The sequence below is a fragment of the Cherax quadricarinatus genome, chromosome 13, assembly GCF_038502225.1.
Source record: "Cherax quadricarinatus isolate ZL_2023a chromosome 13, ASM3850222v1, whole genome shotgun sequence".
Classification (NCBI taxonomy): Eukaryota; Metazoa; Arthropoda; class Malacostraca; order Decapoda; family Parastacidae; genus Cherax; species Cherax quadricarinatus.
Genome location: NC_091304.1, coordinates 3,551,982 through 3,624,070, shown reverse-complemented (window position 1 = coordinate 3,624,070; position 72,089 = coordinate 3,551,982).

Genomic DNA, 72,089 nt, shown 5'->3' with positions numbered 1-72,089 from the left:
TTGCACGGCCACTGGTCAGTGTGCTGCTGGCTGTAGGCTATACTGCGTATTCATAGAGGAAACAAACACGTCGCAGAATAAGCATTTATTTGGGCAACTTTCCATATGTAGAGCTTTATCAAGTCATGTGTATACATTATTATTAAGGAGAAGCGCTAAACCCGTAGGATTATATAGCGCCTGGGGGGATGGAAGGTATTCAGGGAACTGGAGCACAGATCCAATTCCCTAGATCAAGAGCCCTTCACCAGCATCAAGGAACCATCCTTGAAGGACATGTGTATATAACTATATATAGCGAAACGTTGCCCCAGTAAGAGCTTGTTTTTCAACGTGTCGACTTTCTTCACTATTTTCAGCCGTAGTTACATTGATCCCACGGAGAGCAGTGACCAGGTGGTGATTCTATAAATGTCATGTCACTTATCCACCTCCCCTTGTCAGTAAGTGGCTGGTGGGCTATGGTCACTGGAAGTTTCCCATTGGCTGTCCGCTGGTCAGGTCAACTGAATGGTCAGGTAATCAAGACTGGAGACTTCTCAATGATCTGTGTATGATCGCCAGCAGAATGTGCCGATGGTCAAGTGGTCACGGTGGATGGTGGGATTATCAGGATGACGGGTGCAGGTGGGCCGGGTGGCGACCATTGTCTATGCTCCATCAATTGATCCCTCACATTCCTTCTCAGATGAAACTGTGGGAACGTCACCATCGTGGCAGAATATGTGACTTAGCAGTCTTGCACTCTGATATAGGTCTTGCAGGCAGTCTAGTCGATTTCTAACAGTCTACACTTGTATGACTGATAAGCTAACATTGTCTACACTGAGTGTTGAGTGAGCCTTCCATTTTTTCCTCCTGGGTAGTGGACTACTGTCCAGCTCACTGATATCCTCTGGCCGGCCACTGGTCATTCACATGGTATATACACCGAGAGATATCTGTGTTACATATTCTTGTTACGTCCTTTCATGCACCGACTACGATATTGTGCGAGAATGTTTTGCTCATTGGTGAACTAATAAGCCTGGGTGAGCTCTGCCCTCTGTTCCTAGGTCACGTAGGTATCACTGGCTAGTGTGGGAGCGTCTCGTTGGCTGTCCAGTGGTCAGGACAGTCTCCTCATTGGTCCGTGTCGACCAATGGTCAGCTGGTGACTGCGTCGTGGGATACCAATAAGGTAGGTGCGGGCTGGAGCATAATACAGCCTGCACTCGTAGTGACCATTGCCCAGGCTGCATCAGCAAGTAACCTTTGCGTTCTTTCTGCAATGCGACTGTGGGAACGAATAATATATCTTTATTTACTACAAATACATGCACATGGTATACAGGCCTAGCTGACAACAATGACATACTACTAAATAGAAAGCCGCTTGTTATGCTCCGCATGTCGGGCAAATTATTGTCATTGTCCCAGGATGCGACCCACACCAGTCGACTAACACCAAGGTACCCATTTTACTGATGGGGAACATAGACAACAGGTGGAAAGAAACACGCCCAATGTTTCTACTCTGGCTGGGAATCGAACCCAGGCCCTCGCCGTGTGAAGCGAGAGCGTTAGCCACCAGGCCTCAGACTACTGAGGTCCCGCCTACCCTTCTGCATGTCTTCCCAATTCGTGATTCTCAGGATGGTCATGCAGGATCAGCCATTGGTTAGAATGGTCTGCTGACCAGGCTATTCATCAGTCTTTGCTAGTGGCTTACCAGTGGTCATATAGTCTTAAGAGAGCTAATAATTGCTCATGTAAGGATGTGGGTATTGCAGTTTGTTGACAGTTTAATATGTTTATTATGCACCCCATACCCATCCTGTGGGCGGCAGTCAAAAGATTACAGAGGTACATAATTGGTCCAGGGACTGGACTCCAAAGGTTTGATAGCTGAGCAAGTTACAGAGGTAATGAACTCACAATTACAAAGGAAGTAAACTCACAATTTACAAAGGTAATGAACTCACAATTTACAAAGGTAATGAACTCTAGGTGGGTCTGGTCACAATCATGACAAGTTACAAAGGTATTTACAGATTACAGATGACAAAGTTTTGATAGCTGAACTAGGTACAAAAGTAATGACCTCACAAGTTACAAAGGCAATGAATCCTGTAAGAATGGTTTCTTACGTTTATACATGGCTACAATCATGAACAAATTATAGAGTAATGATCAATTCACACTTCCACACCCGGTCACAACTGTAATGAGTTATTGGTGCAAATATTGATTGTTGAGTCACACACACACACACACACACACACACACACACACACAGGAAGTATTTCTTCAGCCACAGAGTAGTCAGTAAGTGGAATAGTTTGGGAAGCGATGTAGGGGAGGCAGGATCCATACATAGCTTTAAGCAGAGGTACGATAAAGCTCACGGCTCAGGGAGAGTGACCTAGTAGCGATCAGTGAAGAGGCGGGGCCAGGAGCTCGGACTCGACCCCCGCAACCTCAACTAGGTGAGTACAACTAGGTGAGTACACACACACACACACACACACACACACACACACTCATACACACTCATACACACTCAAACACACACACACACACACATACACACACATACACACACATACACACACACACACACACACACACACACGTGTGCTAGGGAATGGAAGAAATATAGAAGGCAAAGGACCCAGGAGAATAAGGAGAACAGTCGTAGAGCCAGAAATGAATATGCACAGATAAGAAGGGAGGCCCAAAGACAATATGAAAATGACATAGCAGCGAAAGCCAAATCTGACCCGAAACTGTTGTACAGCCACATCAGGAGGAAAACAACAGTCAAGGACCAGGTAATCAGGCTAAGGAAGGAAGGAGGAGAGACAACAGGAAATGACCGGGAAGTATGTGAAGAACTCAACAAGAGATTCAAAGAAGTGTTCACAGAGGAGACAGAAGGGACTCCAGAAAGACGGAGAGGTGGGGCACACCACCAAGTGCTGGACACAGTGCACACAACCGAGGAAGAAGTGAAGAGGCTTCTGAGTGAGCTAGATACCTCAAAGGCAATGGGGCCAGATAACATCTCCCCATGGGTATTGAGAGAGGGAGCAGAGGCGCTATGTGTACCCCTAACAACAATATTCAATACATCTATCGAAACAGGGAGATTGCCTGAGGCATGGAAGACAGCAAATGTAGTCCCAATCTTTAAAAAAGGAGACAGACATGAAGCATTAAACTACAGACCAGTGTCACTGACATGTATAGTATGCAAAATCATGGAGAAGATTATCAGGAGAAGAGTGGTGGAACACCTAGAAAGGAATGATCTCATCAACAGCAGCCAGCATGGTTTCAGGGACGGGAAATCCTGTGTCACAAACCTACTGGAGTTCTATGACATGGTGACAGCAGTAAGACAAGAGAGAGAGGGGTGGGTGGATTGCATTTTCTTGGACTGCAAGAAGGCGTTTGACACAGTTCCACACAAGAGATTGGTGCAAAAACTGGAGGACCAAGCAGGGATAACAGGGAAGGCACTACAATGGATCAGGGAATACTTGTCAGGAAGACAGCAGCGAGTCATGGTACGTGGCGAGGTGTCAGAGTGGGCACCTGTGACCAGCGGGGTCCCGCAATGGTCAGTCCTAGGACCAGTGCTGTTTCTGGTATTTGTGAACGACATGACGGAAGGAATAGACTCTGAGGTGTCCCTGTTTGCAGATGACGTGAAGTTGATGAGAAGAATACACTCGATCGAAGACCAGGCAGAACTACAAAGGGATCTGGACAGGCTGCAGAACTGGTCCAGCAATTGGCTCCTGGAGTTCAATCCCACCAAGTGCAAAGTCATGAAGATTGGGGAAGGGCAAAGAAGGCCGCAAACGGAGTACAGTCTAGGGGGTCAGAGACTACAAACCTCACTCAAGGAAAAAGATCTTGGGGTGAGTATAACACCAGGCACATCTCCTGAAGCGCACATCAACCAAATAACTGCTGCAGCATATGGGCGCCTAGCAAACCTCAGAACAGCATTCCGACATCTTAATAAGGAATCGTTCAGGACCCTGTACACCGTATACGTTAGGCCCATATTGGAGTATGCGGCACCAGTTTGGAACCCACACCTAGCCAAGCACGTAAAGAAACTAGAGAAAGTGCAAAGGTTTGCAACAAGACTAGTCCCAGAGCTAAGAGGTATGTCCTACGAGGAGAGGTTAAGGGAAATCAACCTGACGACACTGGAGGACAGGAGAGATAGGGGGGACATGATAACGACATACAAAATACTGAGAGGAATTGACAAGGTGGACAAAAACAGGATGTTCCAGAGATTGGACACAGTAACAAGGGGACACAGTTGGAAGCTAAAGACACAGATGAATCACAGGGATGTTAGGAAGTATTTCTTCAGCCACAGAGTAGTCAGTAAGTGGAATAGTTTGGGAAGCGATGTAGTGGAGGCAGGATCCATACATAGCTTTAAGCAGAGGTACGATAAAGCTCACGGCTCAGGGAGAGTGACCTAGTAGCGATCAGTGAAGAGGCGGGGCCAGGAGCTCGGACTCGACCCCCGCAACCTCAACTAGGTGAGTACAACTAGGTGAGTACACTCATACACACAAAAACACACACACACACACACATACACACTTATACACACACTTATACACACACACACACACACACACACACACACACACACACACACACACACACACACACACACACACACACACACACACAAACAGGGAGTGGAAATTTGAACTTTCCAATTGTGGCTTCATTACCTTTGTAAATTGTGAGTTCATTACCTTTGTAACTTGCTCAGCTATCAAAACTTTGAGGCCCAATCCCTGGACCCATTATGTACCTCTGTAATCTTTTGACTACCGCCCACAGGATGGGTATGGGGTGCATAATAAACATATTAAACTAAAAACTAATGCTGAAGAGCCTAGTTTATTCCTGTGACAGCGCCGTAACACACTGAGACCTAGGCGATACTCCTAAACAAATAACTTTAGTATATTTGGATAAACAATACTGTCATTTGTACATATTTATTTTCTAATATATATATATATATATATATATATATATATATATATATATATATATATATATATATATATATATATATATATATATATATATATATATATATATATCCTATTTTTTTAATAACTTGTCATATCGTATAGATTTATCTATTTATCCATATTCCTCAGAAAGAGAATGATAAGCAGTGTTACAACAAAATGACTAAGCCTGACCATATGCTTTACATTTTTATGGACATCTTTTAAGTCAAAATCTCATATTTACTTTTAGCAAAATGCAATATGGATATGCTCGGGTTTCTGTTTGCATTTATGTAACATTTAAATACATTTTTTTTAGTTCCTAATAATTATTATGTATGAAATACAGTAATATTACATAAGACTATTTTCAAAGCACTAGGTTACATGTCATCGTTGTTACCGTCACAAGTCGTCGCTCTCACAAAAGCTGCCATTATCACCACATATAACCGCTGTTATTTGCCAAAATTACCATCAATGATGTCACAACCATTGCTACCATCACATCGCTGTCACTTGCCACCATCACCACCACTGATGTCACAACCGTTGTTACCATCACAGTCACACGATAACACTGTCATCGCCAGTGATTACTACCTTGTGTGAAGAAGCGACACAAAGATCTCCCTACCGAATAAACGTAAAAAAAATAGTTAATTTTGTATGTGCTGAATGGAACTTTATTCTAAATTTCTGCGCGTCTGGTTTCATTTAAAGGGAACGAGGATGTTATCCTTTCGCGCTGTCCTGATTTGAAGGTCAACAGAAGGATACCACCAGACCTAATTTACATATTAGAGCAAAAAGCTTCGGGGAGTTCATCTCCATTCATGCTAGGGTTCACTGGCTCTCGACAACCGTTCTCTTATGGATCATTTGTTATGTTTATTAGGACTGTCTCAGCAACACAGGTGGGCCGGAGTGGACAGTCTCCACACATGGCGACCATTGTCAGGGCAACAAAGGATCCCCCTCACATTCCATCAGTGTGACTATGAAACTCTCACCACCGCCTGATGCAGGCCTTACTGGCAGACCTGCAGTCTTCTTGACCAAACTCAGTGACTAGCATGCTGGTTGTGGAAAATACTGTACATATTTTCCAAAAATACAGTAGTTATTAAATGTAAATAGATGGCCATACTGTATTTAAAATTTATGTAATCGTAAACGGGAAGCTGCGCCTGTGCAGGACACTCGCCATCTTGGTTTTGAATTTTGTACAAACGTTGGTATAATGGGAAGAATTTTTCGTGTTCTAGAGGTTAAAATTGTGTTGACATCTCTCAAATAGGAGGCGAAATTGGTGGATGTGCATTCCTGCATAACTTGAGATATCAGACGACTGGACAAGACAACTCCAGGAACCTCAGATAAGCTCTCTAGATTTGTGTGTAATTCTGGCCAGCATTATTTTCATAGATTTAGTTAGAGTGAGTATGATACACATTAATCTCCAGTCAAATTGGTGAGTGATATTAAGATATATTTTCCTTCTGTTATGTAATATGTATATATTTTTTATTTTATTATCACACCGGCCGATTCCCACCAAGGCAGGGTGGCCCGAAAAAGAAAAACGTTCACCATCATTCACTCCATCACTGTCTTGCCAGAAGGGTGCTTTACACTACAGTTTTTAAACTGCAACATTAACACCCCTCCTTCAGAGTGCAGGCACTGTACTTCCCATCTCCAGGACTCAAGTCCGGCCTGCCGGTTTCCCTGAATCCCTTCATAAATGTTACTTTGCTCACACTCCAACAGCACGTCAAGTATTAAAAACCATTTGTCTCCATTCACTCCTATCAAACACGCTCACGCATGCCTGCTGGAAGTCCAAGCCCCTCGCACACAAAACCTCCTTTACCCCCTCCCTCCAACCCTTCCTAGGCCGACCCCTACCCCGCCTTCCTTCCACTACAGACTGATACACTCTTGAAGTCATTCTGTTTCGCTCCATTCTCTCTACATGTCCGAACCACCTCAACAACCCTTCCTCAGCCCTCTGGACAACAGTTTTGGTAATCCCGCACCTCCTCCTAACTTCCAAACTACGAATTCTCTGCATTATATTCACACCACACATTGCCCTCAGACATGACATCTCCACTGCCTCCAGCCTTCTCCTCGCTGCAACATTCATCACCCACGCTTCACACCCATATAAGAGCGTTGGTAAAACTATACTCTCATACATTCCCCTCTTTGCCTCCAAGGACAAAGTTCTTTGTCTCCACAGACTCCTAAGTGCACCACTCACTCTTTTTCCCTCATCAATTCTTTGATTCACCTCATCTTTCATAGACCCATCCGCTGACACGTCCACTCCCAAATATCTGAATACGTTCACCTCCTCCATACTCTCTCCCTCCAATCTGATATTCAATCTTTCATCACCTAATCTTTTTGTTATCCTCATAACCTTACTCTTTCCTGTATTCACCTTTAATTTTCTTCTTTTGCACACCCTACCAAATTCATCCACCAATCTCTGCAACTTCTCTTCAGAATCTCCCAAGAGCACAGTGTCATCAGCAAAGAGCAGCTGTGACAACTCCCACTTTGTGTGTGATTCTTTATCTTTTAACTCCACGCCTCTTGCCAAGACCCTCGCATTTACTTCTCTTACAACCCCATCTATAAATATATTAAACAACCACGGTGACATCACACATCCTTGTCTAAGGCCTACTTTTACTGGGAAAAAATTTCCCTCTTTCCTACATACTCTAACTTGAGCCTCACTATCCTCGTAAAAACTCTTCACTGCTTTCAGTAACCTCCCTCCTACACCATACACTTGCAACATCTGCCACATTGCCCCCCTATCCACCCTGTCATACGCCTTTTCCAAATCCATAAATGCCACAAAGACCTCTTTAGCCTTATCTAAATACTGTTCACTTATATGTTTCACTGTAAACACCTGGTCCACACACCCCCTACCTTTCCTAAAGCCTCCTTGTTCATCTGCTATCCTATTCTCCGTCTTACTCTTAATTCTTTCAATTATAACTCTACAATACACTTTACCAGGTACACTCAACAGACTTATCCCCCTATAATTTTTGCACTCTCTTTTATCCCCTTTGCCTTTATACAAAGGAACTATGCATGCTCTCTGCCAATCCCTAGGTACCTTACCCTCTTCCATACATTTATTAAATAATTGCACCAACCACTCCAAAACTATATCCCCACCTGCTTTTAACATTTCTATCTTTATCCCATCAATCCCGGCTGCCTTACCCCCTTTCATTTTACCTACTGCCTCACGAACTTCCCCCACACTCACAACTGGCTCTTCCTCACTCCTACAAGATGTTATTCCTCCTTGCCCTATACACGAAATCACAGCTTCCCTATCTTCATCAACATTTAACAATTCCTCAAAATATTCCTTCCATCTTCCCAATACCTCTAACTCTCCATTTAATAACTCTCCTCTCCTATTTTTAACTGACAAATCCATTTGTTCTCTAGGCTTTCTTAACTTGTTAATCTCACTCCAAAACTTTTTCTTATTTTCAACAAAATTTGTTGATAACATCTCACCCACTCTCTCATTTGCTCTCTTTTTACATTGCTTCACCACTCTCTTAACTTCTCTCTTTTTCTCCATATACTCTTCCCTCCTTGCATCACTTCTACTTTGTAAAAACTTCTCATATGCTAACTTTTTCTCCCTTACTACTCTCTTTACATCATCATTCCACCAATCGCTCCTCTTCCCTCCTGCACCCACTTTCCTGTAACCACAAACTTCTGCTGAACACTCTAACACTACATTTTTAAACCTACCCCATACCTCTTCGACCCCATTGCCTATGCTCTCATTAGCCCATCTATCCTCCAATAGCTGTTTATATCTTACCCTAACTGCCTCCTCTTTTAGTTTATAAACCTTCACCTCTCTCTTCCCTGATGCTTCTATTCTCCTTGTATCCCATCTACCTTTTACTCTCAGTGTAGCTACAACTAGAAAGTGATCTGATATATCTGTGGCCCCTCTATAAACATGTACATCCTGAAGTCTACTCAACAGTCTTTTATCTACCAATACATAATCCAACAAACTACTGTCATTTCGCCCTACATCATATCGTGTATACTTATTTATCCTCTTTTTCTTAAAATATGTATTACCTATAACTAAACCCCTTTCTATACAAAGTTCAATCAAAGGGCTCCCATTATCATTTACACCTGGCACCCCAAACTTACCTACCACACCCTCTCTAAAAGTTTCTCCTACTTTAGCATTCAAGTCCCCTACCACAATTACTCTCTCACTTGGTTCAAAGGCTCCTATACATTCACTTAACATCTCCCAAAATCTCTCTCTCTCCTCTGCATTCCTCTCTTCTCCAGGTGCATACACGCTTATTATGACCCACTTCTCGCATCCAACCTTTACTTTAATCCACATAATTCTTGAATTTACACATTCATATTCTCTTTTCTCCTTCCATAACTGATCATTTAACATTACTGCTACCCCTTCCTTTGCTCTAACTCTCTCAGATACTCCAGATTTAATCCCATTTATTTCCCCCCACTGAAACTCTCCTACCCCCTTCAGCTTTGTTTCGCTTAGGGCCAGGACATCCAACTTCTTTTCATTCATAACATCAGCAATCATCTGTTTCTTGTCATCCGCACTACATCCACGCACATTTAAGCAACCCAGTTTTATAAATATATATATATATATTTATAAATCTATATATAAATTTATATATATATATATATATATATATATATATATATATATATATATATATATATATATATAGCCATTTATTATTTTTAATATAGTCCACAAATTTATATATTTACCAACATTCCTGGTGTATGTATATTTCATTTAATAATAGGTCCAGAGCAACTTGTGGATATGACAGTGGTAGGTATCGAAGGGGGACATTTTTTGTGACCTAGGTGTCCCAAATTCCTACTTGTCGATGTAACTCTGATAAATAATAATTATCTTTGTTATCATTTACTGTTATGTATATAATGATACATCCAAGTAAATGCAATTTTCCACACTGGTGTTCAACAGCTGACTCAGAGGACACAGGAACTTAGGTGCCCAAGGTGAACACGAACACAAAAGTGTAATGATGAATCTCCTGTTGTACGGAGCTATTTGTGGTTGCACGGGTAGCATCTCAGCTCCTCCCAGTGTGTGTGTACTCACCTATTTATGGTTACAGGAGTCGATTCGCAGCTCCTGGCCGTGTGAGAGAGAGAGAGAAATAGCGTCGGGTGGGCCTCCCTTTCTTCCCAAGTAATCTAACCGTTTGGTGAATTTCTTGATGTCGTCTGAGGGACTTTTAAAAAGATTGGATTTATCTTCCCCTTCCTTTGATCGAACCTGAATACCTCCCATTCTCTAAGGCGCTATATTACCCCCTACGTGTCTTGCACCTGCCTGGAGGCAGGCGCTACCCCTAAAATATATCCTTTATTGCATAGTAATATGCCCGCTGTTATTAGTTATCGGTAATACAATTATGTATGAATTAGTGAATGAGATAGTAACATACGACATCATTAGATTCACTAATTTCAGTTCATTTGCTTTCACAATATGGTAGGCAGTTATTACATATATTATCGTTGCTATATTCGTTGGTAGATGCAATATTAAGATGTACATTCAGATTCCTGTGGTTTGTGTAAAGTTCTATACATATTGTTGACGTTAGTCTCGTGGTGGAAATGCTGGCGATGCACAATGTTTTATTAGGAACCAGTATTAATATTAGCAGTAGAATCAATATCAATAATAGAAGAAGAAAGGAAAGTTAGCCATACTCTTCTGCACAGACTCCCCTTCCATTGTAATGGACTCGTCCGGTCAGTTCCATGATATCCTCTGGTCAGTCACAAGGTATATATTGTACACCTCAGTGTATGTGGATACTGAAGTGTACGCAGCATATATATATACAGTTCATTTTATATTTTAGAGATTAAGTATATTACATGAGTCGCCGCAATGACTAATTTATAAAGTGTGACAGGATTTAAACTTAAGCAATCTCTGTTGCATTTGCACAATATCTACCTGTTTCCTCATTTCATGCGTGGACTGCACTTGGCGCACACGTCAACAGCAGTTACTGAGAGCAGGGATCAGCTGGTGCCCTAGAGTGTCCCACCAGCTGTTCAGAGGTTAGATAGTGGTTAATTTCTAAATCTGGTTCCTCTTCAGTTGGTCAGTGAATGACTAGCTTGTTACTGGTCACTCTTGGAGTGTCTTGCCAGTGGTCAGGGAACCAGGGCACGAGAGGATCATTATTGGCTAAGTGAATAAAATTAATAAAATAAACAATCTTCAATGCACAATCATCAGCGAACATAGACATTATCCATCATAATGAAAGAGCCACTGGTCTTCCGTCCTCCTATTCTCCCAAAACCTATTTCAGTGATTCTATCCTTCCCAAATTTTACCCCCCCCCACCTCCTTTCCATATCTTGTGGTCACTAATCCTTGACTCCTTGATCTCACTAGTCAGTCTGGAATCACTTGCTAGAGTTGCCGCTGGTCAGCAAATGTTAGCATTGCCTTTAACGAAGACTGGTCCAGGTTGGGACAACTATCAACAACACACTGTTTCAACAAAATTCCTTTTCATTCCTTAACGTTACTGCTGTAACAGAAGGAGCGGACTATCTTCCCTGAAATGGATTCTGCTGATGACCAATATTTACCATGGTACGTCAGCGAGATGTTAGCTCTTGTAATGTGTGATTCGCTTGCTGGTGTCCCTCCTGCATGGGTCCTTCCTTCCCTCCTGCATAAGGCTCAACCCCGGTCATAGCCTCTTTTTTTTTTTTTTTTTTTTTTTGATCAAGTGTTCCCGGGAACCGGTCAGTGTCCATCCTTCTGACCAGGTTATTGGTCAGTGTCCATCCTTCTGACCAGGTTAGTGGTCAGTGTCTGTCCTGCTGACCAGGCTAGTGGTCAGTGTCGGTCCTGCTGACCAGGCTAGTGGTCAGTGTTTGTCCTGCTGACAGTTAGTAATCAGTGAAATCTCCCAAAGGGCTGTTAACTGGTCATTCAGGGGTGTAAGGGTTGCATCTGGCATGAGGGCTAAGGTAGAGGCTGGAATCTGAATTATCCATCAAATCAGCTAGTTTATCATGCACCTAAACCTCTCCTCTGGCAGTCTATTTTCCCATTGTACAACGACAATTTCTTAATGCCTCCACTTCTCCACTGATTTATATTTTCTTTATTTGAAGTTAGGCTGGACTAATTTAAGCTAGGTTAGGTTACATAAGCATATAAAAAATTTAACCACAAATATTAAAAAAATCCCTAGCCAAGGTAACCGAGAAGAAACAGGCAACGTGGATATGGATACACAAAAGCTTGTGAACGAAGCATTGAGAGAATTAACAAAAGTAAACTTTGATATATATATATAGTAGAACAGTCATTTGTACATCCTCGAAGTTCTTTGACACCGGTGATGGGTTCTTGACTCAAGGAATTGGACCTGACCTCCCCTTCACTGGATCGAACCTGCTTGTCTCTCAATCCCCTACAGGTTTAGAGCTCTCCTATGTATGTACAAATATACCAGATCCTGAAGACATGTTTGAATAAGCAATAAGTTTATGAATACTTAAGGACAGCCTCTTTGTCTATCACGCTTGCCAGGACACACTGACAGGCTTCACAAAGTCACAATAACCACCCTGTAAGATGTAAATGTTATCTGAACTTAGTTAACTTTAAGGCGTAAGTACTGTAAAGTCATATAAATTAGGAAAGGCACAAAGTTCTTTTGCATATAAGTTTGCTATAGAAGGTAGTAAATTATTTAACTTTTCGCCATTATTCAGTTTGTAGGTACTTTATATTTTTAAGAAATTCGTATGAAATGTGTATGCTAGGCTTCTGCTATTATAATAATTGTGTAGCCTCTATGTCAGTTCAACATAAATACACATAATAAGTGAGCTTGTAACACTTAAAACTTGTCTCTCGAGTAGTGTTTCTCAAGTGAAGAATAACGAGCGAGTCTGTGTAGGTGTCACATCTCCAGGAATATGAACTCTGACGCCGTGTATCAGCAACATCTAACGAGATGGACTTTAGGCCTTACGTTTTCACGCTCAGTGTCCATTAAAAACCAAGCCAGAAAAAGCTGATTGATGGTCAGAACTGTGATGCCCAGTGGACGTTATTAAGTGCAAAATGAAAATAAATATACATTGCTCACATTACAATTTTTTTTAGACATGATAATGATGGTTGTGGACGTGAAAGATCTGGACGCAGGCGGTCATGGGCAAATCCGGTTGAGAAACCATCTGAAGGACCTCTACCAGCAACCGTCCACTACATTTGTTATCATACGTGTGAATACATAAATGAAATTAAAGTATACGTCCCATCAGTCCATTTCTTAATTATGTTATTGTCGGGTAATTATTCGGAAATATATGTAAATATACGTTACGTTTGCCAAACCAAAATTAACCTAATCTGCCCTATCTTAACCTAACTGAGAATAATAAACGTTAAAATTTTACTGGTCACAGAATACCCTCCTGGTTCAGAGTTCAGACTTGAGCCAGACATGGGGGGGGGGGGGGTCGAGGCCATATTTACACGCAGGGGATGTCAGCAGCTCCATAACATAATCAAAATTAGTATATCCAACAATCTAACCCAGTATACCCTAATATAGTCTAAACTAGCATAACCTAACAATCTAACTTAGTATATCTTAACATAATCTAACCTCGTATAACAACATAATCTAACCTAGTATATTATTGACCTATATCTTACTTATCAACTTATCATTTGTTGGTGAGGGGCTCTTGATTTAGGAAATTGGATCTGTGCTCCAGTTCCCCGAATTAAGCCTGAATGCCTTCCATATCCCCCCCCCGGCGCTGTATAATCCTCCGGGTTTAGCGCTTCCCCTTGATAATAATAATAATAATAATAATAATAATAATAATAATTAACTTATCATTATTGTATATTATTCAGAATGATAATTAACTTAGTATATCTTAACATAATACACCCTAATACAATCTAATCGTTATATAATCTCAACTGGTATACTCTATCAGCCTAAACAAATTGCTACTATCTGCAGCTCATAAGACTGCCATCCCCACGAGCCCTTTTAGGGCGGGGCAGATGGCAGACCAGAGGCCTAGCTTCTCCCTACGAGCCCCGCGAGGGCGGGGAATGTGGCTAGGCCTGGGGACAGTTGGTCCCAAAGATGAGGGGGTACTTGTACCTCCTCCCATGGGAGACTTAAATCTCGAGACACTCCCCAGATAGGGAGCCAAGGCCGGGTCACCACTACTTGGAAAAGACCCGGGCCGGGAGAGTACCGGCGAATAAAAAAAAAAAAAAAAAATGCCCTCACAGACTATAACCCAATTTATCAGTCTAACCTATAGTATTATTACCTAACCTAACCCATTATTTATTATTCTAACTTAATACTGTGACATACATTAGGCCGAAGCATCAACAATACAACCCGTTTACATTATTTAAAAAACATCGTTTTTCCTGTGACCTTCAGATAGAGGTTACTTGTCCTCAGGTTAAGAAGCACGTAGATTACATTTTGCTTTTCTGAGAAATGTAGTTAGAACGATGGTGAATGTTTTCTTTAATAGGCTGACCAACTTTAGTAGGAAACAGATATATGCTCTATCAGGAACCAGGAGAGACAGGAGGAGCCTAAAGCTATTAGTGAAATTGAAAGAAATGCAAAATATTTCTTTTCATATGCCAAAAACAAGGCAAATACCACATCTAGTATCAGGCCCTTACTCAGACAGGATGGGACTTACACAGACGACAACAAGGAAATAAGTGAAATATTGAAATCCCAGTACGACTCTGTGTTTAGTGAACCACTAATCAGTTTGAGGATCGACGACCCAAATGATTTCTTCATGAATGAGCCTCAAAATTCCATAAATGTATGCCAGATTTCCGGCATTACCCAATCTCCGATAAATTTCGAAAAAGCCATTGACAACATGCCCATGCACTCAGCCCCGGGACCAGACTCGTTGAACTCTGTTTTCATTAAGAACTGCAAGAAACCCCTCTCACGTGCCCTAAGTACACTATGGAGGAGGAGCTTGGACATGGGTGAAATTCCACAGTCACTTAAAACAACGGATATAGCCCCACTCCATAAAGGTGGCAGCAAAGCATTAGCTAAGAACTATAGACCAACAGCTCCGACGTCCCACATCATAAAAATCTTTGAAAGAGTGCTAAGAAGCAGGATTGCAAATCACCTGGATTCCCAAAATCTGCACAATCCAGGGCAACATGGGTTCAGGGCAGGTCGCTCCTGCCTCTCACAACTACTGGATCACTATAATATGCCCTTGGATGCACTGGAAGAAAATCAGAATGCAAAAGCATTTGACAAATGCGATCATGGCGTAATAGCCCATAAAATACGTGCTAAAGGAATAACTGGGAAAGTGGGGAGATGGATCTTCAACTTCCTAACCAATCGAACACAAATAGTAGTGGTCAACAGAGTTAAATCAGAGGCTGCCATAGTGAAGAGCTCTGTTCCACAAGGCACAGTACTCGCCCCCATCTTATCCCTCATCCTCATATCAGACATAGACAGAGATATACATCACAGCACCGTATCATCCTTTGCTGATGATACTAGGATATGCATGAGGCTGTCATCTGCTGAGGACGCGGTTAACCTCCAAGAAGATATAAACAAAGTTTTCCAATGGGCAACGGTAAACAATATGATGTTCAATGAGGACAAATTCCAACTACTCCGTTATGGAAAACTGGAGAAGATAATAACTAGAACAGAGTATACTACAGACTCTGGCCATACAATAGAGCGGAAAAATAATGTAAGGGGCCTGGGAGTAATGTCTGAGGATCTCACTTTCAAGGATCACAACAGTGCCACGATCGCACGTGCAAAGAAAATGATAGGATGGATAATGAGAACGTTCAAAACGAGAGATGCCAAGCCAATGATGATCCTTTTCAAATCACTTGTTCTCTCTAGGCTGGAATACTGCTGTACATTAACATCTCCATTCAAAGCAGGTGAAATCGCAGATTTAGAGTGTACAGAGATCCTTTACTGCACGTATAAGTTCTGTCAAGCACCTTAACTACTGGGAACGCTTGGAAGCACTTGACTTGTACTCGTTGGAACCCAAGAGGGAGAGATATATCATAATCTACACTTGGAAAATCCTGGAAGGAATGGTCCCAAATCTGCACACGGAAATCACTCCCTACGAAAGTAAAAGACTGGGCAGGCGATGCAAAATGCCCCCAATTAAAAGTAGGGGCGCCATTGGTACACTAAGGGAAAACACCATAAGTTCCCGGGGCCCAAGACTGTTCAACAGCCTCCCATCAAGCATTAGGGGAATTGCCAATAAACCCCTGGCTGCCTTCAAGAGAGAGAGCTGGACAGATACCTAAAGTCAGTGCCGGATCAGCCGGGCTGTGGCTCGTACGTTGGACTGCGTGCGGCCAGCAGTAACAACCTAGTTGATCAGGCCCTGATCCATCGGGAGGCCTGGTCATGGACCGGGCCGCGGGGGCGTTGATCCCCGGAATAACCTCCAGGTATGCTGACCCAATACGAGCGTTCATCAACCCTCCCAGCTCTGTGTCTGGATGGCGACTGGCCTCGGACCAGGTTTCTCAAATCTTCAGTGAGAGTATGCAGAAGACGAGTCCATTTTCTTGATATGGGGGAGGACACATGGTACTTGTGTTGAAAGATTGTGGTAAGATAGCCGGTGTATGTGTAGCCTTGTGTGTCGTATCATACAGTTTCTTAAAAATATGTTTGTAGCTGCCTTAACTACATTGGCCAGGTTGTTGCACTTGCTGGTGCTGCATTCTCAAAGAGGCCTTAAAGTTGACATAAATTATAAGGCACTGAGTGACTTTTTTTCTGCTAAGTTTCCCCAGTAACTACTTGCCTAACCAATCTAGGAACCTATCCAGGCTCCTTTGTAGTCTGCCTTTGTCCTCAGTGGATTTATTCTCCTCATTAATTCTATATCTCTACAAACAGGGATGTTTCTGACTCTCCTGGTGTGTCATTTACATATCAGAAACGGTACTGGTCCTAACACAAAACCTTACAGAACTCCACTTGTTACACTAGCATATTCAGATATCTCAACGTAGATAATCACTCCTTTTCTCTCTTCAGTACGCACTTTTTGATCCTTCTAATGCCTCAGATCTGATATATTGTTTCTACGTCCACAGCAGGGTTCGAACCTGCAAACTCTATAGCAGACCATCTTCTGGCTTTGTGGTAAAGTACTGTGGACTCTGATACAGAGTTTGCAGGTTCGAGTCCTGCTATGGATGTAGAGACAATGTTTGCAAATAATTTCGCCTGTTTGCGAATTGTTAAGGATATATATATATATATATATATATATATATATATATATATATATATATATATATATATATGCCAAGAACTTATTTGAAATTAAGTCTTTTCTAAAATTTTCTCTTATACGTTTAAAAGATATATATATTTTTAATTTATGTTAATGTAAAAATTAATAATTTTGTACCAAAAGAACCTTAGAAAACTTAGCTTATTATAACAAGAGCAATTTAGTTTAGCCTAATTCAACTAAATACATTTAAGATAAGTTTACAGTAATTTAATAATAAACGAATACAATGAAATATATTTTTTTCGTTAGGTCCAGAATGATGCTACCACCTGCAGCTCATAAGACTTCCATCCCCACGAGCCCCTTTGGGGCTGGGCAGATGGCAGACCAGAGGCTTAGCTTCTCCCTACGAGCCCCGTGAGGGCGGGGAATGTGGCTAGGCCTGGGGACACTTGGTCCCAAAGATGAGGGGGTACTTGTACCTCCTCCCATGGGAGACTTAAGTCTCGAGACACTCCCCAGATAGGGAGCCAAGGCCGGGTCACCACTACTTGGAAAAGACCCGGGCCGGGAGAATACCGGCGAATAAGAAAAAAAAAAAAGAATGATTTTTGCGAAATTATTGCATACACAAATTTTAGCTTGCCTTATTCGGCAAGAAGAGCGTTGCTATCTAAGCCAAAATCGAAGTTTTACCTATTGGGTAAGAGAGAGAGAGAGACGCAGGCTCACTAAAGTCTGAACATACAAGTTTCTACGCACAACTTACAAGTCCAGTCCACGTGAGGTAGAAAGTCTGGCTTTCGCTCCTACTGGGTGAATCCATTTTGGAAACCCGGGGTGGAAACTGCTTCATACAAAGACACTAAACAGTACACATTCAACTATACTAAAACCACTAAAATACGTTACCTATTTTTGAATTTCAAATTGTACAATCACGCTTTAAGACATTAGCAAATAGTTCCTCAGAAAATAAAATATAACTAGTGAAGGTAATACAAATTAATTATCCTTAAAATGTGGGTATCCTCCCCTCACACATGTAATGGACTCGCCGGGAAGGTATTCAATGAGCAATCGAGGTAAAGTGCATCAGTGTTCAAAAAGACAGCGAAGGGGGTGGTAGTTAAATCCTCTTTATTATTATTATTATTATAAATATAAATAGGATGGGTGACACTGCCCAATAATAGTGAGAAAATGAGGATTTTTTTCCTAAATAAAAAATGGATCCATCAGCATTGTGCTGCTACACTATGTGATAGTTACACAGTGGACACAAACATTACCCTGTCACATAAGATCACGCAGGATGACACTTACACAAGGTGTTGAACTCTGTCAGACTCAGCTGGGAAACTTCAGTAGGACAACACATATTGTCAAGTATTCCAGCAAGGGTTGAGCAGCTACTGCAGCATCGAGAAAGATGAGGGTAAGAATGAACGGGGATTAATTAGAGGTGTGGGAGACAGAGAAGGAATAATAGTAGAGGGAGAAGAAAACATTGAATAGGAGTAGACGGAGGAGCTATAAGGGATGTGGGAGGAGAGAGAGAGAGAGAGGAGAATGATCCTTGGATACTGCTTAGAGTGTTTGTAGCCTCCCAGCTAACTTTCCTTCCCTAGCCTCCACTTCCATTTCCTTCCCTAGCCTCCCCTTTCCTCCCCTAGCCTCCACTTCCCTTTCCTTCCCTAGCCTCCCCTTTCCTCCCCTAGCCTCCACTTCCCTTTCCTTCCCTAGCCTTCACTTCCCTTTCCTTCCCTAGCCTCCCCTTTCCTCCCCTAGCCTCCACTTCCCTTTCCACCCCTAGCCTCCCCTTTCCTCCCCTAGCCTCCACTTCCCTTTCCTTCCCTAGCCTCCACTTCCCTTTCCTTCCCTAGCCTCCCCTTTCCTCCCCTAGTCTCCACTTCCCTTTCCTTCCCTAGCCTCCCCTTTCCTCCCTAGCCTCCACTTCCCTTTCCTTCCCTAGCCTCCCCTTTCCTCCCCTAGCCTCCACTTCCCTTTCCTTCCCTAGCCTCCCCTTTCCTCCCCTAGCCTCCACTTCCCTTTCCTTCCCTAGCCTTCACTTCCCTTTCCTTCCCTAGCCTCCCCTTTCCTCCCCTAGCCTCCACTTCCCTTTCCACCCCTAGCCTCCCCTTTCCTCCCCTAGCCTCCACTTCCCTTTCCTTCCCTAGCCTCCACTTCCCTTTCCTTCCCTAGCCTCCCCTTTCCTCCCCTAGCCTCCACTTCCCTTTCCTCCCCTAGCCTCCACTTCCCTTTCCTTACCTAGCCTCCCCTTTCCTCCCCTAGCCTCCACTTCCCTTTCCTCCCCTAGCCTCCACTTCCCTTTCCTCCCCTAGCCTCCACTTCCCTTTCCTCCCCTAGTCTCCACTTCCCTTTCCTTCCCTAGCCTCCACTTCCCTCTCCCTTCTCACCAATGCCTCCTTCCTGCCTACCCAGCACACTATATTTTACCAGTAACAAAAACCAGAGGCCTAGCTTCTCCCTACGAGCCCCGTGAGGGCGGGGACTGTGGCTAGGCCTGGGGACAGTTGGTCCCAAAGATGAGGGGGTACTTGTACCTCCTCCGATGGGAGACTTGGGTCTCGAGATACTCCCCAGAGAGGGAGTCAAGGCCGGGTCACCACTACTTGGAAAAGACTCGGGCCGGGGGAGTACCGGCGAATAAAAAAAAAAAGTAACAAAAACAGCAATACTAGCAGCAACAAAAACAGCAATACTAGCAGTAACAAAAACAGCAATACTAGCAGTAACAATAACAGCAACGACATAACAGCAGAAGCAATAACAAGAGCAACAAGGACTACAAGTATAACAAGAACAAGAATAACAGTAACAAGAAAAGCAGCAGCAACAATAGAATCAACAGCAACAGCAACAACAACCATAATAACAACAACAGCATTATCAGTAGCAGGAACATTATTAATAACAACCACACCAACAACAGTAATAACAGTGATGGCAACAACAGTAACAATAACAACAGAAGTCCTAATACCACTGGCATAATAATAACATAAATTTTAAGGCGAAGTTTATTTATTGTTCTCAATTACATGGTTAAGTGCAAAGAGGATAAGTGAATTTACAGAATTTACAAGCACCTTCATATTTGTCCTCTTTTGTCCCAGCATCTTGGCTCAGTTTGTGAGACCTTTACCCACTCTGCCTGAGGTATCCCAGCAAGTGAGCACGTCTCCCGTGTTATCCCAGTGCTTAACAGAATAGGGAATAGCATATGGAGGTACAAATAAGAATGGGAACTATGGCTATAGTTTACTTAATATCATAAAAGGGCTAGAGTACAACATATCCTGATGGACATTTACATAATATAACAATTGACCTATGAGACTTATTACCAGGGGGAAAGGTAGATGTTGTCAGTAATGCGGACTAGCACTCACTCTTAATTCACTGACCAGCTGACCCAAGATTCCCAATGTGTGGTCCACTACACACGCGGCTGTCCAGATCTCTCGCTCCCCGGACCTGTCACCAACAACTCCCTTGCTCAGCTGTTCCCTGGGCTTATATGATAGTCCAAGCACTTCCCCCTCACAATGAAGTGTGTGCACGTGGTGTTGATCTGACGCCGAGGTCTGACGCCGTCCAGAACAAAAGACCTCAGTCTTAAGCCGAAAAGGCGTGGCTGACAGACGTTTGCCAAGGCAAGGTGTGACCATATAATTGGTTAAATTTGGTCTCCCCAGAGACCTCACAAGCCCAGCTGAACTACGTCACAAGTTGTCTTTGTTTGTCCTCGGCACATCCTAGGTGAGTTGTCTTTATCCTCGTCAAAACCTGCCTATGACTTGTCCCTTTCTTTGTTCTCGTCAGAATGTGCCTTTGACTTGTCCCTGTCTATGTTCTCGTCAGAACGTGCCTATGACTTGTCCCTTTCTTTGTTCTTGTCAGAACCTTCCTATGACTTGTCCCTGTCTTTGTCCTCGTCAGAAACTGCCTGTAACTTGTCCCTGGCTTTGTTCTCGTCAGAACCTTCCTATGACTTGTCCCTGTCTTTGTTCTCGCCAGAACGTGCCTATGACTTGTCCCTTTCTTTGTTCTTGTCGGAATATGCCTATGACTTGTCCCTGTCTTTGTTCTCGTCAGAACCTGCCTATGACTTGTCCCTGTCTTTGTCTTGGACAGAACTTGGCTAAGTTGTCTCTCTCCTTTGTGTTCACCGAACCGAGGTTGGTCAGTCGTCCTTGATCTTGACCAGGTACTGAGAGGGAGGACCCAAGCATCTTCTTTGTCTGCAGAGACCGTAGGAGGGATATTGGTGGAGCGACGACCTTATTTAGCATCATTAGGTGCACGAATTCCTTTTACTCAACACTTGAACACTTTACTTGCTTACTTTATTTGCTTACTTTCATCAATATTTGAGTTTCATACACACAGGAACGAAGTGTTTTCTTGTACAGCTATGGACCCAAATGGATTTAGCGTTTGGTTTTCATAATAATAATAATAATAATAATAATAATAATAATAATAATAATAATAATAATGTACAAGCTATGACATTCCAGCAGGCAGGGGGGATCTACTATGAAACTAATGAAGTTAAGCCTCAGGGCTCCTAATCCCGGATGGGATTAGGAGCTCGGAAATACTCTAATCTACATTGCTTAAAAAATCTGGGTCTATTGTATGAGAAGGGGTTGCGAGGAGGGCCCCCCTCCCCATAACAATTCAAGCTTCAGGGACCCCACTGTCAGCAGGATTTGGGTCTTGTAACTCGTGTTTCCTTTGGTAGTAAAGGTGTAATGTAACTTGCCCATACGTTTTTCCGTGCCTAGAAATCGAACCAAGGAATTTGCGATGGTAAGTAAACTGCTCTTATCACTACGCGGCACTCCAGAGACACGGAGGATGGAGGCTGCCAATCTCGCTCAGGAAGCCAGTGCTAGGGAGACAGCATAGTACCAGGCTTATCGCCAGACATATTAATCAAATATTTTCTTTTAGATAATACTCGTTTGGCATTTATTAAAGATTAGCCGGTATTCTCCCGGCCCGGGCCTTTTCCAAGTGGTGGCCCGGCCTTGGCTCCCTCTTTAGGGAGTGTCTGAGACCTAAGTCTCCCATGGGAGGAGGCACAAGTACCTCCTAATATTTGGGACCAACTGTCCCCAGGCCTAGCCACAAGCTAGGCCTCTCTGGTCTGCCATCCCCGCCCCAAGGGGGCAAATGGGAATGACAGTCTTATGAGCTAAAGGCTCGGGCTCAGGAACCTACCCTACCCTACCCTACCCTAGAAGGGCTGGGCATGGTGTCGATGCTCGTTTGGCAACCCTAGGTGGAGCTTTCAGCAATCTCAACAGTGGATTCATTCACAGCCCTAAATGTGTATGTGAAGTATACAGCACCAGTATGGAACCCTCACTTGATAAGACATGCAGGACGTGCAGAGATATGCAACAAAACTAGTCTTAGAGCTAAGGAAAATAAAGTATGAGGAGAAGCTAAAGAACTAAACCTGACAACATCAGAGTATAGAAGAACCAGGGAGGGGAGACATATGATGACTTAACAGGGAGTATTTCTTTACTCTCAGAGTGGTCAGGAAGTGGAATAATCTTGACGAAGAAATACATTACATAAACGATGAAAATCTCAAGTCAATCGAATAAGGAGTTTTAGAGTAATAGACGAAAATGTGAGACATCAAACAAAAATGTTGCTGAGAATGTTCTTAAAAAATAGGACAGTCTCTCCTTGTTAAACTTAAAAACACCATAAAATCGCGGATTTTAATTTTCTCCAGTTTACTTTTCTTATTTGCACGCTGTTTAAAAATTTCTACAATCATGTAAGATTTTTTTTTTATTAATCCGGTTTGATAAAATGTGAAAAAAAGGAAAACCGGCACACACACAGCTCAAAATTAATACAGTATTAAGATACACCAGTATTTAGGGTTTGAAACTGATCAGGAGAGGCATTCTCTAGTTACATGGAACCTTCGACACCATGCCTAACCCTTCTAGGGTAGGGTAGGTGCCTGAGCCCGAGCATTTAGCTCATAAGACTGTCATTCCCATTTGCCCCGTTGGGGCGGGGATGGCAGACCAGAGAGGCCTAGCTTGTGGCTAGGCCTGGGGATAGTTGGTCCCAAAGATGAGGAGGTACTTGTGCCTCCTCCCATGGGAGACTTAGGTCTCAGACACTCCCTAAAGAGGGAGCCAAGGCCGGGCCACCACTTGGAAAAGGCCCGGGCCGGGAGAATACCGGCTAATCTTTAATAATAATAAATAATAATGTTACATGGAAAGCAATTGGCTTAAAAAATTAGCAAATTGAAATTTACACATCTCTGGGTGAGTGACAAGCTTTTCTTTAATAAACCCCATTAATGGTAAAAGTTTGAAATCGATTAGAAAAGGAATTCTTTGGTAATTGATCTAATTTCAATAATTCAAATTTTTTTTAACTATTTTAGTAAAATTTCAGATTTGCAGCAACTCGTTATGAGTCATCCTCCTTCTTATAGAATGCATCGCCAATAATATTTTGAAGCCAGTCAGTAAGAAGCATTCTGTAGTTATTAAATGAAAAAATTAATATCACTATTTATTCAGTAAACTGAGACCTATGACACCCAACAGCAGTGTGATCCTCAGCCGATCGGATGAGTCATTCTCCAGTTATGACAGGTTCCACAAATTTAAAGGTTTTTTTTTTTTATTTACATCAACTATTAAATACTGAAGCCAAACCAGGGTACGGGTGGGGTTAGAACCCATGGTAAGTGAGTCAGTAAAACTCCAGGCCAGTGCGTAACCCACTGGTCCAGCTGGCTAACCCAGCTGTTCCCTGGTGTGTTTCCAATCGTGTTATTACGGTTTCGTGAGTTGAAAATATTGAAGCCATTTAGAAGAGATAAACTTAACGTGATTAAGCGAGAACAAAAAAATGTACTATTTTACCAGTTCTTTCCTGTAGTGAAATACTTATGTGTGCTACATGCCTTTTATGTTGTAGCAATGTAATGTTTGTTGTGATATATATCTAAACCATGACTCTTGTTAGTACACTGTTCAGGCAGTCTTGTGGTCGTTTAATACACTTTGTGGACAAGCATGACAACTGTTATATTAATGTATATATGTCAATATGTCCGTGAGCTGTGGTAAACCTGTTTGATTTAGAATAGGGAGGTAACAGGGGGGGGGGGTGGGAAGCCACACGGAGTTGTGTGGTTCATTAGGCGATGGAAGGTTATCACATCTGTTGCCGGATAGGTCTTGTATTATTTTATTTATTAACTGTTCTGTACTGTTTTAAATAAAATCTTGCTTAACATAGGTGCATGGGATATAATGCATAGGGGATGAGGGACAGTTTGTGTCAGCACAAAGTTAAACGTCTGTGTGCTTTTGACAATGAAATTTATAATTCTGTGTAAGAACTGATACTGTGTTCTTTTATCTATTTAATGTATTGTATTGTTTTAAATAAAATAAAAAAAAAATACCAGTAAAATGGTAAAATTTAAACCTACATATTTGAATTTCATTCTCCGCCATCGTAGAGTTTAAGGCACTTTTTTTTTTTTTTGAATGAAGATATGTGACTGAGGGTTTTGGGCTCAACAGCTTTGGTCATAGGTCACATGAACGTGACATTTGTTCCAAGAATTTAGTCCTTGTTACCATACGTAAGTGTTGAAAAATTGAAGCCAATTGAATGAAGGGTTCTTCAGTTATGAGCAAAATAAAATAAAAAAGTTGGAAGACAAAAAAAAATCACACAACCGCTTAAAGGTTCCCCTTTGGGAACACCAGATTACCTTATACCCGTATAGTCTCCTCTTCCGAAGTCAAGCTCAACCCTTCACGTACTGTGGCTGTTTACAAGCTCAGCTCCACAAGGTATTCATATTCAGTACTTCGTGCTTGCTAGCATCGAGGGATCTCTCATATTCAATGTTCCCTATATCAGAGTCACTTAAAGTGAATACAAGGTCCAGCCTCGTCACTTCCTCTCTGTCTCCAGTTGTGTCTGTGACATGCTGACTCATGAAATTTCCTGTCGCCACACCTAACAATTTAGCCGATGAGTGTTTACCTGGAGTTTACCTGGAGAGAGTTCCGGGGGTCAACGCCCCCGCGGCCCGGTCTGTGACCAGGCCTCCTTAGGTCAGTGTCCCAGGATGCGACCCACATCAGTCGACTAACACCCAGGTACCCATTTTACTGATGGGGAACATAGACAACAGGTGGAAAGAAACACGTCCAATGTTTCTACCGAACCCAGGCCCTCACCGTGTGAAGCGAGAGCGTTAACCACCAGGCCACCAGAGCCCCAACCCAGGCCGATTTGTTCAGATTTTTAACCCGGAGGGTTAGCCATCCAGGGTAACCCAAGAAAGTTAAAGCGTCATCTAAGACTGTCTTATTTCCACTGGGCCCCTTTAATCTTGTCCCCCAGGATCCGACTCAAACTAGTCGACTAACACCCAAGCATCTACTTACTGCTCGGTGAACAGGGACAGTAGGTATAAGGAAACATGCCCATCGTTTCCTCCCATGCCAGGGACTGAACTACGGACACTTAATGTAAGTTTATTCAGGTATAGGTACACAAAAGTACGGTTACATAAATTATCACATACTGCAGCATATGTGTAGATTACCTATACGCCAGTGTGAGGTGAGAGCGTTGTCAAACTTATCCTGGGGTGAATATTAAAGAACCTCATTGGATAGAAACTAGACAGTCTGGTGACAGTGGGCTGGTTGGGATATCCTGGGTTACTAACCCTCTGGTTTAATCATCCTAATAAAAATCTTGGCATTTTTCGATTACTCCAGTTTACCACATAACCTAGTCTAAAAGAAAACTGACTTGCATCAGTACTATAGAAAACGACTATTACACAGCACTAACTGTGGTAACTCAACAAGGAAACTATTTCTCTTTTGCTCCACATTTGCTCACTGTCTTGAGCTAAGCAGAAGCATGAACTACTTTCATTTCTCTCGCTGTTCCCACTCCATGTAGAGTGTTGGCTGCTGGCACACTTTCACTACTGCCGTGGACTATTTGAAAGCCTTGTAGTGGCCGCCAAGACCTTCTAACTGAGCAATCTAGATCAGCCATGATACATGCAGTTCCAGATTTCCGGGAAGATGTGCTCAAAGGGCCCAAAAGTGAGCCAGCTTTTGTGAGGAGATCTTGCCAAGAGAACTCATTCACATACTCAATATACACCAGAATACATTTTTTTACTATTAAATTACTGAAACAATAGGAAACGAATTTGTGCTATTAAAATCATATTTGGGAAGGCTTAGTTATCCTAGGTTGACTCATCATAATACCCAACAATGTATGCTTATAATAATATGTTTAATTTAACCACAATATAGGTTTAGAACAGTATTGTATAAAATCTCTCGCTTACTGCTATAGTAGTAAACTAACAAGTTTGTATTTAGGGTATATATACACCATGAATTGTGTTTCTCAGTGTATATATAATGAGAGTTCTTGACTGTTGATGAAAAAGTTACATGCAGCCTTAATGACCTTCATGTAGCCGATAAGCGTCAAATTAACCAACTGCATTAACATAGCCTAAACATCAGCAATTAAAGATTGAAGCTGTTCATAAAAAAAGCTTCTTAAGTTATCGAAGGGAAACTAGATCAGGGAAAAGCAGGACACCAACACATACTAATGGTTACATGGTCCTTGTCCAAGTTATGGTACACTGGTGTATAGAATTTGAAGCCTATCAAATGAAACGTTCTCACGTTAAAAACCAAAATTGGCGGAAGGAAAAAATAAATTCAGGCTACCACCTACAGGTACCCCTTTGGGATGCATAATAATAATAATAATAATAATAATAATAATAATAATAATAATAATAATAATAATAATAATAATAATAATAATAATAATAATAATAATAATAATAATGAAGAAGAAGGAGATAACCTACCAATCAGCTCAAGTTTGAAAAGCGTTCTACCTCACTGTTCGGATTCATATCACGTTCTGCTATTAATCCGGACTCGACTAAAAAATTTCGGATTCAGTGCAATACGGATTTTAAAAACGTTCTACCAGACAGATCAGATTCTAGGAAAGTTAAATCAGGCTTCAATGAACGTATATCCAAGCAGGTGAAAGGCAAGTATGTAGAAAGTTAGGGGACGCTCCGACAGACACGAGCGCCCTTGTCTCACCAACCCAGATGTGAATAAGGAAAGACGGTGAATTGGCCACTCAGGAATGAGACGAGGCAATGAAGAGAGAGAGAGAGAGAGCTGCCGTGAGTAACAAGAGGTCGAGAGAGAGGAAGAGAGAGCTAGGACGGTGGTGATGGTCTGAGGTCACTGGTAGTAGAGAGCTGGGTCAAGGAGAAATCAGAGCTCAGGAATATTGGATTTTTTCATTGCGGGTGGAAGTGATATTTCATGAAGTATTTAAAGAAAGTATACACAAATCTTTGTATATACCCTTCAGATATAGGGTATATACAGTTTTACAAACCATATATATATAATATTTCGTTTTATCCATATGTGTGTGCCCTCAAGACCAACCTATAGAGAAAATATTCGTATAATATTCAAACATTTTCTTTAAATTATCCAAACGAACTTTATATATTTCTAATTTGATGATTCTTTGCTTTAATTCTTTGTGGTTGGTAATCATTGTTAATTGTTCTAACACTGAGGATAGAGTTTGATACTCCGAAACGTTAGGATGATAGATGAAGATGTTTGGATGACAGATGAAGATGTCTGGATGACAGATGAAGATGTCTGGATGACAGATGAAGATGTTTGGATGACAGATGAAGATGTTTGGATGACAGATGAAGATGTTTGGATGACAGATGAAGATGTCTGGATGACAGATGAAGATGTTTGGATGACAGATGAAGATGTTTGGATGACAGATGAAGATGTTTGGATGACAGATGAAGATGTCTGGATGACAGATGAAGATGTTTGGATGACAGATGAAGATGTTTGGATGACAGATGAAGATGTTTGGATGACAGATGAAGATGTCTGGATGACAGATGAAGATGTCTGGATGACAGATGAAGATGTTTGGATGACAGATGAAGATGTCTGGATGACAGATGAAGATGTTTGGATGACAGATGAAGATGTTTGGATGACAGATGAAGATGCTTGGATGACAGATGAAGATGTTTGGATGACAGATGAAGATGTTTGGATGACATGAAAATGTCTGGATGACAGATGAAGATGATGTCTGGATGTTAAACGAAGATGCTTACAACGGTTATGGTGTTCAGTCATCCGTCTTTGATGCCCAAGAGGGAAATCTGTCTTAAAGTCTTACGTTCCAAATATGAAAAAAAATATTCGTTTTATGTCCAAAGAGGCTAATTGAAGCTTAAAATGGTTTTTAGTGTTTGAAGGTGAGGAAGGAAGGAGAAACGGAAGGAAGGAAGGAAGGAAGGGGGAGACTAAAATATTCTTGAGAAAGAAAACGTGAAAGTTGTTTAGCTCGTCCTGTGAAACCCCTCAAGGAAGGTTCCTTGATGTTGGTGAGGGGCTCTTGATTTAGGGAATTGGATCTGTGCTCCAGTTCCCTAAATTAAGCCTGAATGCCTTCCACATCCCCCCCCCAGGCGCTGTATAATCCTCCGGGTTTAGCGCTTCCCCCTTGATTGTAATAATAATAATAATCGTCCTGTGAAAACGAGCCACTCGTACTTTCACTCTTTGCAACCTTGCCTTGAGTAACTTTCACTCACTGTGTGAGCGCAAAATGAGCTGACTGAGTCCATGAATCGTGTGAGTGCAAGACGAGTGAGTGATTGAACTGTGGGTTGTGTGAATGCAATATAGTCGTGTTTGTGTATTATGAGTTGTTAATGCAACATTGTGTGAGTTCACAATGGGTTGAATGCACCATTGATCATGTGAGTGCAAGATGGGTTGTGTGAGTGCAACACGAGTTGTGTTAGTGCAGGTATACTCCAGGTGCACCATGGGTTATGTGTTGGTCTCCCCTACGACACATCAATGGACTCGCCCATGAGAGGGGTGTAAGGTCTCACTGAGAGGGTTCAGTCAGCCAAGAACGGTCAAGGGAGGTAGATATGTCGTGTTCCTCGTTAATATTATAATAATAATAGCTTTATTTCTACAAGTACAAGGTATACAGGCCTGGCTGACATCACTGACACAGTGCTATATAGAAAGCCGCTTGTTATGTAGAGCATTTCGGGCAAATTAGTTCAGTTTTGTCCCAGGATGCGACCCACACCAGGTACCCATTTTACTGATGGGTGAACAGGGACAGGTGTAAGGAAATACGCCCATTGTTTCCACCTTTGCCGGGAATCGATCCCGGACTCAGCGTGTGAAGCTAGAGCTTCGTCTACCAGGCCACGGGTCTGTTAGACCTTGATGCCGGTGTGGGGCTTTTTATTATTATAGTCAAAAAGAAGCGCTAAACCTGTGGAGCTCATGATTCTCAAATAACCTCACTGATATGACTATCTGCCATTCCCCAAATACTGTAACTCTTACGGATTTTGCGGTTCCTTACACAGAATAATAAATGTGATCATATTTGATTTAAAGGAAGCGCTAAGCCCGTAGGGTTCATACAGCGCCTGGGGGAATGGGAGGCAATCGGATTCAGTCCGAGGATGACTCCAATTGCTTGGATCAAGAGCCCTCAAGGAAGGTTCCTTGATGTTGGTGAGGGGCTCTTGATTTAGGAAATTGGATCTGTGCTCCAGTTCCCTGAATTAACCCCTCAAGGAAGGTTCCTTGATGTTGGTGAGGGGCTCTTGATTTAGGAAATTGGATCTGTGCTCCAGTTCCCTGAATTAACCCCTCAAGGAAGGTTCCTTGATGTTGGTGAGGGGCTCTTGATTTAGGAAATTGGATCTGTGCTCCAGTTCCCTGAATTAACCCCTCAAGGAAGGTTCCTTGATGTTGGTGAGGGGCTCTTGATTTAGGGAATTGGATCTGTGCTCCAGTTCCCTGAATTAACCCCTCAAGGAAGGTTCCTTGATGTTGGTGAGGGGCTCTTGATTTAGGGAATTGGATCTGTGCTCCAGTTCCCCGAATTAAGCCTGAATGCCTTCCACATCCCCCCCCCCAGGCGCTGTATAATCCTCCGGGTTTAGCGCTTCCCCCTTGATTATAATAATAAATCCCTGAATTAAGCCTGAATGCCTTCCACATCCCCCCCCAGGCGCTGTATAATCCTCCGGGTTTAGCGCTTCCCCCTTGGTTATAATAATCTGAGAATGAGAACCTATAATTTCTTCAACAATAAACTGACCTTCAGCAGTATTTTATTTTATCTTTCGTTAACAATTACTCATATATACAAATTAACTCATATAATTCTGTCTTTCCATCTATACTGATTACAGAAACAAAGTTTATCAGAGTAAAATTTAATGCAGTAATAAGTGGCAGAAAAAGGAATGTATCTATCCCGTGTAGGAGTCAACACGACACTGATGTTAAGTGGCAGAGACAGTAAAGAGCCGGACAGTGACGGCAGTGACATCACTCCTGAGCACCAGCTGGCTGGCCGGGCGGGACCATTATTACTCTCGGGGGAGGAGAACTCTCACCTCACATACATTATCTCCCATTCCTTAAAATAATCATTATAACAGTATTATTTTCAAACAATACATTATTATATTTTATAAGAGTCTCGGGATAATTATAACTTAGTTATTAAACTGACGGAAGACACAGTATTCAGACCACTTGGGACAGAACCAAAGATAAAATACTCCAGCAACCACTAAGTATCTCTACCGAGGGATACTTAATGAAAAGTTTTAAAAGTTAAAATAACAGTAAGAATATGAATGAACTAACTGCGATGTAGAAGGAGCGGGAGACAAACAGGATGAAGGGAGAGGCAGGACAAGCGACCCTGAGCGTCCCTCCCTCAGGGCCGTAGTGTACCCTGCCTCTGCTTCAACTACTTGTACCACAAACATCAGTAATGCAATCAATATGAGAATTAATTTTATAGTATGACACGAAGCACTAAACTCTGTGTGGCCCATTCATTCTAAGGAATTGTGGAGGCTCGAAACTCCGTTTGCGAGGAGAACGTCCTTCACAGGATGCGTCCAGACCTATGGCCCAGGGTCACTCATGCCCTGTCCTCCCAGCTTCAGAGAAGATAGTTTTAAAAGTATATATATATATATATATATATATATATATATATATATATATATATATATATATATATATATATATATATATATATATATATATATATATATATATATATATATATCGTGCCGAATAGGTAAAACTGGTCACTTAGGAAGAACTAATTTAAAATTAAGCCCTTTCAAAAATTTCCTCTTATACACTAAAAGATATATTTTTTTATATAAATTAATGTAAAAATTAATAATTTTGTACCAAAACAATCTTAGAAAATTTACCTAATATAAAAAGCGCAATTTAATTTATCCTAATCCAACTAAATATATTTTAGATAAGTTTATAGAAATTTAATAATAAATAAACACAATGAAATATATTTTTCTCGTTAGGTTCGGAATGATTTTTGCGAAATTATTGCATACACATATTTTCGCTTGCCTTATTCGGCAAAATGAGCATTGCTATTTAAGCCAAATTCGCAAGTTTTACCTGTTCGGCACCAAAAACACACGCACATACTGAGTATCGACCCCTACAACCACAGTTAGGTGAGTAAACACACACTCACACAGCTCCACACAAGAGATTAGTGCAAAAGCTAGTGCACTAAATGGATCCCCTCATGGAAGGGAGGAGGGGCTCTTGATTTAGGGGGAGCTCCAGGAATTAATAACATCCCCCCCCCCTGGGCGCTGTATAATCCTAAGGCACTACAATGGATCAGGGAATACCTGTCAAGAGGACAACAGCGAGTCATGGTACGTCGCGAAGTGTCAGAGTGGGCGCCTATAACGAGCGGCGTGCCACAGGGATCAGTCCTAGAACCGGTGCTGTTTCTGGTATTTGTGAACATGACGGTAGGAATAGACTCCGAAGTGTCCATGTTTGCGGATGATGTGAAGTTGATGAGAAGAATTCAGTTGGACGAGGACCAGGCAAAACTACAGGGGGATCTAGACAGGCTGCAGGTCTGGTCCAGCAAATGGCTCCTGGAGTTCAACCCCACCAAGTGCAAAGTCATGCAGATTGGGGAAAGGCAAAGAAGACCACAGACGGAGTACAATCTAGGGGACCAGAGACTACAAACCTCACTCAAGGAAAAGGATCTTGGAGTGAGTATAACACCAGGCATATATCCTGAGGCGCACATCAACCAAATAACTACTGCAGCATATGGACGCCTAGCAAACCTAAGAACAGCATTCCGACATCTAAATAAGAGATCATTCAGGACCTTAAGGTGCGCTGCCCCCTCAAGGAAGGTTCCTTGATGTTGGTGAGGGGCTCTTGATTTAGGGAATTGGTGGTTAACGCTCTCGCTTCACACGGTGAGGGCCTGGGTTCGATTCCCAGCCAGAGTAGAAAGATTGGACGTGTTTCTTTCCACCTGTTGTCTATGTTCCCCATCAGTAAAATGGGTACCTGGGTGTTAGTCGACTGGTGTGGGTCGCATCCTGGGACACTGACCTAAGGAGGGCTGGTCACAGACCGGGCCGCGGGGGCGTTGACCCCCGGAACTCTCTCCAGATAAACTCGAGATAAACATCCCCCCCCCAGGCGCTGTATAATCCTCCGGGTTTAGCGCTTCCCCCTTGATTGTAATAATAATAATAAGGTGCGCTGTGTACGTTAGGCCCGTATTGGAGTATGCAGCGCCAGTTTGGAACCCTCACCTTGCCAAAGATGTCAGGAAACTCGAGAAAGTGCTAAGGTTTGCAACAAGACTAGTTCCGGAGCTAAGGGGTATGTCCTACGAGGAGAGGTTAAGAAAAATCGACCTGACAACACTGGAAGACAGGAAAGATAGGGAAGATATGATAACGACATATAAAATACCAAGAGGAATCGACAAGGTGGACAGAGACAGGATGTTCGAGAGATGGGACACAACAACAAGAGGTCACAGTTGGAAGCTGAAAACTCAGATGAATCACAGGGATGTTAGGAAGTATTTCTTCAGTCACAGAGTTGTCAGGAAGTGGAATAGTTTGGGAAGTGATGTAGTGGAGGCAGGATCCATACATAGCTTTAAGCAGAGGTATGATAACGTTCATGGTTCAGGGAGAGTGACCCAGCAGTGACCAGTGAAGAGGCGGGGCCAGGAGCTATGACTCAACCCTTGCAACCACAACTAGGTGAGTACACACACACACATACACATACATACACACACACACACACACACACACACACACACACACACACACACACACACACACACGCAAACACACACACACACACACACACACACACACACACACACACACACACACACACACACACAAACACACACACACACACACACACACACACACACACACACACACACACACACACACACACATTGTGTGGTGGTGTGGTGACAGCAGTAAGACAAGAGAGAGAGGGGTAGGTGGATTGAATTTTCTTGGGCTGCAAGAAGGCGTTTGACACAGTTCCACACGAGATTAGTGCAAAAACTGGAGGACAAAGCAGGGATAACAGGGAAGGCACTACAATGGATCAGGGAATATTTGTCAGGAAGACAGCAGCGAGTCATGGTACGTGGCGAGGTGTCAGGGTGGGCACCTGCGACCAGCGGGGTCCCACAGTGGACAGTCCTAGGACAAGTGCTGTTTCTGGTATTTGTGAACGACATAACGGAAGGAATAGACTCCGAAGTGTCCCTGTTTGCAGATGACGTGAAGTTGATGAGAAGAATTCATTCGATCGAAGACCAGGCAGAATTACAAAGGGATCTGGACAGAAGGCAGACCTGGTCCAGCAATTGGCCCCTGGAGTTCAACCCCATTAAGCGCAAAGTCATGAAGATTGGGGAAGGGCAAAGAAGACCGCAGACGGAATACAGTCTAGGGGGCCAGAGACTACAAACCTCACTCAAGGAAAGAGATCTTGGGGTGAGTATAACTCCAGGCACATCTGAAGTGCACATCAACCAAATAACTGCTGCAGCATATGGGCGCCTAGCAAACCTCAGAACAGCATTCCGACATCTTAATAAGGAATCGTTCAGGACCCTGTACACCGTGTACGTTAGGCCCATATTGGAGTATGCGACACCAGTCTGGAACCCACACCTAGCCAAGTACGTAAAGAAACTAGAGAAAGTGCAAAGATTTGCAACAAGACTAGTCCCAGAGCTAAGAGGTATGTCCTACGAGGAGAGGTTAAGGGAAATCAACCCGACGACACTGGAGGACAGGAGAGATAGGGGTGACATGATAACGACATACAAAACACTGAGAGGAATTGACAAGGTGGACAAAGACAGGATGTTCCAGAGATGGGCCACAGCAACAAGGGGACACAGTTGATAGTTGAAGACACAGATGAATCACAGGGATGTTAGGAAGTATTTCTTCAGCGACAGAGTAGTCAGGAAGTGGAATAGTTTGGGAAGCGATGTAGTGGAGGTAGGATCCATACATAGCTTTAAGCAGAGGTATGATAAAGCTCACGGTTCAGGGAGAGTGACCTAGTAGCGACCAGTGAAGAGACGGGGCCAGGAGCTTGGACTCGACCCTTGCAACCTCAACTAGGTGAGTACAACTAGGTGAGTACACACACACACACACACACACACACACACAGGAGGAAGGCCAGGACGAATGAAGCCAAACTACAAGAAAGGGGACTACACAGGAATGAGGAACTACCTGAACGGGGTTCAGTGGGACAGAGAACTGGCAGGGAAGCCAGTTAATGAGATGATGGAATATGTAGCAACAAAATGCAAGGAGGCTGAGGAGTGGTTTGTACCCAAGGGTAACAGGAGTAATGAAAAAGCCAGGATGAGCCCATGGTTTACCCAAAGGTGCAGGGAGGCAAAAACCAAGTGTGCTAGGGAATGGAAGAAATATAGAAGGCAAAGGACCCAGGAGAATAAGGAGAACAGTCGTAGAGCCAGAAACGAATATGCACAGATAAGAAGGGAGGCCCAAAGACAATATGAAAATGACATAGCAGCGAAAGCCAAATCTGACCCGAAACTGTTGTACAGCCACATCAGGAGGAAAACAACAGTCAAGGACCAGGTAATCAGGCTAAGGAAGGAAGGAGGAGAGACAACAGGAAATGACCGTGAAGTATGTGAAGAACTCAACAAGAGATTCAAAGAAGTGTTCACAGAGGAGACAGAAGGGACTCCAGAAAGACGGAGAGGTGGGGCACACCACCAAGTGCTGGACACAGTGCACACAACCGAGGAAGAAGTGAAGAGGCTTCTGAGTGAGCTAGATACCTCAAAGGCAATGGGGCCAGATAACATCTCCCCATGGGTATTGAGAGAGGGAGCAGAGGCGCTATGTGTACCCCTAACAACAATATTCAATACATCTATCGAAACAGGGAGATTGCCTGAGGCATGGAAGACAGCAAATGTAGTCCCAATCTTTAAAAAAGGAGACAGACATGAAGCATTAAACTACAGACCAGTGTCACTGACATGTATAGTATGCAAAATCATGGAGAAGATTATCAGGAGAAGAGTGGTGGAACACCTAGAAAGGAATGATCTCATCAACAGCAGCCAGCATGGTTTCAGGGACGGGAAATCCTGTGTCACAAACCTACTGGAGTTCTATGACATGGTGACAGCAGTAAGACAAGAGAGAGAGGGGTGGGTGGATTGCATTTTCTTGGACTGCAAGAAGGCGTTTGACACAGTTCCACACAAGAGATTGGTGCAAAAACTGGAGGACCAAGCAGGGATAACAGGGAAGGCACTACAATGGATCAGGGAATACTTGTCAGGAAGACAGCAGCGAGTCATGGTACGTGGCGAGGTGTCAGAGTGGGCACCTGTGACCAGCGGGGTCCCGCAGGGGTCAGTCCTAGGACCAGTGCTGTTTCTGGTATTTGTGAACGACATGACGGAAGGAATAGACTCTGAGGTGTCCCTGTTTGCAGATGACGTGAAGTTGATGAGAAGAATACACTCGATCGAAGACCAGGCAGAACTACAAAGGGATCTGGACAGGCTGCAGACCTGGTCCAGCAATTGGCTCCTGGAGTTCAATCCCACCAAGTGCAAAGTCATGAAGATTGGGGAAGGGCAAAGAAGGCCGCAGACGGAGTACAGTCTAGGGGGTCAGAGACTACAAACCTCACTCAAGGAAAAAGATCTTGGGGTGAGTATAACACCAGGCACATCTCCTGAAGCGCACATCAACCAAATAACTGCTGCAGCATATGGGCGCCTAGCAAACCTCAGAACAGCATTCCGACATCTTAATAAGGAATCGTTCAGGACCCTGTACACCGTATACGTTAGGCCCATATTGGAGTATGCGGCACCAGTTTGGAACCCACACCTAGCCAAGCACGTAAAGAAACTAGAGAAAGTGCAAAGGTTTGCAACAAGACTAGTCCCAGAGCTAAGAGGTATGTCCTACGAGGAGAGGTTAAGGGAAATCAACCTGACGACACTGGAGGACAGGAGAGACAGGGGGGACATGATAACGACATACAAAATACTGAGAGGAATTGACAAGGTGGACAAAGACAGGATGTTCCAGAGATTGGACACAGTAACAAGGGGACACAGTTGGAAGCTGAAGACACAGATGAATCACAGGGATGTTAGGAAGTATTTCTTCAGCCACAGAGTAGTCAGTAAGTGGAATAGTTTGGGAAGCGATGTAGTGGAGGCAGGATCCATACATAGCTTTAAGCAGAGGTATGATAAAGCTCACGGCTCAGGGAGAGTGACCTAGTAGCGATCAGTGAAGAGGCGGGGCCAGGAGCTCGGACTCGACCCCCGCAACCTCAACTAGGTGAGAACTAGGTGAGTACATGCATACACACACACACACACACACATACACACACAGACACACACACACACACACACACACACACACACACACACACACACACACACACACACACACACATACACACACACACACAGACACACACACACACACACACACACACACACACACACACACACACACACACACACACACACACACACACACATACACACACACGCACACACACACACTAACACACACACACACACACACACACACGCACACTCACACACACACACATACACACACACACACGAGGTATGATAGAGCTCATGGGGCAGGGAGAGAGAGGACCTAGTAGCAATCAGCGAAGAGGCGGAGCCAGGAGCTGTGACTCGACCCCTGCAACCACAAATAAGTGAGTAAATAGGTGAGTACACACACACACACACGCACACACACACACACATACACACACACACACACACACACACACACACACACACACACACTCACACACACACACACAGACACACACACACACACTCATACACACACACACACACACACACACACACACACACACACACACACACACACACATACACATACACACGCACACACAAACACACACACACAATAACACACACACACACACACGCACACTCACACACACACACACACACACAAAGTGCAAAGGTTTGCAACAAGACTAGTCCCAGAGCTACGGGGTTGTCCTACGAAGAAAGGTTGAGGGAAATCGGCCTGACGACACTGGAGGACAGGAGGTTCAGGGGAGACATGATAACGACATATAAAATACTGCGCGGAATAGACGAAGTGGACAAAGACGTGATGTTCCAGAGATGGGACACAGACACAAGAGGTCACAATTGGAAGTTGAAGACTCAGATGAATCAAAGGGATGTTAGGAAGTATTTCTTCAGTCATAGAGTAGTCAAGCCGTGGAATAGCCTAGAAAGTGAAGTAGTGGAGGCGGGAACCATACATAGTTTTAAGACGAGGTATGATAAAGCTCAGGGAGCAGGGAGAGAGAGGACCTAGTAGCAATCAGTGAAGAGGCGGGGCCAGGAGCTATGACTCGACCCCTGCAACCACAAATAGGTGAGTAGGTGAGTACACACACACATACACATACACACACACACCACACACACACACACACACACACACACACACACACACACACACACACACACACACACACACACACACACACACACACACACACAGGAGCTGAGTCTCGACCCCTGCAACCACAATTAGGTGAGTACACACACACACACACACACACACACACACACACACACACACACACACACACACACACACACACACTACCTTGAATATTAATTATAATTTATTATTCACAGATAATTCAAGTGTGCCGCTGTTGGAACAACTAAAAATACAACTTTATACTCTATTACAGATTCTTCATCCGATTTTCGGAGACTCATATAACAATTATTTAAACTATGACTGACACCACAAAGAAGTTAAATAATATATTATTCATATTAATGGCAATTAGTCACTGTCTGATTTTTTGAGGGTTATCATAAGTAATTTACACATATATTACTAGGTATGATAATTGTTTTTATGTACCCGTACCTAAATAAACTTATTTAATATGACAATATATCATCTCTCGGTTAAGAGTTCTTGATTCAGAAGAACTGAAGCTACCTTCCACTTTAGTGGATGAAAGCTAATTACCTCCCATATGCTAGGCACTTATCTACCCATACCGGGACCAGGAGCTAAGACTCGACCCCTGCAACCACAAATAGGTGAATACCATTTTAAAGTTTCCTTGTGAATCGCTGGCGCAGAGTAATTTTATAATAGTTTCCCATAAACTTGACAAATATCATTTTCTCTGAAGCGGCTGTGACGTCACTTATGGTGTCCTCCACTTCCTGGTTCAATGTTTCCTTTGTGTCTTGCTCCCTCCTCTCTTGCTTCCTACTATTTTTATTTTATGTATAACACAATAATAATATTTAGACTGTGTGTTAATAACAAATAACCAAGCAGGAGGAGGGAAGGAAGAGGGAGGAGCCAGGGACGGAGGGATGCTGGCTGTCCCAGCCACCATGGCGCTGAAGGACGCCAACTCCAGCAAGTATCCTAGACAAGGACCAGCAGGAGGTGCGTGCTGGGACCCTGGCGTCTCTGCCACGTCCCTGGAGCTGCAGTCTTGGCTCCTACGGCCTTGTAGACACCCCTAGGAACATTAGCCTTCAGCCAGCACTGCTATGGAGGCGAGAATTGGGCGGTGGGCCATAGCTGCAGCTATGATCACGTGGCCCTGGCTTGAAGGTCCCTATAGCAGCTAGGTGCATACCAGGGTGATGCGCTGGCCAAACTAACACAGAGTTACATAGTAAGGTTAAATTTGAACTTTTTTATACAATAAATCAATGAAACGAGTTTAAAAAAACGATCAGCGTTGTCAATACAATTAAATTAAAGCTAACAGGAAGTTGGAACTATCTACATGACGAAAAGCTCTAACAAGTGTGTAGATTAATTAAATCAACATATTTCAACATTTCCCTATACTATACACTACTTAAAACAAGTACATATAGATGATTGGTAGATAAACAGCTAAATTTAGTGCTCTAGAGGTTTGTTAAAGTGATGAGAGGAGGTGCGGAGGTCTGGCTGGCTATAATGGACTCGCCCAGTGTTGTGTTGGGTGTCCTCATGTCTGTCCTGCCAGTGTATGTGTGTGTACTCTACCTACAGTATCTGTCCTCATATATTTGTAGCTGTACAGGTCCATTCTCAGCTTCTAGCTCAGTCTCTGACATTACCTTCTACTGGGTTCACTATCTCCTGGCTTCCTCACCCTTTATCATACCTGTTCTAGAAGCTGTGTACTGCTTGTGTTCGTATTCCTGTGTGTGTGTGTATGTGTGTGTGTGTGTGTGTGTGTGTGTGTGTGTGTGTGTGTGTGTGTGTGTGTACTCACCTAGTTGAGGTTGCGGGGGTCGAATCCGAGCTCCTGGCCCCGCCTCTTCGCTGATCGCTACTAGGTCACTCTCCCTGAGCCGTGAGCTTTATCATACCTCTGCTTAAAGCTATGTATGGATCCTATGACTACTCTTGCCGCTTGTGTTGTATTCGTGCTTGATTGCGTCCCATTCTTCAGATTCACTCCCTCTTACCCTCCTCTCCCCTCAAGGAAGGTTCCTTGATGTTGGTGAGGGGCTCTTGATTTAGGGAATTGGATCTGTGCTCCAGTTCCCCAAATTAAGCCTGAATGCCTTCCACATCCCCCCCCCCCCCAGGCGCTGCATAATCCTCCGGGTTTAGCGCTTCCCCTAATAATAATAATAATAATAATAATAATAATAATAATAATAATAATAATAATAATTGCCCTCCTCTGTGCATCTAACGTAGGTCATATCTAAGTTTAGCGAATAATTCTGTGCTGAATTTCTTGTCACTATTAGATTTACTAGACACGCATATACTGCCTCTTGTAACATGCTGGGAGCTACGCTCTACCTGGAGATCGTTTCCAGGGTCAACGCTTCCGCGGTCCAGTCATTGACCAGGCTTACCGATGGATCAGGACCTGATCAACCATGCTCTTACCGCTGGCCGCGCGCAATCGGGCATTGACTTTAGGGATCTGTCCAATTCGCTCTTTAAGGCGGCTGGGGGTCTTTTGGTAATTCCCCTTATGTGTAATATAGGCTTTTGAACGGTCTTGGGCCCGGAATACCTAGTGTTTCTTTTTTTCTCCTTGTTTACTCCTGGTACCCCTCTCCTTGAATAAGATTTGCAATCTTTGCTCTCTAGAGCCTGTACTTCGTTTCTGGTCTTATTTTCCCCCTTTTACACACAGTAAAGTTTTAGAAACTAAGAGCTGTTATCCTACCTCAGCTCACTTCAAAGCCCAGCTCTATCTAAGGTAGACTACCACCCCCCAGGATGCCACCCACAACAGTCGACTGACATCCAGGTACCAACTTAGTGCAAGGTGAGCAGGGACAACATGCATAACGAAACGTGCCCAACGTTTCCACCCATTCCAGGGATCGAACTCAGTATGTGAACTGAGTGTGTTACCTATCGAACCACCGGACTTCTTTACTCTTTCCCAGTTTTCATAACCTTGTACTGACTGAAATTCAGTTCTGTTAACTACTTGTCAGACCAAACTTGCAGCTTAATAATAATAATAATAATAATAATAATAATAATAATAATAATAATAATAATAATAATAATTATTATTATTATTATTATTATTATTATTATTATTGTTATTATTATTATTATTATTATTATTATTATTATTATTATTATTATTATTATTATTATTATAATAATAATCCTTATTCAGAAAAGTCTACAAATAGTTTACATCGGTATACATATTTAAACAGATTGTGACGTCAGGCCAGTCACCTCACACATGTTGAAATGATTCTGACAGTAGCAATGATAATCGTAAAGTACAGTACCTGGTACCTGGTACACTATAGATAAATGAATAATTGACATATTTGACAGACTCTGAGGAGCTCCTGGTGATGCAGTGGTTTAATTGAAAGTAACTTAAACCTACTGAACTTTGATTTAATTAATTTGCTAAGAGCATAGATTACAATCTTTGACACTTTGACATTTTATATGAAACTTTGGATTAATATTTGTAATAGCAAATATTGATATAGAATATTTTTTATCCATGACATATGTCAGTAGGAACATTAGTATGAATGCTAATTTGATAAGGCCTGGCTAAGGAGGCACTTTCTGACAATATTTCTGAAGCAGGTGTCTGAAGGGAAGCTTCTTGTGTCATCTGGAAGGACGTTCTAAATTTTGGGTCTCTTAATTTGCTTGGAGTTCCTGTATAAGATGAGTCGAACAATTGGTATTTCAAACAGATATTTATTTCTTGTATAATTATGTGCTGTGTTGCAGGTCTACGAGAAGAGTGGGAACGATGGATTGAAGTTCGTTTTGTCTTGTATACACAATACTCACAATAGTTGGTGTGAATATGTTATACGTTCAGGGAATTAAGACTTTTGAATATTGAGTCTGTTATTATTATTATAATCATGGGGAGAGCTAAACCCGTAGGGTTATACAGCGCGTGGGCGAGGGGGGTGGAAGGTATTCAGGTTCACTTCAGGAAACAGGAGCACAGATCCAGTTCCCTAGATTAAGAGCCCCTCACCAGCGTCAAGGAACCTCCCTTGAGGGGTAGTGAGTGTGTGTCGCCTGGAACCAGATTGGGTGATTATTCCAACAGCAGATTTTTGTTGGGTTACAACGGGTTTTAGGTGATTTACTGTTGTAGTCCCCAGGCACAGATACACAGTGACGTAGGAATATATTAGAGTGTTGAACAGAGCTGGTAATGTTGCTTGAAAAACAGCATATTATTCCCAGAATACCACGGTGTTTGAAATTTTCTTAGGATGTGCAAATTGAATTTCAGGTTTCAGTCGAGGGATATACCTAAATTTTAGCTCGTCTCGTCTTTCTATGGGCGAATTATTTATGTTACATAAAGTAATGTTAGCTTTATTCCCAAACAACTTGCAGTAAGTCTTGTTAATGCTGAAAATAAGTTAGTTGCTTGTCATCCAATCAAATATCTTACCAGCGTCTTGTTGTCTGTGTTGTTGGGGACAACAGAATTTGAATTTTCCATGACGCGTGATGTATCATCTACACACAGGACTGGTTTAAATTTCTAAGAAGTATCTAATAAGTCACTGATGCAGTTGAGGAATAATTGACCCAAGAACGCTGCTTTGTAGCACTCCTCCCCTCAAGGAAGGTTCCTTGATGTTGGTGAGGGGCTCTTGATTTAGGGAATTGGATCTGTGCTCCAGTTCCCCGAATTAAGCCTGAATGCTTTCCACATCCCTCCCCCAGGCGCTGTATAATCCTCCAGGTTTAGCGCTTCCCCCTTGATTATAATAATAATGTGGCACTCCTGTGTTAAAACAATAGACAGGTGCCTGGATATTATTCCACTTTAAGGATGGATTTCATGACGCCAGGAAAAATAAGCCACATTACATGGCTGTCTTGGGTTATTAACCCACTGTGGTTACTAATTCACAGTGGCGCAGCCACTGCGGCTAAGGGGAGCTAAAGCCCCCACATGCACTTTTTTTCAATTAATACTAATCTTCACTATCATATTGACCAGCGACTACAAAAACGTGATAGTTAAGAAATTATGTTCATTAAGGCAATTTTTTTTTTATCATCTTATGTTGTTAAATCTTCCAGAAATATTGACTCTGCTACTGTTGCGTCACACAAAGTGTTCGTCTTCAACTAAAGTTTAACGCTTATGTTTTCCTGGAAAATGTAATTCCTATTTTCTCTAAAGGCGAGAGTGTGTGTACTCACCTGTATGTGGTTGCAGGGGTCGAGTCACAGTTGTACTCACCTAGTTGAGGTTGCGGGGGTCGAGTCCGAGCTCCTGGCCCCGCCTCTTCACTGATCGCTACTAGGTCACTCTCCCTGAGCCGTGAGCTTTATCATACCTCTGTGTGTATGTGTGTGAGTTTGTTTGTGTGTGTGTGTGTGTGTGTGTGTGTGTGTGTGTGTGTGTGTGTGTGTGTGTGTGTGTGAGTGTGTGTGTGTGTGTGTGTGTGTGTGTGTGTGTGTGTGTGTGTGTGTGTGTGTGTGTGTGTGTGTGTGTGTGTGTGTGTGCGTGTGACATCACAAGGAAGCGCTGGGATAGTTTGTCCATCATCAAGGTCGCGACAACAACCACTGAGCTGCCGTACACTGGCTTCTGTCTGGCTGTAGTATGTCTGGCCGTTAGTCTCTTCAACTAACAGAGAAGTAAACTATTTTACTTCCTTTATTAATCCTGAGAGTTAGTAAGCCCAGGTTAACCCAAGAAAGCCAGTCTGCGTGGCTTATTTCTACACTGCTTCTTTGGTCCTCTTTCACAGGATGCGACCCGACCCACATCAGTCGGCTGCCACCAAGATACCAACTTAATTACTGCTAGGTGAACAGGGAGGGGAAAAAAATAGGCGTAAGGAAACATGCGCAGCGTTTTCACCCGCTCTGGGATCGAACCCAGGTCTCTCGATTCTGAACCGAAGACACTACCAATTAGCAAAACGAGTTTATTGTCCGTAACCAAGGACATAAAAATATAATTTCCATATTGACATAGCGTGAGTTTAGTCAATGTGGTGGCCTACATACCTAACAGTCAGTACTTAATAGTCAGTACCTAACAGTCAGTACTTAACAGTCAGTACCTAACAGTCAGTACTTAACAGTCAGTACCTAACAGTCAGTACTTAATAGTCAGTACCTAACAGTCAGTACTTAATAGTCAGTACCTAACAGTCAGTACTTAATAGTCAGTACCTAACAGTCAGTACTTAATAGTCAGTACCTAACAGTCAGTACTTAATAGTCAGTACCTAACAGTCAGTACTTAATAGTCAGTACCTAACAGCCAGTACTTAATAGTCAGTACCTTACAGTCAGTACTTAATAGTCAGTACCTAACAGTCAGTACTTAATAGTCAGTACCTAACAGTCAGTACTTAATAGTCAGTACCTAACAGCCAGTACTTAATAGTCAGTACCTAACAGTCAGTACTTAATAGTCAGTACCTAACAGTCAGTACTTAATAGTCAGTACCTAACAGTCAGTACTTAATAGTCAGTACCTAACAGTCAGTACTTAATAGTCAGTACCTAACAGTCAGTACTTAACAGTCAGTACCTAACAGTCAGTACTTAATAGTCAGTACCTAACAGTCAGTACTTAATAGTCAGTACCTAACAGTCAGTACTTAATAGTCAGTACCTAACAGTCAGTACTTAATAGTCAGTACCTAACAGTCAGTACTTAATAGTCAGTACCTAACAGTCAGTACTTAATTGTCAGTACCTAACAGTCAGTACTTAATAGTCAGTACCTAACAGTCAGTACTTAATAGTCAGTACCTAACAGTCAGTACTTAATAGTCAGTACCTAACAGTCAGTACTTAATAGTCAGTACCTAACAGTCAGTACTTAACAGTCAGTACCTAACAGTCAGTACTTAATAGTCAGTACCTAACAGTCAGTACTTAATAGTCAGTACCTAACAGTCAGTACTTAACAGTCAGTACCTAACAGTCAGTACTTAATAGTCAGTACCTAACAGTCAGTACTTAATAGTCAGTACCTAACAGTCAGTACTTAATAGTCAGTACCTAACAGTCAGTACTTAATAGTCAGTACCTAACAGTCAGTACTTAATAGTCAGTACCTAACAGTCAGTACTTAACAGTCAGTACCTAACAGTCAGTACTTAATAGTCAGTACCTAACAGTCAGTACTTAATAGTCAGTACCTAACAGTCAGTAATTAACAGTCAGTACCTAACAGTCAGTACTTAATAGTCAGTACCTAACGGTCAGTACTTAATAGTCAGTACCTAACAGTCAGTACTTAACAGTCAGTACCTAACAGTCAGTACTTAATAGTCAGTACCTAACAGTCAGTACTTAATAGTCAGTACCTAACAGTCAGTACTTAATAGTCAGTACCTAACAGTCAGTACTTAATAGTCAGTACCTAACAGTCAGTACTTAACAGTCAGTACCTAACAGTCAGTACTTAATAGTCAGTACCTAACAGTCAGTACTTAACAGTCAGTACCTAACAGTCAGTACTTAACAGTCAGTACCTAACAGTCAGTACTTAACAGTCAGTACCTAACAGTCAGTACTTAATAGTCAGTACCTAACAGTCAGTACTTAATAGTCAGTACCTAACAGTCAGTACTTAATAGTCAGTACCTAACAGTCAGTACTTAATAGTCAGTACCTAACAGTCAGTACTTAACAGTCAGTACCTAACAGTCAGTACTTAACAGTCAGTACCTAACAGTCAGTACTTAACAGTCAGTACCTAACAGTCAGTACTTAATAGTCAGTACCTAACAGTCAGTACTTAATAGTCAGTACCTAACAGTCAGTACTTAACAGTCAGTACCTAACAGTCAGTACTTAATAGTCAGTACCTAACAGTCAGTACTTAACAGTCAGTACCTAACAGTTAGTACCTAACACTCAGTACCTAACACTCAGTACCTAACACTCAGTACCTAACAGTCAGTATCCAAACTGGTTCCTAATATTGCTATAAACATTAGGAACCAAAATCAACATTGCAACTGAGGGCAGTGAACATTATTATGCAGTGATCACAGTCACTTGCCAGTCATCAAATACCTCTCCTTCATCGTGTCTAAACTGTATTAAAATTAATTAAAGATTAAAGCTAAAGAATAATATACATGAATCGCATCGTTTTTATTAAGTTATCTTAGTTTGAATACATATATATATTTATTTATATTTATGCCAATAGAATGAGTGGGCAAATTTATTAAACTGTTACAAAAACTATCTGTAGATTTTTCTTCAGTACAGAAACCTAGGAGAGTGATTTTCGGTATTTTTAAAATTATATTATGATAAGAGTCACTGTTGTATCAGTCACACAGGTGAGAGTGAGAGAGAGAGAGAGAGAGAGAGAGAGAGAGAGAGAGAGAGAGAGAGAGCCAGAGAGAGAGAGAGAGAGAGAGAGAGAGAGAGAGAGAGAAGAGAAGGAAGAATTAAACGAACGAGGACACAGGTCGTGTACTTTCAATGGGACAATTTCAGTTTACCATCCAGTTGACTCTAAGCTTTAGCTGAGTACCCAGAACACGTGTACTCACCTAGTTGAGGTTGCGGGGGTCGATTCCGAGCTCCTGGCCCCGTGTTTGTGTGTGTGTGTGTGTGTGTGTGTGTGTGTGTGTGTGTGTATGTGTGTGTGTGTGTGTGTGTGTGTGTGTGTGTGTGTGTGTGTGTGTGTGTGTGTATGTGTGTTTGTGGAAGCTTACATAACGAGTAAAAGGTATAAACACAACGTAAGAGACAACGGGCTGGGAACACTACCAGTCCGCTACTCATAACAACACACGACAGTTAGTCCCCAGAGCGTACCGGCCTGACTTTCTGCCTCACACAACATGATCAAATGAAGTGAGGCCGTTAAGAGCTTCAACAGCTAGCCGGCCAGGGTCACCCAACGCTCAGTCCTAACGGGATGAGTTGGAACATAGAACGGGACGCCTTCATAGCGGAGCACCATCATAGAGGGACGCCATCATAGCGGAGCACCATCATAGAGGGACGCCATCATAGCGGAGCACCATCATAGAGGGACGCCATCATAGCGGAGCACCATCAAAGCATCTGACACTTACCCTGCACCATCAGGTGCAGGGTAAGTGTCAGGTGCAAATTAAGTGTCAGGTGCAGGTTAAGTGTCAGATGAAGGTTAAGTGTCAAGTGCAGGTTAAGTGTCAGATGAAGGTTAAGTGTCAGATGCAGAGTAAGTGTCAGGTGCAGGTTAAGTTGTGAGACCTCTACCCACTCTACCGGAGGTATCCCAGCGAGTGAGCACGTCTCCTGTATATCCCAGTGCTTAACAAAATAGGGAATAGCATATGAAGGTACAAATAAAAATGGGAACTATGGCTATAGTTTACTTAATAACATAAAAGGGCTAGAATACCATAGAATGACCATATAATTAGGTCTCCCTAGAGACCTCACAAGCCCATCTGAACTGCATCACAAAGTGTCAGGTGCAGGTTAAGTGTCAAATGCAGTTTAAGTGTCAGGTGCAGGGTAAATGTTAAGTACAGGGTAAGTGTCAGGTGCAGATTAAGTGTCAGGTGCAAGTTAAAAGTCAGATGCAGATTAAGTGTCAGGTGCAAGTTAAGAGTCAGATGCAGATTAAGTGTCAGGTGCAAGTTAAGAGTCAGATGCAGATTAAGTGTCAAATGCAGGTTAAGTGTCAGGTGCAGGGTAAGTGTCAGGTACAGGTTAAGTGTCAGGTGTAGGGTAAGTGTCAGGTGCAGGGTAAGCGTCAGGTGCAGGTTAAGTGTTAGGTGCAGATTGAGTGTCAGGTGCAGGGTAAGTGTGAAGTGCAGGTTAAGTGTCAGGTGCAGGGTATGTGTCAGGTGCAGGTTAAGTGTCAAATGCAGGTTAAGTGTCCGGTGCAGGTTAAGTGTCAGTGCAGGTTAAGTGTCAGGTGCAGGTTAAGTGTCAGTGCAGGTTAAGTGTCAGGTGCAGGTTAAGTGTCAGTGCAGGTTAAGTGTCAGGTGCAGGTTAAGTGTCAGTGCAGGTTAAGTGTCAGTGCAGGTTAAGTGTCAGGTGCAGATTAAGTGTGAGTTACAAATTAAGCATCAGGTTGAAGGTAAGTTCCAGGTGCAGATTAAGTGCCAAGTGTAGGTTGAGTGCCAGCAGCAACAGCAACATAAGTACTGGCACCAGTGCCGCTGGAATGGTCAGTCTGAGGCTGTCATGTCAGATTAGTAGTGTTGACCAGTGATGCTAAAGTCGGTAGCCAAGCCTTGACCTCCATGCTCCTCTGGTCTCTCTCTCTCTCTCTCTCTCTCTCTCTCTCCCTCTCTCTCTCTCGTGTATGTGTGCCGGAATTATTCCCTTCCGGCTTCGTGGTCCCTGTCATACCTGTATTCCTAAAAGTATGTATAAAGTCTACCTCAAGTACTTCTCTGTCCAGGTCATTCCACTGCCTAACGACCCAGAGGCTGAAGATTTATTTCCTGACATCTTGTGACTCAGCTATGACTTTCTCTTTTAAGTGTGCTCTCGTGTACCCGTTCTCCGCCTCTCGAACAATCTATCACTTAGGAAGGCTTACTGGCCCATAATAGTAAGATCAAACTCACACTCGACCATACCCAGTCATATACCTGTCCAACATATTTCAAAAATTACCTAAAATTCTCTCTTCAGTGACGCTACCTGGGATTGTGCTCCACACGTCCATAACTCTCTTGCCAAATTAGTGCTTTCCTATATCCTTTTTATATCTAAATAAGTCCACTTGTATCTATAGCTGCGAGTCCTGGCTTAAATATGTTCACCGCGGCGTTTATGTCCTTTAACATGACTCACGAAATCGTAATGACACGACTGCAAAGTTTTGAGACTCTCTGATCGCGAGTTCTATCCCCACCCGTGGTATGGTTTACGTCCTTTATTTTTATCCCAGTTTTCCATTAATAAATTTTAGTCATATCCATTCTAGTTATATGCCTTTCAGAGAAAGCTAATTCAGTGCCACCAGCCTCTCTTCGTAGGAAACATTTCTGTTACAAAATATGTGCTCCCTTTGATTCTTCACTCTTATTCCATGGAGACTTGAAGGAGACCAGCGCCTCTACACCACATCACTCACGAAACTGTAATGACACGATTGTAAATAAACCATACGACGGGCGGGGTTAGAACCCGTGATCAGTCTCTAAACTCCAGACCGACGCGCTAGCAGTCGGTCTGGGGTTTTGAGACTCTCTTATCGCCGGTTCTAACCCCGCCCGTGGTATGGTTTGTTTCCTCTACACCACAAACTGTCGCAGTGGAACTGTACAATGCTCGCTGCTGGCGCTGAGGAGAGAACAATGCTGAGGTTGTCGACTCTGAAGATATGTGTGGAAACACATTAAAGGACCATATACATAAATATAAAAGGCACAATACCGTGACTGGAACAATACACAAATAACCCGCACATAGAAGAGAGGAGCTTACGACCACGTTTCGATCCGACTTGGACCATTTACAAAGTCACCGAAACGTCGTCGTAACCTCCTCTCATTTATGTGCGGGTTATTATGTATGGAGCATATTTATCCTTGTTATGGAAGGCCTACGCTGACGCTACCAACTCACAGGCCTTTTGTACAGTTTATGAGCGACATGAGATCACAACAACCTGACTGACCCAAAAGCTGTGATGTGATTGGTGATTCACATATACACTGTTGACGTATGGTGCCTCCCAGCCAATCAAAATGGAGCTTCCAACAAACACCTGAGAAGAGCGGTGATTGGCTACTATGGTGCACTGGAAGCCTCTGATTGGATAATATGCACCAGAGTAGGCGGTGCCGCGGATAGCCACGCCCACGACAGGAGAGTACGATTTTGTACACAAACTTCGTATTTGTTATAACATATTTTGTGAATAAATTGCGTATTAATTAATGTCTGAATGTATTTATACCCTTAATTTTTATCTCAAAATATTTTATTATTATATTAATTTATCAGAACTGACTGAAATATTACAAGGAAGTAATTCAGGCCAGGGAGATCCCATTCATGGTCATGGGGGAGGCTAAACAAGGCATAACTTCTGTCATTTAGAATTCATCTTCTTGGAAGGGCACAGAACAAATACTTATTGAAACAGAATTTCTTAAGATATGTATCTAATATAGTAATATGTAATGCATATTAAAAAAGGAGAGAGAAATGTAGTGTACTCCCCCAGGTTGGCAATGGACGCGTCCTCCATTCAGTGAGGCGGCCTGGACCTTTCTAGTGAGCTTTCCAGGATGGGATCTTGATCCAGGGAGTCAGAGCTACCCAACCCCTTTCTCGGGACCAAAACTGTTTACCTCCCATTCCCCAAGCTCTGTATGACCCATACACGTTTAGCGCTTCCGAATGTATACAATATAATGTACATGATGGTATACTGGTAGATAATTTTCGTTCTGTGAAAATAATTGACAGAGGTTATCTGTCAGTGTATACTTTATGAGCTGTTTATATAAACAGCATATATACTGAGAAATGTGTATTTATCAGGGTATATACACCGAGATTTGTGTGATTCTGAGTGTGTATACTTAGTCTCAGTCTAGTAGTTGTGCCGCCTCGTGTACCTGATGGGCTGTAGGCCTAACAAAGAGACCTTGAGATATCTGAAGAGGAGACAGGAGGAAGGAGAGACACACCAGGAGACGAGCGGTATCTCCTCTAGCCTGGGTGAGTCCATTGTCACAGCAGAGGGGAGGAAGGCTCCTTATATATATATATATATATATATATATATATATATATATATATATATATATATATATATATATATATATATATATATATATATACTGAAGCATGTTTAAAGTCTATCCACTACAAGGGGTCTTTAAGGCTGTATGTAATTTCTTCACCATCAGCGTATATATACATTGAGATATATACATCACTCGATTGTATATACAGAGAGATATACATCTCGATGCATATGTCGGTAGGAAGGTATTAGGTTCGTCAGGAAACAGGACAAGTGTTTCCTGACGCGGGTCTAATTAATAGGATGACCCACAACTGGAGCTTTCATTCATCTGACCGAGGCCTTCCGCCGGCTTACCAGCCCACCCCACTAAAATTATGATTGTAAGTATAATCATTTGGTATATATGCCTATACCCTTGCCTGGTATATTCAAAAATAAAAGTATTCCTCGAGGTATACCAAATATACACATTTTTATGCAATAATAAACTTAATACAATTTTAAAAATGAATCATTTTCAATAAAATTATAAATAAATATGTTATAAGTAATTTACATAGAAGTTACACTTAAGTTGTACTTATATTAAGTTTTATAAGTAAATATAAGAAAGTGGCATCGTCCGTCTCGCTGGTTGCCGCTGTTCACCAGAGGCGGGACTTAATGTCGGCCAAGCGCTCTTGATTCCAGCAATTGAAGCTGTCCTTTTCATCCCTGGAGAAAAGCTAGTATGTTGTCCACCCTCCCATTCCCTAGGGGCTGTATGGCCCTACCGGGTTTAGTCCTTCCCATGAATAATAATAATAATAATAATAATAATAATAATAATAATAATAATAATAGTGCCATTTCTTTCCTGTATTATGGGGCTTTGATTATTTTTCTGATATATATTTTAAAGGAATTATTATTATTATTATTATTATTATTATTATTATTATTATTATTATTTATTAAAGCCGTCTTCAAGCTGACAACGACAGCTAAATTTTTTTTTATAATCCTCAAGGAGGATAAATAAATCACATACACAGTTTTAAGAACACGTATGGAGGGGCTGAAAAAGCCAGGAACCAGGTATGCCGGCAGCTGTAACTTGAGGACGGGACCAGAAGCTGAGACTCAACCCCCCACCCCCCCAAAAAAGGGGTGAAGGGTTCTTGACTCAAGGAAATGGACCGACTGTCCCATTCGAATCAGACCTGATTACCTCCCATGTTCCAGGATTTGTAATCCTGGCCAAATGATTTCTGGGACTTGACGAGCAGGATTTGAGTCCTGGAGGGTGGGTAAGACAGTGCCTGCACTCTGAAGGAGAGGTGGGGGGGGGAGAATTGCTGTTTAGAGAGGCATCTGAAATGTAGTATCTGTGCGCCTCTGGCAGGACAGCGATGACGCGAATGATGATGAAAGTGATTCTTTTTTTTCGAGTCACCCTTCCTAGGTGGGAGATGGCCAGTGTGTTAACAAAAATAATTATGATTAATTTATAGCTGGCACGAATAGTTCTGTGATATATTTCAAGACGTTATACTACATATTTCTGTGATATATTTCAAGACGTTATACCACATATTTCTGTGATATATTTCAAGACGTTATACTACATATTTCTGTGATATATTTCAAGAAATTATACTACATAGTTCTGTGATATATTTCAAGAAATTATACTACATAGTTCTGTGATATATTTCAAGACGTTATACTACAGCTAATCACTCCTATCTTCCTCTCCTCCGATGTCAATACAATATGAAACTGTATTAACTGAGTTAAGTACGTAGTTCCACATTCTTCACATTATGTCTTTGCATTGATAAAAGCCACTGGATGGCGAAACGTCTACAAATAAAGATACCCAGATGTTGCACATGTATCTAATGTTTCAGTACGGTGGGTGGGTGTTGGGTGGACTGGAGGCTATGATATCTTCCGTGTGTATGAACCTTGAAGTGCCGTGATGGGGATGTCTCGGAGTGTGGGGAGGTCCAGCTGGGGGCCTGTTTACCCCACACACATCTCTGCTGGGATCCTGGCTGGGCCTTGAGCAGCACCGCTGGGACACTCGGGCCAGCAGAGAAGAGCCAGGAGGGAGCACCACCCAAGGAACTTTCCTGCCACTGAAGGTTCTAGCGCAGAGAAGGCACAGTCTACCCTCCAGAGGGATAATTTGCCAGGAAGCCGAAGGTCCAAGGAAGGATAACGCTTGCAACATGCAAGGACACGGTGGATATGACTGCTTACTCCATTTTGATGCATCTAGAGATTTTGAGAACTGGAAATGAGAAATTATCGTTTTTACTGAACATTACCAAACGTAACGAAAATTGTACTTCATTTGTGCATAATGACCTAAGATGTGCTATACCTATTCGTTATATGTACTTTATACAAGAAATTATTTAAAGTAAATATATATATATATATATATATATATATATATATATATATATATATATATATATATATATATATATATACATACATACATATTTATATGTAAATATAGATATACTGTAAAAATAAGACCTTGAGTAAGACTATGTATCGCCTTAAGCAGCCGACATCCTGACCAACCTTGGTGTTACCTACCACTCTTGCCTTCCCCTCAACCCTCTACCACCAGTCGAGTACTTTCCGGTAGAGCAACAGCGCCTCAAGTTAGTGTTATCAGTCTCACTGGTGACCAAGCGTTGAGTTTTCCCACAAGGTCATATTACTCACCAGAAAACCTTATTCTAACCTTTCTGGAATTTGTATATCTTTCTCCTTCTCTGCATCGATAGTTGTCCTATGACGAAACTTTAGGTATTTTCTCCCTAAGATGGTATGGAGTTCCATGAATTGAAAATAGATCTATAAACGTTCCATATATTATATATATTTCATGTTTATTAAGGCAGTATTTTCATAACCTATCATTTAGGCTCATTAGATTAAATTTCTTCAATAGTCGCGAGGGCAGACATGGTTTATGGGGACACACAAACATTTTGGCTACTAGTAATTTTATCAATACAATACAGAAGACTGGAGAAGCAGAAGATGAGATAATCAGTCCCTCAGCCTAGGAGCCTGTGTTCAGAGACCCAGATGTTGCATAGGTGTCTAATTCACGCGTGTATTATGTGCCGACTAAAATGCCAAAAGCAAAGGGCTAGTAACCCCTTCTGAATGAATTACTAAATGTATAGAGAGAGAGAGAGAGAGAAAATTATGCAGATTTCAACCTACTATAATAAAATAAAATCAAGCTATGTGATATTTTTCTTCTAGAATCCTTTCCCCTGACAAATGTTGATATAGTGAACCTAGGGATGAACTTCCTGTATCACGTTGTGTTTAACGATAATCACATAACTGTGAGAACGGCACTTCATGTCTTATTTAAGATATTGTTACTTGGTAACCGAGAAAAACTTCCTGCTGTAATATTTCCTTGTGAGGCGACCTTCGGCAACCCGTTTTCTTTGAGGTACTAGAGGGCTAACTACTTCATTTCGTATAATATTCTCACTCGCATATTTTAGGCATTTTAACACGGGAAACAAGCTAATTCTTTGTGTTGCTAATTTGTACAGCTATTGTTTTCCCCAAAGTATGCTATCATCCTCTGCGAACAGGAAATACAAATTAACATTAATGGTTGTTTCTTTTACTTCAACTCTGAAAGGAATTTACGTTTTATCATCACTTTTTTAACAACAGCATTGTATTATATACTCCAAAAATATTTTAAGTATTTAACACCAGTGGATACTAACATTATAAAATAAAATTGCTTAATATTTACTGTAGTTACCCCATATAGGTTTTCTATGAATGCTCAGCATAAGAGAAAATTGGTGGTGGGCCTTGACCCACATGTTTGTTCCGGTCACTCGTGTAAACATGCAAATCCACTAATAGAATCTCAGTTATTTTTAGAATCCAACTATTAGCACGACTTATGTCATCTCCCACCCTAATCTTGCCACCCTCAACACCATTGTTAACGAGGAGCTGCTCAAATTATCGATTGGATGACAGCCAATAAACTTACACTTAACACTGGCAAAACCTACTATATTATGTTTGGTAGCAGAGCAGGTGTTGCGCAACTTAACATTAAGATCGACAACACTCTAATTGCCAGACATAATGAGGGCAAATTCCTTGGCCTATATCTCGACAACAACCTAAATTTCAGCACCCATATCCAACACATAACCAAAAAAGTATCCAAAACGGTGGGGATCCTCTCCAAGATACGATACTACGTGCCGCACACTGCCCTTCTCACAGTATACCATTCACTAATATATCCATGCCTCACCTATGCTATCTGTGCTTGGGGTTCAACTGCAGCAACACACCTAAAGCCCGAAATGCCCGAAATGCCTAACCATGCTAAGCGTTCTAGTGGTACACTCTGTAATCACTATTTTACTACATGTAAACCACACAATAACCAAATTTCTGTAAACTCAGCATTGTAATCCTTATAGAGAATAAACTTTGAATTGAATTGAATTGAATAATAACCCAACAAAAAGCCGCAGTAAGAATAATCACTAAATCCCATCCCTGGCAACCCCCCCCCCCCACTCTTTATAGATCTAAACTTACTCCCTGTTCAGAACATCCACACTTACTACTGTGCAATCTATATCTACAGGACCTTAAATTCCAATATTAACCTTGACCTAAAACGCTTTCTTGATAGTTGTGACAGGATCCATAGGCATAACAGCAGACACAAACATCTCTATGACATTCCCCGTGTTCGACTAAACCTTTACAAAAATTCAATGTATTTCAAAGGACCTAAAATCTGGAACACCCTACCTGAAAACTCTAGAGCTGCAGACACATTCATCACTTTCAAAACTACAGTTAGAAAACATCTTATCTCCCTGATCCACCCCGACAACTAACTACATGATAACCACCTGGTGGTTCACAATTACACTCACTCGCCCACTGACTATAAACCCAGAAATACTAATCTTAATCTTAAAATAATAAATCCTAACTAGTCATAAATTTGCCTATGATACTCCAATATAGACACCTTGTATTGTGCCAAAACAAAAACATTCACATTGCTAAACTCACAAATTATGATGTAGTCACTTAGCCTTAATACCATAATCTGTAAGGATTTAATGTTAAGAATTAATCTAAGTCTGCTCGAAATGCCTAGCCATGCTAGGTGTCCTAGTGGCCCCCTCTGTAATTAGTATTTTATAACATGTAAACCACACAATACCCAAAACCTGTAAACCCCACTTTGTAACCATTATAAAGAATAAACTTGTATTTCCCAACGAATTTCTAATGCTCCAATGGCGGGTCATCATCTAAGACCCGCGTCAGGAAACATCTGTCCTGTTTCCTGACGAACCTTACCTAACCTAACCTACATAGCAGGATATGTGTAGAATACCTACGATAACCCAAAAAAATCAAAGTAACTTATTTCTACCGTATATTTGTAATAAACTTGTAAGTTGCCCGCCGAAGAAGCGACTCAACAATCAACTAACTTTTAAGCAACTAAGTATCTTTATTCCGAAATATTCTGGGGGGTCTGGTGGCTAACGCTCTCGCTTCACACGGCGAGGCCTGGGTTCGATTCCCAGCCAGAGTAGAAACATTGGGCGTGTTTCTTTCCACCTGTTGTCTATGTTCCCCATCAGTAAAGTGGGTACCTGGGTGTTAGTCGACTGGTGTGGGTCGCATCCTGGGACAGTGACCTAATTTGCCCGACATGCGGAGCATAACAAGGGGCTTTCTATATAGTAGTATGTTATTGTTGTCAGCTAGGACTGTATACCTTGTACATGTACTTGTAGTAAATAAAGATATTATGATAAGGATACCTGATACACATCATGCCTCACCTGGGGACTGAACTCGCATTCTTTCGATTGTGAGACCAACGCTTTGCCCACAGTTTCACCTCAGGGGAAAGGAAAAGAAAGTCATCATGATAGTGGTGCCTGTTCTATATACCTAAATGTATCACCAAGTCTCCTTCCTACACTCTCTCACCTCAGACACTCTCGTAAACTCAGTTCTGACCTCTCTTGTATGTGCTCAATGACCTTCCCCCTTCCCTACGGGTTAAAGAGCTCTGTGTCTAGAGCTCTGTCAAACTCTGCACAAGGCGAAACGTTGCCACTAAAAGATTTTTCAGTACATATATTTTTTTTACTGCATCATGCCAATATCTTGTCCACACATCCACACCGAGACAAGGAGGAACCTGGCTGTGGAAGGCCAGCAGTTCCTCGTTTGGTATTAGCGGACGGAGGGTCAAGCCTTCACCACTCCTCACGCTGAATGACCCACACGGGTTTAGTGATCCACATAAATATTAATAATAATCGTCATTTTGTTAGGATATCTTTGTGTGTGCCTGGTCTCACACCGGGCCGCGGGGGCATTGACCCCCGAAACCCTCTCCAGGTAAACTCCAGGTAAAGCAGATCATGTACAGCTTTCCATGCCAGTTTATGTATATCTTTGCCTATGTATACCAAGTCATTTATGCAGGTCATGTATATATCAAGCAAGTTTATTATTCTAGGACTCTAAATTGTGATAATTTGTCAAATGGGAAACCCAGCTTCGGTAAGCCGGTGATGGCTTGACCACGGGTATATAACATATGTAAGCCAGTAGTGGCTTGACCACGGGTATATAACATATGTAAGCCAGTAGTGGCTTGACCACGGGTATATAACATATGTAAGCCAGTAGTGGCTTGACCACGGGTATATAACATATGTAAGCCAGTAGTGGCTTGACCACGGGTATATAACATATGTAAGCCAGTAGTGGCTTGACCACGGGTATATAACATATGTAAGCCGGTGATGGCTTGACCACGGGTATATAACATATGTAAGCCAGTGGTGGCTTGACCACGGGTATATAACATATGTAAGCCAGTGGTAGCTTGACCACGGGTATATAACATATGTAAGCAAGTGATGGCTTGACCACGGGTATATAACATATGTAAGCCAGTGATGGCTTGACCACGGGTATATAACATATGTAAGCCAGTGGTGGCTTGACCACGGGTATATAACATATGTAAGCCAGTGGTAGCTTGACCACGGGTATATAACATATGTAAGCAAGTGATGGCTTGACCACGGGTATATAACATATGTAAGCAAGTGATGGCTTGACCACGGGTATATAACATATGTAAGCCAGTGATGGCTTGACCACGGGTATATAACATATGTAAGCCAGTGGTGGCTTGACCACGGGTATATAACATATGTAAGCCAGTGGTGGCTTGACCACGGGTATATAACATATGTAAGCCAGTGGTGGCTTGACCACGGGTATATAACATATGCAAGCAAGTGATGGCTTGACCACGGGTATATAACATATGTAAGCCAGTGATGGCTTGACCACGGGTATATAACATATGTAAGCCAGTATATAACATATGGCCAGTGGTAGGTTGACCACGGGTATATAACATATGTAAGCCAGTGGTGGCTTGACCACGGGTATATAACATATGTAAGCCAGTGGTGGCTTGACCACGGGTATATAACATATGTAAGCAAGTGATGGCTTGACCACGGGTATATAACATATGTAAGCCAGTGGTAGCTTGACCACGGGTATATAACATATGTAAGCCAGTGGTAGCTTGACCACGGGTATATAACATATGTAAGCCAGTGGTAGCTTGACCACGGGTATATAACATATGTAAGCCAGTGGTAGCTTGACCACGGGTATATAACATATGTAAGCCAGTGGTAGCTTGACCACGGGTATATAACATATGTAAGCAAGTGATGGCTTGACCACGGGTATATAACATATGTAAGCCAGTGGTGGCTTGACCACGGGTATATAACATATGTAAGCCAGTGGTGGCTTGACCACGGGTATATAACATATGTAAGCCAGTGGTAGCTTGACCACGGGTATATAACATATGTAAGTCAGTGGTGGCTTGACCACGGGTATATAACATATGTAAGCCAGTGGTAGCTTGACCACGGGTATATAACATATGTAAGCCAGTGGTAGCTTGACCACGAGTATATAACATATGTAAGCCAGTGGTAGCTTGACCACGGGTATATAACATATGTAAGCCAGTGGTAGCTTGACCACGGGTATATAACATATGTAAGCCAGTGGTGGCTTGACCACGGGTATATAACATATGTAAGCAAGTGATGGCTTGACCACGGGTATATAACATATGTAAGCCAGTGGTGGCTTGACCACGGGTATATAACATATGTAAGCAAGTGGTGGCTTGACCACGGGTATATAACATATGTAAGCCAGTGGTGGCTTGACCACGGGTATATAACATATGTAAGCTAGTGGTAGCTTGACCACGGGTATATAACATATGTAAGCCAGTGGTAGCTTGACCACGGGTATATAACATATGTAAGCCAGTGGTAGCTTGACCACGGGTATATAACATATGTAAGCCAGTGGTAGCTTGACCACGGGTATATAACATATGTAAGCCAGTGGTAGCTTGACCACGGGTATATAACATATGTAAGCCAGTGGTAGCTTGACCACGGGTATATAACATATGTAAGCCAGTGGTAGCTTGACCACGGGTATATAACATATGTAAGCAAGTGATGGCTTGACCACGGGTATATAACATATGTAAGCCAGTGGTAGCTTGACCACGGGTATATAACATATGTAAGCCAGTGGTAGCTTGACCACGGGTATATAACATATATAAGCCAGTGGTAGCTTGACCACGGGTATATAACATATGTAAGCCAGTGGTAGCTTGACCACGAGTATATAACATATGTAAGCAAGTGGTAGCTTGACCACGGGTATATAACATATGTAAGCCAGTGGTAGCTTGACCACGAGTATATAACATATGTAAGCAAGTGGTAGCTTGACCACGGGTGTATAACATATGTAAGCAAGTGGTAGCTTGACCACGAGTATATAACATATGTAAGCAAGTGGTAGCTTGACCACGGGTATATAACATATGTAAGCCAGTGGTAGCTTGACCACGAGTATATAACATATGTAAGCAAGTGGTAGCTTGACCACGGGTGTATAACATATGTAAGCAAGTGGTAGCTTGACCACGGGTATATAACATATGTAAGCCAGTGGTAGCTTGACCACGAGTATATAACATATGTAAGCAAGTGGTAGCTTGACCACGGGTGTATAACATATGTAAGCCAGTGGTAGCTTGACCACGGGTATATAACATATGTAAGCAAGTGGTAGCTTGACCACGGGTATATAACATATGTAAGCAAGTGGTAGCTTGACCACGGGTATATAACATATGTAAGCAAGTGGTAGCTTGACCACGGGTATATAACATATGTAAGCAAGTGGTAGCTTGACCACGGGTATATAACATATGTAAGCCAGTGGTAGCTTGACCACGGGTATATAACATATGTAAGTCAGTAATTAATTAATCACTGATTAATTTGCTTTTTCCTGTGTCTGTTTTATGATAGTTATTAGCAGACACTCACTGTATATATGCTGGTATATGGGAATATACTTATACCAATTCACTGCATGTTGCAAAAATCCTTGTTTAATGAATCCTGGTATATTTCAGTTATTATTATTATAATCGTGGAGAAGCGCTAAACCTATGGGGATTATACAGCGCCTGTGGGGGTAGGGGGGTGATGGTATTCACACTCAATTCAAGGAACTGGAGCACAGGTCCAATTCCCTAAATCAAGAGCCCCTCACCACCGTCAAGGAACCTTCCCTGTGGGAATAATATATTTCATGGGCTATATCAGCTATGAATAAAACAGTTATAGAAAACGTGGAAGAGATTGCATGGGATCCTTAAATGAAAAAAAACATATTTATGGATATTTTTTTTTGGGGGGGGGAAGGGAGAGATAGGGGAAGGTTCTACGTAAGCTTGATGAAGCTCAAGCTTTACCAGAATGTCGTCTAAAATACTGTAAGGAAGTGTTCAGTATTACGTGTCTTTGTATATACTTGTCAGGTGTGTCTGTGAGGTGTGGTGATAATAAGATAAGATTTCGTTCGGATTTTTAACCCCGGAGGGTTAGCCACCCAGGATAACCCAAGAAAGTCAGTGCGTCATCGAGGACTGTCTAACTTATTTCCATTGGGGTCCTTAATCTTGTCCCCCAGGATGCGACCCACACCAGTCGACTAACACCCAGGTACCTATTTGCTGCTAGGTGAACAGGACAACAGGTGTAAGGAAACGTGTCGAAATGTTTCCACCCGCCGGGAATCGAACCCGGGCCCTCCGTGTGTGAAGCGGGAGCTTTAGCCACCAGGCCACCGATAATATTGATGCAAGATCTCGAAAGAGCAAAAAGAGACGTATATGTTGAAATTCAAGGAGTGTGAGAAATAAAGGATAGTAGAGGAGAGGTTATGGGAAAATATATTCTGGAAATTTTAATGCGTGAGAGAGAATCAATGTTTTAGAGAGACTTAAGGTTAAGTAGGAGATATTACTGTGAAGGCTGTAGTTAGGAGCAACATAGGAGAGAGGAGCTTGCAACGACGTTTCGGTCCGACTTAGACCATTTACAAAGTGTATAGTTCCAGTCACAGTATTGTGCCTTTTCTGTTCTTTACGACCAACTAAAACGTGTGACCAACACTGAATGACAACTGGAGTAAGGATAAGTAGCGTACATAGAGAATGATATCTGACAGTAAATATGATAATGGATTAAAGAACGCAGCTGATGATAAGTATGAGGATTTGCTGGAAAAAAAAGGCTGGTCAGAAAGCAATACAAAGTCAGCTGAAAAAAGTTATGAGGGTTTCGAAATGCAGTGCAGAAGTCTGGGTTAGACTTTCATTGTTACACCAGCCAAGACAAGTGATTCGTGGAATGATGAAGTAAACACTATGGTAATGCAAGAAAAAAATTAGGCATATTAAAGGTTTTCGCAGCGTTAGAAAGGGAAGATGGCGTACATAGCAAAGAAGAATGAGATTACAAGAGTTGAAAGAGTGCGTGTCATAGAACAGCTTAGAAGCTGTTACAGTTTCTATAATAAATCAAAACACTGAAGATATAACAACACTGAAACACAACACTGGAAATATAACAACACAAACACAACACTGGAGATATAACAACACAAACACAACACTGGAGATATAACAACACAAACACAACACTGGAGATATAACAACACTAAAACACAACACTGGAGATATAACAACACTGAAACACAACACTGGAGATATAACAACACTGAAACACAACACTGGAGATATAACAACACTGAAACACAACACTGGAGATATAACAACACTGAAAGACAACACTGGAGATATAACAACATAAACACAACACTGGAGATATAACAACACTGAAACACAACACTGGAGATATAACAACACTGAAACACAACACTGGAGATATAACAACATAAACACAACACTGGAGATATAACAACACTGAAACACAACACTGGAGATATAACAACATAAACACAACACTGGAGATATAACAACACTGAAACACAACACTGGAGATATAACAACACTGAAACACAACACTGGAGATATAACAACACTGAAACACAACACTGGAGATATAACACTGAAAAGACCAAGAAACCAAATGTGTTAAAAGTGAACTTTGTGAGATAATGGATAGAGAGGTAGAGGTGTTAGAGATAAGACTGTGAGAAAATAGTCATTGATGATATGGAGACAAAAATTTCTGACTAATAATGGAGAGATAATTTCTGGCTTAGAACATGACACAATAAAAATATCAGTTTTTATTTTATTAAGGAAGGTTGAAATAGATTTCCTTATTTTCAACGAGGAAGAATATATGTAAGTTAGAGTGGAAAGTGGGAAGCGAGAGTTTCAGTGTTTAAGAATCAGATACAGTGGCGGGGAAGCAAGATTACAGGGGCAAGGTTAGTGTGCCCTTCGCCTTGCCCTCCGTCAAGTAGAACAGTAGAGCTAGGTCACACGAGGTAGGTCACACGAGGTAGGTCAGCCCCTAGAAACCAGAGTTCCATAACCTTGACCTCCAAACAACGGCCACGTAGACAGACCCCAGGGATGACGACCCCCAGGTGGGACGACCCCAGGTGTGACGACCCCAGGAGTGACGACCCCAGGTAGATGACTCCGGGCATGACGATCCCATGTGAGACGACCCCACGTGTGATGACCCCAGGTAGATGACTCCAGGCGTGACGATCCCAGGTGCGACGACCCCAGGTGTGATGACCCCAGGTGTGATGACCCCAAGTATGATGACCCCAGGTGTGATGACCCCAGGTGTGATGACCCCAAGTGTGATGACCCCCAGGTGTGATGACCCCAAGTGTGATGACCCCAGGTGTGATGACCCCAGGTGTGATGACCCCAAGTGTGATGACCCCAGGTGTGATGACCCCAGGTGTGATGACCCCAAGTGTGATGACCCCAGGTGTGATGACCCCAGATGTGATGACCTCAAGTGTGATGACCCCCAGGTGTGATGACCTCAAGTGTGATGACCCCCAGGTGTGATGACCCCAGGTGTGATGACCCCAAGTGTGACCCCAGGTGTGATGACCCCAGGTGTGATGACCCCAAGTGTGATGACCCCAGGTGTGATGACCCCAGGTGTGATGACCCCAAGTGTGATGACCCCAGGTGTGATGACCCCAGGTGTGATGACCCCAAGTGTGATGACCCCAGGTGTGATGACCCCAGATGTGATGACCTCAAGTGTGATGACCCCCAGGTGTGATGACCTCAAGTGTGATGACCCCCAGGTGTGATGACCCCAGGTGTGATGACCCCAAGTGTGATGACCCCAGGTGTGATGACCCCAGGTGTGATGACCCCAAGTGTGATGACCCCAGGTGTGATGACCCCAGGTGTGATAACCCCAGGTGTGATGACCCCAGGTGTGATGACCCCAAGTGTGATGACCCCAGGTGTGATGACCCCAGGTGTGATGACCCCAAGTGTGATGACCCCAGGTGTGATGACCCCAGGTGTGATGACCCCAGGTGTGATAACCCCAGGTGTGATGAGATCCCAGATTAAAGGAGCAGGTATGGAGAACACAAGGCTACTCCACTGCCTCTCAGAACCTTAACCTCAAAATTTCTCTCATGGTGATTGAGAAGGGAGTGTGTAGCCCACCTTACCCACTCCTGAGACCCACCCTTCAAGGGAGGTGCCGTAACGCTGGCGAAAAGCTCTTGATCCAAGGATTTGAAATAACCACGTCTTGGATCAGACCTCATTGCCAACATTCACCAAGCACTGTACAACTGCTTGTTCAAACCGTTTTACAGTCACACACACACACACACACACACACACACACACACACACACACACACACCACCACCACCAAAGAGGCGGCGCCAGGAGCTGTGACTCAACCCTTGCAACGACATATAGGTGAGTATTCACACACACATACATACATATACTGAAGAGTCATCTGAACTGTAATGTCAAAGCGATTCTGGCAAAACAGTGACTGAATGAATGACAATGAAAGTGTTTTCTTCTTCGTTGGGCCATCTTACCTGGGAGACAGCTGGACTCTTAAATAATATATGTAATATATAATATATATATATATATATATATATATATATATATATATATATATATATATATATATATATATATATATATATATATATCGCACCTATATCTATCGTGCACCAAATTCATCTACAGTGACAATAAATAACTGCTCATTCGTTTTCCTTCGATGCTGAAGTGCTCTTGATGCAAGGAATTCGAGCTAATTTTTCCCTTCTTTGAATCACACCTGATTGCCACCCATTCCCCATGTTCTGTCTGACCCCCTACGGGTTTAGCGTTTCTCTCTAAATACTAATAATGTTCACCTCGCCTACTTTCACATCATATCTTGAGGTTTATCATAATGTGCCGTCAATGGTGGTCAGGCTGTTGGGTTTGAAGCCAATCGACTGACTGAGGGTCATTAAGGCTGCATGTTACCTGTACACCAGTAGTCAAGGATAATGTAATGCCCAAATGAAAGATATACGCTGAGATATACACCGATCGGAGTATAAATTCTGAGATTTGCACACCTCTCGGTATATACACACTGAGAGGTATAAATCTATCGGTGTATATACACTAAGGGATGCACACCCTCTCTGTATATATACCTGAGATGTACACGTCTCTCAGCGTGTATATCTCTCATCATAAAATACAGATCGAGAGATGTATATCTCTCGACTTTAATGTTGGTAAATGGCTCTTGATCTAGTTCCTCGAATCAAACCACAGGTGAACCACGACCCTTGGCACTCTCACATGACGATGGTTAAAAAAATGAGTAGTTACCGGCTACTGCCACAAGCCGTAGGTGAGACGGTCATCAGGGTCGAGTGCCCTAGTTTTGACAGCTGTCAGTCCTCATCACTGTCACCCCGACCCTCAGCTCTGTCCGCGGGTCACTAATGTGGCTCAAACGATGCCAGGTCATCGAGGCAGATCAGGGTAGTAGGGCAGTGTGGCGGAGGGGAAACGAGGTGGACCAGGTCATTATTTTGGGGGTATCAGTGGAATGGCTTCCTTGGTTTTAGAGCCAGTGATTTTTCCCCCTCAATCATTTACGTAATTTTTACTCTTCCACTATTACCATTATTATTAATATTATTATTATTATTATTATTATTATTATTATTATTATTATTATTATTATTATTATTATTATTATTATTCATTCGAGTTATTTCCAAAGTCCTAAGTGTCAAACTTGTCGCTAGACCTTGTCAGTTCAGGTACTGTCGTCATTTCAGACACTATCATCTTATCTGGTCCTATCGCCATGTAAATTCCCGTCGTTTATCAGGTGCAATAGTCGATATATTTTCACGCGTCTAAAACAATGTGAATCATTCATGTATTTATAATTTAATAATAATAATAATAATAATAATAATAATAATAATAATAATAATAATAATAATTATTATTATTATTATTATTATTATTATTATTATTATTATTATTATTATTATTATTGTTGTTGTTGTTGTTGTTGTTGTTGTTGACAGATCAGCAGAGCTCCGGAAAAATTTAAAAATATATGTTAAAGTAAAGCCCCTTTAATTATATGATTTTTTCATAATAATAATAATAATAATAATAATAATAATAATAATAATAATAATAATAATAATAATAATAATAATAATAACTTTATTTTGTCTAAAATACGCTTTATAAAGTGTCTCTGACTGAACCTTAAAAAAAAAATTTAAAACTTCTTAGAGAGAGAGAGAGAGAGAGAGAGAGAGAGAGAGAGAGAGAGAAAGAGCATGTCAAGTATGTTACGATGAGCAACAGTAATGGGGGTAGATTGTACCAAAGTAGGGGAGGATTGAGTTCGCTGCTCCCCCCTCTCAACCCCCACTAGGTTCGTGTGGGGGTAGGGGTTAGTAGAGTAGGTCGTGGGTACATGGCAGTGGGGTGGTGGGTGGCCCACTGCTCTGCTTTTCCAGCCTACACCGTCCACAGGTCACCTGTCTATCTACGCTCGTGGCACTGGACAAAAGCTGTAAGATGAGGTTGTGGGTCAGGTCTGTCCAGAGGGACGGATATGTGGCCAGGTCTGTCCATAGGGACGAATATGTGGCCTGGTCTGTCCAGAGGGACGGATATGTGGCCAGGTCTGTCCATAGGGACGAATATGTGGCCTGGTCTGTCCAGAGGGACGGATATATGGTCAGGTCTGTCCAGAGGGACAGATATGTGGTCAGGTCTGTCCAGAGGGACAGATATGTGGCTAGGTCTGTCCAGAGGGACGGATATGTGGCCAGGTCTGTCCAGAGGGACGAATATGTGGCCAGGTCTGTCCAGAGGGACGGATATGTGGTCAGGTTTGTCCAGAGGGACAGATATGTGGTCAGGTCTGTCCAGAGCGACGGATATGTGGTCAGGTCTTTACAGAGGGATGGATATGTGGTCAGGTCTGTCCAGAGGGACGGATATGTGGTCAGGTCTGTCCAGAGGGACGGATATGTGATCAGGTCTGTCCAGAGGGACAGATAATGTGGTCAGGTCTTTCCACAGGAAGGAAATATGGTCAGGTCTGACCACAGGAACGGAGATATGGTCAGGTCTGTCCAGAGGGACGGATATGTGGTCAGGTCTTTCCACAGGAACGGAAACATGGTCAGGTCTGCCCACAGGAACGGAGATATGGACAGGTCTGTCCACAGGAATGGAGATATCGTCAGGTCTGTCCAGAGGGACGGATATGTGGTCAGGTCTTTCCACAGGAACGGAGATATGGTCAGGTCTGTCCACAGAAACGGAGATATGGTCAGGTCTGTCCACAGGAACGGAGATACGGACAGGTCTGTCCAGATGGACGGATATGTGGTCAGGTCTTTCCACAGGAACGGAAATATGGTCAGGTCTGTCCACAGGAACGGGGATATGGTCAGGCCTATCCACAGGAATGGAGATATGGTCAGGTCTGTCCAGAGGGACGGATATGTGGACAGGTCTTTCCACAGGAACGGAGATATGGTCAGGTCTGTCCACAGGAACGGAGATATGGTCAGGTCTGTCCACAGGAACGGATATATGGTCAGGTCTTTCCACAGAAACCGAGATATGGTCAGGTTTGTCCACGGGAACGGAGATATGGTCAGGTCTGTCCACATTAACGGAGATATGGTCAGGTTTGTCCACAGGAACGGAGATATAGTCAGGTCTGTGCACGGGAATGGAGATATGGTCAGGTCTGTCCACAGGAACGGAGATATGGACAGGTCTGTCCACAGGAACGGAGATATGGTCAGGTTTGTCCACAGGAACGGAGATATTGTCAGGTCTGTGCACAGGAATGGAGATATGGTCAGGTCTGTCCACAGGAACGGAGATATGGTCAGGTTTGTCCACAGGAACGGAGATATGGTCAGGTCTGTGCACAGGAATGGAGATATGGTCAGGTCTGTCCACAGGAATGGAGATATGGTCAGGTCTGTCCACAGGAACAGAGATATGGTCAGGTCTGTCCACGGAGACGTAGACGTTATCAGGTCTGTCCACAGGGATGGAGACGTGGTCGGGTTCCTCCACAGTGATGGAGACGTGGTCGGGTTCCTCCACAGGGATGGAGACGTGGTCGGGTTCCTCCACAGTGATGGAGACGTGGTTGGGTTCCTCCAAAGGGATGGGGACGTGGTTGGGTTCCTCCACAGTGATGGAGACGTGGTCGGGTTCCTCCACAGTGATGGAGACGTGGTCGGGTTCCTCCACAGTGATGGAGACGTGGTCGGGTTCCTCCACAGGGATGGAGACGTGGTCGGGTTCCTCCACAGGGATGGAGACGTGGTCGGGTTCCTCCACAGTGATGGAGACGTGGTCGGGTTCCTCCACAGTGATGGAGACGTGGTCGGGTTCCTCCACAGTGATGTAGACGTGGTCGAGTTCCTCCACAGGGATGGAGACGTGGTCGGGTTCCTCCACAGTGATGGAGACGTGGTCGGGTTCCTCCACAGTGATGGAGACGTGGTCGGGTTCCTCCACAGTGATGGAGACGTGGTCGGGTTCCTCCACAGTGATGGAGACGTGGTCGGGTTCCTCCACAGTGATGGAGACGTGGTCGGGTTCCTCCACAGTGATGGAGACGTGGTCGGGTTCCTCCACAGTGATGGAGACGTGGTCGGGTTCCTCCACAGTGATGTAGACGTGGTCGGGTTCCTCCACAGTGATGGAGACGTGGTCGGGTTCCTCCACAGTGATGTAGACGTGGTCGGGTTCCTCCACAGTGATGGAGACGTGGTCGGGTTCCTCCACAGTGATGTAGACGTGGTCGGGTTCCTCCACAGTGATGGAGACGTGGTCGGGTTCCTCCACAGTGATGGAGACGTGGTCGGGTTCCTCCACAGTGATGTAGACGTGGTCGAGTTCCTCCACAGGGATGGAGACGTGGTCGGGTTCCTCCACAGTGATGGAGACGTGGTCGGGTTCCTCCACAGTGATGGAGACGTGGTCGGGTTCCTCCACAGTGATGGAGACGTGGTCGGGTTCCTCCACAGTGATGGAGACGTGGTCGGGTTCCTCCACAGTGATGGAGACGTGGTCGGGTTCCTCCACAGTGATGGAGACGTGGTCGGGTTCCTCCACAGTGATGTAGACGTGGTCGAGTTCCTCCACAGGGATGGAGACGTGGTCGGGTTCCTCCACAGTGATGGAGACGTGGTCGGGTTCCTCCACAGTGATGGAGACGTGGTCGGGTTCCTCCACAGTGATGGAGACGTGGTCGGGTTCCTCCACAGTGATGGAGACGTGGTCGGGTTCCTCCACAGTGATGGAGACGTGGTCGGGTTCCTCCACAGTGATGGAGACGTGGTCGGGTTCCTCCACAGTGATGGAGACGTGGTCGGGTTGTAGTATTTTGTACTAATGTTTTCAGGAATTAACGTTTAAGATTATAGTTCAATTAAAATGTGATTAAATTGTTCCAAGTAGCAGATACCACTATAGTTATCATTGTTCCAAGTAGCAGATACCACTATAGTTATCATTGTTCCAAGTAGCAGATACCAGTATAGTTATTATTGGTCCAAGTAGCAGATACCACTATAGTTATCATTGTTCCAAGTAGCAGATACCACTATAAGATAAGATAAGATTTCGTTCGGATTTTTAACCCCGGAGGGTTAGCCACCCAGGATAACCCAAGAAAGTCAGTGCGTCATCGAGGACCGTCTAACTTATTTCCATTGGGGTCCTTAATCTTGTCCCCCAGGATGCGACCCACACCAGTCGACTAACACCCAGGTACCTATTTGCTGCTAGGTGAACAGGACAATAGGTGTAAGGAAACGTGTCGAAATGTTTCCACCCGCCGGGAATCGAACCCGGGCCCTCCGTGTGTGAAGCGGGAGCTTTAGCCACCAGGCCACCGGTGGCAGATACCACTATAGTTATCATTGTTCCAAGTAGCAGATACCACTATAGTTATCATTGTTCCAAGTAGCAGATACCACTATAGTTATCATTGTTCCAAGTAGCAGATACCACTATAGTTATTATTGTTCCAAGTAGCAGATACCACTATAGTTATCATTGTTCCAAGTAGCAGATACCACTATAGTTATTATTGTTCCAAGTAGCAGATACCACTATAGTTATTATTGTTCCAAGTAGCAGATACCACTATAGTTATCATTGTTCCAAGTAGCAGATACCACTATAGTTATCATTGTTCCAAGTAGCAGATACCAGTATAGTTATTATTGGTCCAAGTAGCAGATACCACTATAGTTATCATTGTTCCAAGTAGCAGATACCACTATAGTTATTATTGTTCCAAGTAGCAGATACCACTATAGTTATTATTGTTCCAAGTAGCAGATACCACTATAGTTATCATTGTTCCAAGTAGCAGATACCACTATAGTTATTATTGTTCCAAGTAGCAGATACCACTATAGTTATCATTGTTCCAAGTAGCAGATACCACTATAGTTATTATTGTTCCAAGTAGCAGATACCACTATAGTTATTATTGTTCCAAGTAGCAGATACCACTATAGTTATCATTGTTCCAAGTAGCAGATACCACTATAGTTATTATTGTTCCAAGTAGCAGATACCACTATAGTTATCATTGTTCCAAGTAGCAGATACCACTATAGTTATCATTGTTCCAAGTAGCAGATACCACTATAGTTATCATTGTTCCAAGTAGCAGATACCACTATAGTTATCATTGTTCCAAGTAGCAGATACCACTATACTTATCTTTGTTCCAAGTAGCAGATACCAGTATAGTTATCATTGTTCCAAGTAGCAGATACCACTATAGTTATCATTGTTCCAAGTAGCAGATACCACTATAGTTATCATTGTTCCAAGTAGCAGATACCACTGCAGTTATCATTGTTCCAAATAGCAGATACCACTATAGTTATCATTGTTCCAAGTAGCAGATACCACTATAGTTATCATTGTTCCAAGTAGCAGATACCACTATAGTTATCATTGTTCCAAGTAGCAGATACCACTATAGTTATCATTGTTCCAAGTAGCAGATACCAATATAATTTATATTTTCATTACTAAACAGAAATTCTCTCCCTCCCCATTTAATTTTAATTTATATAAAGAATTTATAAATTTTTCATTCGTGAGAACTAATTAACCATCTTAAAGAAATATTCTTATTCACTATATAAAAATTTTTATTTATAACTTCACATTTTTTTCATTTATTGTTAATGTTGATACAAGAATGTTAAGTCACCAGCCACACTGAAAGTCACCAGCCACACTGAAAGTCACCAGCCACACTGAAAGTCACCAGCCACACTAAAAGTCACCAGCCACACTGAAAGTCACCAGCCACACTGAAAGTCACCAGCCACACTGAAAGTCACCAGCCACACTGAAAGTCACAAGCCACACTGAAAGTCACAAGCCACACTGAAAGTCACCAGCCACACTGAAAGTCACCAGCCACACTGAAAGTCACAAGCCACACTGAAAGTCACAAGCCACACTGAAAGTCACCAGCCACACTGAAAGTCACCAGCCACACTGAAAGTCACCAGCCACACTGAAAGTCACAAGCCACACTGAAAGTCACCAGCCACAGTAAAAGTCACCAGCCACACTGAAAGTCACCAGCCACACTGAAAGTCACCAGCCACACTG